Source organism: Uloborus diversus, chromosome 2 (assembly GCF_026930045.1).
Source record: "Uloborus diversus isolate 005 chromosome 2, Udiv.v.3.1, whole genome shotgun sequence".
Classification (NCBI taxonomy): Eukaryota; Metazoa; Arthropoda; class Arachnida; order Araneae; family Uloboridae; genus Uloborus; species Uloborus diversus.
Genome location: NC_072732.1, coordinates 43,422,606 through 43,478,770, shown reverse-complemented (window position 1 = coordinate 43,478,770; position 56,165 = coordinate 43,422,606). Strand labels below are relative to the sequence as shown.

At 32.9% G+C, this 56,165-nt stretch overlaps 1 protein-coding gene across 1 annotated transcript; it reads right to left on the bottom strand.

Annotated features, from left to right (window-relative positions):
• Nucleotides 1-21,827: 21,827 nt before the first annotated feature.
• LOC129217000 (U4/U6 small nuclear ribonucleoprotein Prp4-like) lies at nucleotides 21,828-55,044 on the bottom strand. Its single transcript, XM_054851227.1, has 16 exons — nucleotides 54,990-55,044; nucleotides 43,594-43,815; nucleotides 41,808-41,881; nucleotides 38,687-38,759; nucleotides 37,910-38,034; nucleotides 36,517-36,596; nucleotides 34,587-34,680; nucleotides 32,064-32,158; nucleotides 31,044-31,102; nucleotides 29,734-29,857; nucleotides 28,322-28,414; nucleotides 26,191-26,313; nucleotides 24,573-24,680; nucleotides 23,356-23,474; nucleotides 23,130-23,179; nucleotides 21,828-21,984 (listed from the first exon to the last, which is right to left on the bottom strand). Exons 2-16 carry the CDS (start codon nucleotides 43,799-43,801, stop codon nucleotides 21,838-21,840), a joined length of 1,572 nt encoding a protein of 523 aa, XP_054707202.1. The 5' UTR covers nucleotides 43,802-43,815; nucleotides 54,990-55,044; the 3' UTR covers nucleotides 21,828-21,837.
• Between the last annotated feature and the right edge of the window lie 1,121 nt (nucleotides 55,045-56,165).

The following is a 56,165-nucleotide window of genomic DNA, read 5'->3' as shown; positions in this document are numbered from 1 at the left end:
TGCAATCCTTCACGGTTACGGACAGCTCTTTTTTACTTTTGGATTCAACAACTTTCATTACATAGGATGCGATCTCGGGGAGAATTTCTTGACTCAGATCAGAACAAATAAGTGAACATAAAAGTTGTAGTCCCATTTTTGTGTCAGGACTTCGATCAGGTAAAATACCGACAGTTTCTGGAATTGTTGCGGACACAAATATTGACAGAGACCACAAGTTGTTTGCCATTACACATACTTTTCTTCTGCTATCTTTGTTAAAATCTTCCATTATTCGTTTTTCTTCAATTAGCCCCAGCAAAGTGAAGGCATACTTCATGCAGCACTCGTGAAGAGCGTTAATAAAACACATATCATACTCGGAATGTCTACGATGAGACAGCAACATCCACAAACTTTTCAAATCTTTGAGAATATAATCTGATGCCAATTTAGCAGAAATACTTTGTTTTTCAACTCTTCCACCACAATTCGTGATTCTATTAATTAAATTGTCACTATTTATTGCTATCTCAATCTGCTCACAAATTTTCATTTCTTTGTACGCAAACCAATCTCTGATGACATTAACTGAAAACCAATCTTCAAAACTTTCCAGCCTTAAATGCGACATAGGAATCGAAAGTTTAGATTGAATGTAAGTTAAAAGGATTTTTATTATCTTATAAATTTCTATTGCCTCTTCTTTTTTCTTCATTTGCTCAGAATTAGTAGAAGCCAAGGATTCCTCAGCAACAAGAGTTACTTGAGTTTTTAAAGGTTCGTGTAAATTAGAATCTAAATACTCATATGTAAAAAATGTGTATGATTTATCTGGGAATACTAAAGATAATAGTTTATCAGCTTCAATATGATATTTATTAAGAAATGTCAAAAACATTTTCAGCCCTTCAAATCGGTTTTCTGATAAGTTTTGAATTTCTGAAGCTTTCATAGCATACCATTCTGAAGATTCAGATCTCAAGATGTTCCATGGAAAATCTTTAATTCCCTTGATATTTTTAGCTTCATTAGTACATTTAATAAGGAATTCGATTTCAAGAGACTGACTTTCATCCTCCACTAAATTAAACTGATGAAATTTTTTGAAAGTTGAAATACATGCTTCATACAATCTATCAACTGCCCATCTGTATAAATCTTCTAAATCTGATACCAATGAGCAATTAGCGTCAGCTGCAGTTAGCAGGCAATCGTTTGTATTTTGTAAAAGGTTGTGCAAAAATTGATATTCGAAAAATACATTTTTCTGAACTAAATATATCACAATTACAAACTGACAAATACAATCTTCATGTGGTTGGATACAGGATTGAATTCCATGTTGAAAAATTAAAGTTTGAGCAGGCGGAGACAAAATTTGCTCCCAGCACGCTATAGCCTTATCAGGAACAACCACATTGTTGGCACAATAATCAAAGCAGAATTTTGTTAACAATAGGTGTCGCTTCAAAGCATCCAATGTATCAGCAATTTGCAGTGTTCCAAGTTTTAATGATAAATGCAACTTTCCGAATTCTCTGTTCTTTCTATCCATTACTGGAAACCAGTCAGTGACTCCTTCAGAATATATATCTTTTAGTTTAACTTCAACTTTTCCCATAAAGTCATCAACTGTGTCCACTCTCCAAAAGCACATATTCTCGCACACATCCCGGCAAAAATGTCGCAAACCTTTCAGGTTTTTTATTTTTCTGAACTGCCTAAAATTTTCAGCAATTCCAGTTGGGTCTTTATCCCACACTTCAATGTAAAGAATATCGTCTTTCGAATCTTTGACACCTAAACAGAAAGTTTCATTCCATGAAGGGTCAATTGTGTGTTCCTTAACTTCAGTTCGTCTTACTTCTTCGGAATTACTGTGCATCCATACCTTACAGAAAGGATCACTAAGTCCATCAGGATCAGAAGGTTTTAGATTCAATCCTTCTATAATACTTAGATTCAGAATAATTGGCGGTGATTTAATTTTTTTAGCTTTTGAGAGGACTTCTGATTGAGATTTGTAATCCAAACTAATAATTTGATGTAAGAAAGTGAGTAAGTTTTCAGCGTTTTCACTTTTAGGACTTGGAGCTCCTAAATAATTTTCAGTTGTATAAACTATAATGATGCTAATTGCGTCAGTGCAATGGTCAAGCAAATCGCTGTGTAGTACTTCAAATAATGTTACTGACCCAAAGTCATAGCCATCTTTCAATAATGCTTTGCCTAAATAATCTCGGATTGAATTTCCGTTTAAGGATTTTTTTCTGCTTTCATTTAACTTATTAATTGAAGGGGATGGCCAAAATTTGCTTTTTCTTTTTCCTTTTTTGAAGTTTGTGTGGCTTCCAACATTATTGTTTGGATTCGAAAATCGGTTGCTTTTTGAATGACTGTTTTCAGTTCTTGAATCTATTCTTTTGGAAGAAGGCAAATGGGAGTCTCCTGCTGTTGTACGAGATTGGATTTTTTGGTTTTTCTCTTCATTACAAAGTTTTATGTACCTACATTGAGCAATATTATTTTCAGATAATGAGACATTTGTTGCTTCATTCTCTGGTGAGACTGTCTCTCTTTTTGCACCTTCTATTTCAGAAAATGAATGAGTATGCAGTTGCTTTTCTGTATCCTTCAAAGTTGAAGATTTCAGATGTTTAGTCTGATTTTCATGTGGAAAAGAGGCATCATAGGGCCCAGATGAAAATAAATGCTTAGATGGCACAGTCTCGTTTAGATAAAAAGGTTCACTTTTAACTTCAGAAGCCAATCTATGTTTATTTTCTTCTGAAGTTTGTGTATTTGTTTCTGAAATACTAATTGTAGCCGGTTTAAAGTTGGGAACGTTAGGTGTAGGAACTGGTTCTATATTTACAAGCCCTGTAGACACTGCGTTTTCATATATGTCACTTTTTTTTGCAGAAAATTTAGGTGAAAAGTTGTCGTTCATACTTTGCTCTTTTGGTTGATAAACAATGTTTTGCAAGTAAAACTTTTCCTGTCATTATGACTGGCTCCTGAAAATCTGAAAAAGAAATAGTATTAAGTAGTTGAAAATAGAATTTTGAAACTTTATAATTTTTGAAATATTTAATACAAAATTGCAATACTATCAGAAGCATGACTAAATCCTTTTTTCTTCTACTCTCAGTAAATGACAAAAACTGAAAAAATTATGAGATTTTCCAAATTTAATTAGTTAGAATCCCATTGTCATGAGTCAATATTGAACTATTTCAGATAAACTGGAGCATACAACTTTTTACGGTAACATATTCTTTAGGAATTACTTAAATGTAGTTGACGCTCGATATTACAAACCTCAAATTTAGGAACACTCGTGATTTTACCAACAACTTACCTGCCCGTAACACCTCATATTGAAACAATGCTATTCGATTTAACGAACTCCCAATTTAATGAATATCTTTCATGGTTCCAAACAGGTCGTAAAATGGAGCATCAATTATAGCAATAAGGTACGCTTTTCCTTTAAGCAGCGACGGATTTCTCATATCGCAATTACGAGGGACCCCTACAAACCATATGGGAAACGAAAGGGGCTCAAAAATGTGCATGATAAATCTTTTATATCGTTCTGTGATAGACAAAAAGGCTCTCAAAAATGCACTACGATGATTCCCAAAGCTGTAAACACACCCCTGCCTTTAAGAAGTTTCTTAAAACAAAGACTTATTATTTTTACAAGTTGTTGTAAAAAACTTTAATTTTGCATACATTTTTTTCTTTTTCATTTTCTTTTTTCATCATTGCAACCGAAATTACGGACTAGCAAACTTAATATATTTTGATGGCACTGAAATTTGTGTAATAAATTTGACAATAAATCGTGGTTTGGCACGTGGTTCTAATCATGGTTTGACAGGGATTATATTTCATTTGCGTCTGGAAGGTTAAAAACATATGATGAGCTGTTTCTTATTTCTTTTACAAAGAATGAATAGTGTAAAATATAATAAAAGAATTGCACTACGTACGGCATGTTTATTTTTAACGTGTATCACATCATATACAAAAAAATGTCGAAAAAACATTTAGTCTAGATTTCAACCTTTTAGTACATGTTTCCTTACATCACAAAAAGGTTTAGTTTAATAATAGTGAAATTAGTAACGATTCCAGTGTTGTAAGATTCGTTATTTTATTATTTTGAAAAACCAAATGGAATCTTACGTTGTGGGAGGAGTTTGAAAAATCTTACATACCCTTACATGGGGGGAGGGGGGGTCAAAAATTGCCAAAATCGTCCTTACGTAATTAATGAATGGCCCCTAACCTCTTTTTTATTTTATTTTATTTTATTTTATTTTTTGTTGTTGTTGTTTTTGTCAAATCTTTACATTTGTACTTTTCATGAAAAAAAATAGGATTATCTTATGTTTTCAAATTCGATGGAACCTTGCCTTATATTATAAGAATTAGGAAGTAGAGGAGATATATAGAATTCTATGCAGTCAAATGCGAGTTTTTTTTTTTTTTTTTTTTTTGCACTATGCTGGAAAACTACGTGTAAAAATGGATATTTTCCATTTTTGAAGTTTTTTACTCATTTCGGGTAGGGTTCCGACTGTCTGGATGCACCCATGGCTACGCCACTGCTTGTGGTGAATATGTTGTAAAAATCGTATTTTTGTGATTTTTAACTATTGTTCCTGGTAATGTGGTAATTCGACTGCTTCATGTTATCATACATAAAAATATGGTAAACATATTTGCATATTATTTATTTGTGCGTATTATTTATATATTGTAGGCCATAACTTTGGTTATTTTTTTTTAGTTCCGTTAAGTAACGACTTGACCATAATTACTCGATTCCCCCTCTCTCGCTCTTTTCTTCAACTATTTGCATATTAAATTTTAAAAAGAGCTTTGTACAATGTATTTGCTTTAGAAATTAAATTCAATGCCTTTTTAACGATTCTGTTCTTTAAACTAACTTATTTTGCAGGATTTTTTTTTTTTTTAAAGAATTTCTGAAATTCAGCTGTTCAAAACCGATGATGTGGTTCAGCAAGCCATCTTGATGTGGTTTCACATTCTTGACGATGATTTCTTCTATGGCAGACCTCCAAGTGTTTCTTTAATAGTCCAAAGAGATGGAAGTTACTTGGTGCGAAGTCGGGACTGTAAGGAGGGTGGTCCAATACCTCCCAGCGCAAAAATCTTATCACACTTGTTTTTTCATTGGCGGGACATGTGTGTCATTCCATTGGTATCGTTTGAAAGCTCTGACCCATCTTCAGCGTGACTTTTATTTATGCAGAGTATCTGCACACCCGTCATAGCTCTTTTTACCTTACTTATTGAAACCCCAACATAATTAACGCAAGGTCAATTTTTGTTTTTGAAATTTTTATATTTTTCAAGGGTTTGCGACCAAAATATTGACTTGTGTCTGCAACAACAACCTAATCGCAAAGCAGTCATATTGCATTACTACTCAGGCCACACTGGTCCACAGAAGAATAATACTCCTATAGGGAAGTAAAATGATGAAATTTGATCCAACCTAGGAGTTCCTAAAGAGGGTGTCGCGGCGCCCTGATGTTCCACAGTTAGAGTCAAGGGGTGCCGCGAAATGTCCATGGTATCAATGTATATAATGTAACAGTGATAGGCTAAGATGCCATGAGAAAATTCTAATTCTTCAAAGGGTGCTGCAAATCGAAAAATTTGGGGAACCCCTGATTTAACCTCAGAGTTAAGAAGGGCAGCAGAGGGTTTTGTTTCAATTCAATGAAAATATTGAAAATACCTTGTATTTTATTTTACAGGTTTTACAGGCAAAGATAAAACTTGAAAAAAAAAAAAAAAGAGTTTGATTACTTACAGAATTTCAATTAATAAACAAATACCGTGTATACATATTTTTCCCAACGATAAATATGTTTTACATTCCGAAGTGCAAAACAAAGTTAACATTGTTGCTCAGTTCCTTATTGTTTTAAGAAGAAAAACAAGAGTATTTAAGCAAGAGATTAATCACGTGTAACAATCAAACGTTAACAATACTTCATGTTTCAAAACAAAAACGTTAATGCAAGAAATGTAAAACGTAAGCAAAATTCAACCCTCGGGGCCTTCAGGGCCAGAGAAATTAAATTTTAAAAATTACTATTTAAGTACCTAAAATTCTTATGTACTTACTCTCAGCTCATAGGGCTTGTTAATGAATGATTGAAACTACAAGACTAAAACAGATTCAGCTGTGTACAGATCTTCTTACACATCCAAATTGTATTTTTTATGGAACTTTTTTCATTTTAAAGTACACCCAAACCTCTTTATGTGAGGTCTTTTTTTTTTTTTTTGAGCTACTTTTTTTGTGTGAAGTTTTTTGTGCGAACTTTTTTTGCGCGCGAAAATTTCAAGCAGATTGGGACTCAATTAACGATAGTATTTATAAAACAGACGAAGTTATTTATAAAACGAACGAACTTTTTTAATGCGATTTTTTTATGCGGTCCCTATTCACAGCACAAAAAGAGGTTTGGGTGTAACTATCACCTTTATTAATGGATTATTTCATTTACAAATTAAAGAAGCTGGGGTCTAATTTCCATTTTTAGCGATAGTGATTTTGGCAACGTTTGTCAGGCCACCTTGTAATAAATTTAACCTATTTTACCAAACGAAAGGGGGTGTTAGAAGCCCAAGTGGAGCATATGAAGCGCCATTTATCCTGTCCAATTAGTAACCGTGTAACGGTAGATAGATGAAAAATGAGTCAACAAATTTCTAAGATTAAGACCGACTTCTGAAAGTCCTGGAATATCTACAGGATCTCCCCCCCCCCCCAAAAAAAAACGAAAGTCGGATTTTCAAGTCGCACATCCTCTTTTATTTTTACTTTTAGGTACAATTGTAAAAAAAAGTTTCATATAATTGGAGCAATGGCAACCCGTGCTACTTGCATCTGAAAGTGTAAACCAGCCCTGTGTACTAAATTAAAAAAAAAAAAAAAAAAAACTTTTTTTGGAAGTTCGAAATCTCATGCTGATAAAACGTTGCCCCTATAGCCCCACATGTGCCACAAAAGTATTTATCAAAATTTAAAAATATTTAGGCCTCCAGCAGGAGGCCTAAAACTTATAAATTTCTTCAAAAAAATTGATTTTTTCGATGTATTTTTTTAAAAAAATAAGTATGCATTTAAATAAAATATTAAGTTCAAAAATCACAAGCGAACACATTTGCAAATGAATAATAAAAAAATATTTAAAATGAAAAATTTAACTTAAAATTGAAAAAAATCCTTATTTTGCGTACCGTGGGAGACTTAAATATTGCATGACAGCAAAAATTGCAATTTAACGATTATTATTGATTCTACTGTTTGTAGTTTTCAGCTTGATAACTTCTTAAATTTTACCTTATATTTTAAAAAAATATATAGGAAAAAAAATAAAAACAATTTTTTAAAGAAAATTACAAGTTTTAGACCTGAAGCTGGACATGGACATCTAAATATTTTATGGTTTGGATAAATATTTTTGTGGTTATTTTAAGTTTGGATAAATATTTTTTGGGGATATAGGGGCAACGTTTTATCAACATGAAATTTCAAACTTCAAAAAAAAAAAAAAAAAAAAATTCGATTCGATCTAATAAGGCCATATCACACGTAACGAAATTCGCTCAACCTACCCGTTCAACTTCAAGCTTTCATTCAACTTTCTCTTGGAGAAGTTGAACAGGGTTTCCAGGCTCTCAAATGAAGGGTTGATCCTAAACGTGGCTTCTGTCTACCACTTTAGGCGACTTAGCACAATGTACTCTGAGCGATGTTTTTTGGATTTAATGGGTTTTTTTTTCTCAATTTATTTCAAAACTGTAAATAAATTTCAGTTTTGAAAGTTGCAATCATTCGAAATTATGAAAAAGTGATTTATAAACATGTTAATTTTACTAGCTCAATACAGCGATAACAGCCCTTTTACCTAAAAACAATGAGTAAAAGCAGGCCTGGATCTGAAAGTTTTGATCCCCCCTTCCCCGATAAGAATTGATTAAAACCATGGAAGCTTTTCTTCACTATTTTTTTTTTAAATTCAATATTATTATTTGTTTATGTTTTAAACGGCTATTTTAATTATCAGACAAAGTTTTTTTTTTTTTTTTTTTTTGACTTATTTTGTTTTTGAGGGAGTTTGAAATTCTTAACTCCTGATTTTTTTTCCTCTCATTTTACGTATAAGTTCATTACAAAATCAATGGACCATAAGAAACTTTTTACAATAAAAAATTTTGTTTTATCCATCTTTCTGGGTCTTAGCAAGTTTTTTTTTTTTGCAAATGTAGGTAACTCTTATGTAACTACAGTCGACGCTCGATATAACGACCATCTCCGTCCCAGAGAAAAAGGTCTTTATAACGAGTGGTCGTTATAAGAGGTATAATTAAAAAAAATATACACAGTCATCTTGCATGCCCCATTGTTCCGTAAAAAAATGGTACTTTTTCAAACATTCCAGTTAAATGCCCAAATTGTTTTTATCGTAGGAATTTTTAGAAAAATCTTGTGCGAAATACTATGACAGAACATTATAGAAATTTTAAAGTAGAAAATATAGGGAGGAAAATGTTACACACTTTCAAATCTGCTACTACTACTGCTACCACTACATTTTCTGAAGATAAAACCAGAAACAGATGGTTGCCTTTTTAACAGACGTGATTTTTGCAAAACATTATTTTCCGTTTCAGACATAGGTGATAAATTGTTTTTTTTTTTTTTTTGCTTTTCAAAGAAACATTTGAAAGTCCCTCGAGAACCGCAAATCTTAAAAACCGCTAAATTCAAACACCAAACTACCAACACATCTGTCAACTCCCTTTTCTTAGGAACCTGGAAATTTCTCGATTTTTCCTCCTTTTTTTTTTTTTTTTTTTTGTGCTAGCTGCGGTGAATGGTAATCTACGCGCACCCCCTCTCAAAGTTGGATTTGACATTGAAAACTTCAGGCAGATGTCCGTAAACAATAATCAAGGCCATTTCAAGCTACAAATTTGTTTTATTGGGAAGAACACCCGAAATAGCGTCCGCTGAATTCGGTCGTTGTATTGGATTAGATGATACAGAATGGTCGTTATAACGAAGGCAAATTAACGTAGTGTTTATAGGAACAAAGTTGGGACTTTTGCCACTGGTCGTTATAGTGGGACGGTCTTTATAATGTGTGGTCGTTATAATGAGCGTCAACTGTATTACGTTTTTTACACTTTGATTAGTCTTGCTGCTTTTCATAATATATTTAAAGGTTTTTTTTAATAATTTTATTTGAAACGGACATTTTCGTGGCTCATATTAAGGTAATTCTATGTATTTATTTCACATTTGCTGATTTTCCCAAATAAAATCTTTTAATTATCCTGATACTTTACAGAAATTCCCAAATGTGTTTGCAACGTTGAAGGTTTAAGTGTATTCGTTTATCTAAAAAGTTTTCCAATTTCTCGGGTCGTTGCCCTGACCCCCCAACTGCGGGCATGTAGATCTGGACCTGAGTAAGAGTCGATGTTTATAAATAACTTGTCTAATTATGTAAAAGCTGTGATTTTTAAACCAGTAAACTTGTCTACCACTTTAAAATATGTGACAAAATTTAATAACAGCAATTATAAATCAAGTAAATGGACATTTCTGAGTTATTACTTTTAAACACTTATCTGCCCAAAACCTGACTAAAAAATTTGTATTTAGTATGAAATTGCTACAACAAATGATTCTCAGTTTAAAGTATTTTGATTTCATACACTAGAGGAAACTTTTCGACTCTTTTGGATTAAAAAAAATATATGTTTAGTAAAAAATCCCAAACAGAATGTTGATTCAACAAGCTGCTTGCCTGTAGAATGAGAGAGATGAATAAAAGAGCTACTATTAGTATAGGATAACAAGTAATGGAAATAGCAGTATATTGAATAGTAACAATAATAATGACTATTTATTCCTTAATTTTTTTTAAAGTTGAAAGTGAAAGGCAATGCATACATTTGTCTAGTTTAATTTTCAAACTTTAATAAAATTTGGATCTTTAGTCAACATTTACATTTATTCCCACTCTAAATCTTTTCTCCTCAAACCATGCAGTGATAAAATACTAATTTCAAATCCTTTTGCACACCATGTCTATTTCTAAGTTTGGAATGGATCAATTCAAAACTGGAGAATATCCTCTCTATTGATGCTGAACAGGGGTATATTGTTTTGTCTAAAACTTTCCCATCATACTTTTGCTGGGACATCCTGAATTGAGAGATAACCGCTACAAAAGCTATTAGAGTTGGTATTTAAGTTTTTGACATTTATGTCTTTGGTTGTATCAAGCAACTATTAGTTCCTCTATAAACAGAGAATATTTATATTAGAGAAAAAATTAATAACATAAAAAAAAGTAAATATCACCATTCAAAATATTTAGATACTATTATACTTAACTATTGAGTTCTGATCAACTTAGTTTCATTTTTACTCAAAAGAAAAGAGACATTGCATAAATCCTTTCCCAGAAAGCCTTTTTGATTGATAAAATTAATTGTATCTAATTGTTACAAATGAATTAAGTTATTAAAAAGTTTAAAACAAAACTACTTTGAAAACAAGCTGTAACTGTTATCCATAACTACTTTTACAGTGTAACAAATTTACAAGAAAATTTATCAATTAATTTTAATCAAACTTATTAATTAAACTATTAATTTTAATGATATAATGTGAAATAATTTTTCAGCATCAGGAAACCATATGTGTTTATAAAAACTATCAATGTCAGTATTGGAGTTTTTAACAGGTCATTTCAAAAACAGGTTTTTTTTTTTTTTTGTCAAAAACCCAACCTCGTCTAAGTATTATTATTTTGCTATTGAATGTACACCAAGTTTAGTTGTTAAAATAGAAATCTTTTTAGCAATGCACAAAAAGTGGAATAACAAAATTTTCTACTTTTATATATACATGCTACTGTTTTTATATGAAACCTCTGTACATGACCCATTCTATTTTATCTTTCCAACACATGCACATAAAATTTATTACTTTTAAAAAAAATCAAAACTTAAATTTTTAAATAGTGAAGAGTATAAAGTACTTATTGCATAGATTACAAGTTACATAGAACGCAAGAATACCAACTTTTCTACTGATTTAGGCAGGTTTGTACTACTTTTCATAGTTTGAAAAATTGGACTTAAAATGGTTCTATTGATTTAATTGAGTCATGCAGGTACATTCAATTAAGTAAGAAATTGTGAGTTGTTTTACTTTTGTTCTCTGAGAAGAACAATGCTTCATAGATGTTTTTACAAAGCATACTGAAGGAACATTATCTTTTATAATATATACCAAGAAAGAAAAAAAAATTAAAAAAGTTCATTTTTTTCTAGTATTCTTTAGAGAAACTGACACATAAAATTTATACATAAACTTTATTTACAATAAATTCCATACACACACACACACTCATATGTATTAATACATAATTTCAATTACATTTCAAAGTTCAACAATAATTAACTTCGCCCTGAACAAACAGTTTTTGACTGCAACCTCTATAACTGCATCTGTAAACAATAACTTGAAATTCTTTCTCACATAATCTAAAATTAAGAAAACAAATTAGACAAGTATATATAACATGAATATTATACAGGGAGGAGGACAGGCAAAGTACCCCCTAGCTTTTATGAAATGTAAAATCAATGTATTTCGTAAAGTATAGGCATGGTGTGTGTGCTGTTTTTAAACAATCCACATGTTATACCAGACAGCCCGATTATCATATCCAGAGACTACAGTTTCGTTTTTATTGGAACTCATCAGTCCGGAAGAGCGAATAACCGAGCTGGAGGCAGATGTCATCTCAGCGATAACATCTGCCTCCAGCCTCTGAATGTGATAACCGGGTGTCTGGTATTTTACATACAGAAGAAAACTTAAGTAAAAGATGACAAATTGTAGCAAAAAAAAAAAATGTGTTGTTATTAATAACAATTGATTTATGATGTGTATATACTTAAATGTTTAGGACAAAGGAGCTAAACATTTATTTCATTTATTCATTTGCTTATTTTTTGTGCATAATTCTATTGCATGAATTTAATTTGCTAAAGAAGATGAACTTTTGTTTCTATTAAATGTTTGGAAAGTGAAGCTTATCTATGAATTAATATTTAACTTTGTGTATGTGTAATGCAATATTTGGCCAATTTTGATGCACTATAACTCTGACACCAGTTGAATCTCAGTCACCAAATTGTAATCATAGGTTCATATAATAAAACGGTGCTACCTGCTACCTGTATCAATTTCATTGTTTTTCACTCGTTCCCACTTGAAATAATTTGCTTTAAACTTTGCGAAAATGCAATATTTGGCCAACTTTAATGCTCTATAACTCTAGTACCAGTTGAGTCTCAGTCATCAAATTGTAATCATATTTTCATGTCATAAAAAAAGGTGTTACCTGTATCAATTTCATAATTTTTCACTAGTCCCTTTTGCGATATTTTACTTTAAACTTAGTCAAAATTCGATTTTTTCCATTTTTGAAAAAGTTTGCAAAAAAAAAAAAAGGACAAAGTTCTTAAGTTTAAAATTCCTACAACAAGTAGTCCTATATTATATCTACAGAAGAAAAAAAATATAGCTGAGACTCTCCTCCTTTTACTAATTTTGTTGCACTAAAACTCGTATTTTATGCTAATTTTCAGTTTGTAATTGTTATTTTTTTTCTTCACCTTTTCACCATTTAAATAATATTTTGCAAGCAAATCGTATCTGGGGCATCCTTCTGGTGATGGATTTTGTTTTGTCCTGATAACTGTAAAATTGACCGAGTTAGATGCATTTACGTAAAACTTGTTTTTGGTCCAAAAACGGCAACTAAGCAAACTTAAAGTGGTGGGTTAAAAAAAAGTATGAGCTTAAAAAATTTTCTTTTAACACTTTTGAACTCACCTAGTAGTGAGAATTTACTAGTAAAAAAATTAGGAAAATCAAAAATGTCGAGCAACACGGCCTGGGTGATTTCTACGGATTGACCCATTACCGTTGCTCTTGCTTCAGATTGTTTATAAACATTCATTGATTTGGCAAGATTGCACACTACGAGATTGGCGAATTTGGCAAGGAAATTCTTACGACGACTTTGAACTAGAAATTAACCTTTTAACACAATAATAAGGTGGAGATTTATAAAATATTACGTTTTATATTTGTTTTTGACAAAAATATAGTACTAATAACTCACCTGAAGTTATTCTAGCAGTTTATTCCATTCCTTGCACACGCTGTTGATGTTGTTACAGGCGGCCATGTTGTATTTTGACGTAACAGGTCAGAGGATTGCTTCCTCCTGATTGGCTGAAAGTTGAGGTTGATCCAACTTTTTTGCCGAGAAGATAAAAAGTTGAATGGAATACGTTCAACCTCGGAAAGCATAGCACACGGGGATTTTCCGGTCGGAATTCGCTCTCGCGGTTGAGTCGAACCGAAGTTGATCGTCAGGTTGAACGAATTTCGCTACGTGTGATATGGCCTTAATACAAAGTGCTGGTTCACACTTTCAGGCGCAAGTCGGCACGGGTTGCAAATTATGTGAAACTTTTTTTACAATTATTTTGACCTAAAAGGAAAAATATAAAAGGATGTGCGACTTCAAAGACCGACTTCCGTTTTTTTTTTTTTTTTGGTTGGGGGGAGGGGGGTAGACCCTAATTCAATACGCAAAATAAGTACAAATTTGAAAAGAACAGATAAAATCCTATACAATGATTTTTTCATCGAGATAGTCACATTTTCCAGCGTCTATCACATGGCTCGAAACATTCGAAGTACTTAAAGTTGAATTTGCGCCAAAATCTGTAAACGACATTTTCAAAAACAATCGTTTGAGCTACGACCGGTCAAATCTACAAAAAACTAGTCCACCCCACTAGCTTTCAAATTATGTCTCAGAAAATCAACTTAAGCAGAAAATCAAATTAAGCATTTTGTTTGAAAGATTAAAATCAGTGTTTGTCAAAAAAAAAAAAGAGACTAGTAAACGCGAATCACAGCCCTTGTAATACAAAATCCCTCTGCAAATTTATACCTCCATCTGTTTTTTGAACAAAACGTAATTTTTATTCATAATTATGATCACTACATTTTCGTCTTTTGTTATTAGTCAAAATCCAAAATATGACCGAATATATAGGGGAAACTCGCACCGTCCTCTTGGATTCTAGGTGGGTTTTTTCAGTTTTCGTTTCATATTGCAAAAAATATTTAGTTGCGGGTAAAACTCCCCCCCCCCCTTTTTTTTCTGGAGTATGGTTTTCCAAACTATCATAGTGCTTCCGATTTAAACCTTCAGATATTAGAACGTGTTCAACTGAGCGCTGCAAGCAAGGCCGTATATAGAAATTTTTTTTCCGGGAGGGGCCCGATTTCGCATATTGCCCTAACACACACACACACACACATATATAGACAAACATACACCCATAAAATATTTAACATTTCGATTCCGAGTCACAACTGACTACAACTGTATTTATGTCGAGGACTGCATAATAAGTGCATGCCTCCATTATTTTTTTATACTGATAGATGGCAGCACCATCAACGGATGGAACAGTTAATAAGAATTTTAGAACTAGACCAGGAGCCAATAGCTACCTGGTGCTAGCACCCCAGATGTATCGTTTCACTTGGAGGACATTGAGACCACGAGCATATTTAACGTCGCCCAGTCCCCTTTAATGACGACGGTGGATCTTCGACCAACGAGGTTCGAACTCAGGACCCTCCGGCCCCGAATCCGACACTCTACCGATCGGGCTACCACGGCCCTTATTTAACATTAAAGATGTTTTTAACCGACTTCAAAAAAGGAGGTTATGATTTCGTCTTGCGGCTTTTTTTGTATGTTTTCGTATTACTTCAAGAATACTGGACCGATTTGAAAAATTCTTTCTTTGTTTGGAAGGGCATACTTTCCAGATGGTCACATTTTGGTTTTGTCTGGATCTGATGATGGTCCCGGAGAAATCTAAGAAAGTTTAAATTTCAGACTCGCGTTGTGGCTACGTAGACCAGATTTCGTCAGCTGCGCGAAACGTCACTGGTCACGTGTTTTGGCGTGAAAGGTGCATTTTTTCGACATAGGAATCTGGTTTAGAACAATATTTAATTCTCACGCATCGGGATGTTTGATTTTGATGACGCCGCCTGTCAATTTTAATTACGGTCTTACTAATGTATTTATTACTCATGTAGCAAATCAGTAAATTAAATGTATTTTGCTACGAAAATAGTAAATTTAATTAATTTAATTTAAAATTTGTTTGCTAATAAATAACTTCATTTAGTCATTAAAGTTTTTTAAAAAAAATGTTTCAGTTTTGAAATATATTTAGAGTTTAATTCAAGGGGAATTAAAGACGAAACCCCCCCCCCCCCCACCGGTTCCTCCGACGATTAAATTTTTATTCTTTAAAAAAAAAAAAAAAACTGGTGTCCAATTTCCGAAGTTTGACAACATGACGCCGTCAGTTTAATTTACAGTTATGGCAATACTAACTGACAGACTTCGTTGGAATTTTTTTATGTACTATGCTCCCCGATTACTAGAAGACGCCTGGACCAATTAGGAAAATTTTTTTTAAATTTGAAGCGGGGCCGTGGTAGCCCGATCGATAGAGTGTCGGATTCGGGGCCGGAGGGTCCTGAGTTTGAACCTCGATGGTCGAAGACCCACCGTCGTCATTAAAGGGAACTGGGCGACGTTAAATATGCTCGTGGTCTCAATGTCCGCCAAGTGAAACGATACCTCTGGGGGTGCTAGCACCAGGGTAGCTATTAGCTCCTGGACTAGTTCTAAATTCTCATTAACTGTTCGATCCGGTGATGGTGCTGCCATCTATCGGTATATAAAATAATGGAGGCAAGGTACTTAGTATGCAGTCCTCGACATAAATACAGTTGTAGTCAGTTGTGACTCTGAATAGGAATAGGAAATTTGAAACAGTATATTTCTCCCGGTCGTCTAATGGTCATCAAGTCAAGGGATCCTGGAGAAATCCAGGGAACTCTTCAGATTTGATACTCGCGCTTTGTTGTTTGTAAATTCACAGCATCTCATTTAGTAAAAGGAATTTTATGTTTTTTTTTTCTTTTTTGTTTAATGGATAGGAGTGTCCACACTAAGGTCCCTAATCTTTGCTTCACCATATTTGTTCTTTAGAAAAACGTTATGGGCAAAAAAGAATAAACTTCATTTAATTTCAATATTTAACGATTAAATATAAAATCCATTGTTAAGGAAAGTGCCATAAAACAATGGTACTTTCTTTATTTAGTGTTAAAAAAAGTACCATAAAACATTAATATTAATCAGGGGTGCCCCCTTAAGGGCGGGGGGAGGGGTTTGGGGGGTAATTTTCCTTTTTAGAGGGGTTCTTGCTTTGTTTGAGTACTCCTCCTCCCCCTAAATATTTCTAGTCATATGCAAATTTTGAATAAAGAGTCCTCTGAAGCAAACAGGAAATTCATTTAGTATCACTGCTCTAATAGTAAATTGATCTTCATATTTTCAACATCAAAAATAATACTCTGTTTCTAGTGTGGTGTTGATCTATAATGGGGTCAAGTAAAGAGAAATGTGACTTTTTTCACGAGTTACGAGACACGTATTGTTGTGAAATATAAGATAGTTAGGAAAACCGTTGACATTTAAATGGTTCTAATTAAATTAGAGCATAAATAAATCCTGGAGAGGAACAAATATCAGTTTTTAGTGCCAATCGTATAAAATGTTATGCACATTAAGATTTTTTCTTTTTTTAACCGACTTCAAAAAAGACGTTCTCAATTGGTGGGAAATGTTTTACGTATGTCCCCCGTAAACTCGAACATGCATAGACCAATTCGGAAATGTTTTTTTTTTCTTTCTTCTCATTTGAAAAGGTATATACTTCCCAGGTGATCCTATGGTCATTAGGTCAGTGTATCTGAAGATGAGATTCTTGAAAAATCACGAAAACTCTTCAAATTCTAAGGGCAAAGTTAAAGCGATTTCTGTTGCATTTTTTTCGGAGAGCATACTTTGATAAAGTTAAACTGATGATGAAGATAACTTTCTTTGTTAATTAATGGCACATTTGAAAAAGCTTTCTTCACAGTCTTCGGAAATCTTCGAGACGCTGTGCTCTATTTTGCTAATCTTAGCTGTTTCATACTCCTGTGCTCAACGCTTTCTCACTAGAGATGTACGTGTTCCACCCTACGTACTTATTTTATATTTATACCACTAAAAAGCAAAAAATAAATTGCTTTCAAATAAAAAAAACACCGACTTCAAAAAACAAAGAGAAACTAAAAAGCAAAAAATAATTGGTTATACTTACATACGATTTCCTACCCAAACGTATAAATCAAATTTATATTACAATTCCAGTACAAAAATCAACTAAACTAAACACTCAAATATAAAATAAAAACTGATTTTAATTGCTATATGATGAATTATTTTAATACCTAACTTATTATATACGATCTCTTGATTTTTAATAACCAGTTGAAGTCAGGGCCTCCTATTAAACTACTACCTAACGTAACTGACAACCCACCAAATCCTGAGTTAAACATTAATTTAACAAAACGCGAAAGTCTTTAAATCTAAACCTACTCAGTTACGTTAGGTAGTAGTTTATAGGAGGTCCCGACTTCAACTGGTTATTAAAAATTAAGAGATTGTATATAATTAGTTAGGTGTTAAAATCATTCATTGCATAGCCATTAAAGTCAATGTTTATTTTATAATTGAGTGTTTAGTTGATTTTTGTACTGGAATTGTATTAAAAATTTGATTTATACGTTTGGGTAGGAAATCGTATGTAAGTATAACCAATTATTTTTTACTTTTTAGTTTCCTCTCTGTTTTCTGAAGTTGGTTGTTTTTTTATTTGAAAATGATTTATTTGTCTCGATTTTTAATGATTCTACTGTTAGGCTGTTGTTATTTTTATTTTAGTTTCTTATTATTTTTTAATTAACCTTGTAGTGGTAATAACAAGAGAGTGTCCCTTTAGGCCGGATGTAGAACATCCATAATTTCAGGGTGTCCTGGGGTTTCTCCCCCGTGAAATTTTTAGAAATAAAAAGATATAAAAATCTGTATTTCGAGGTTTTATATGGGGTAATTGATACTAAAAATATGAAGAAAAATAGGCAAACAAAGTCTTTTAAAAGTTATGCATTCTTTTGCAAATCAAGATCAATCAAAATAAAAATTGCTTGCTCCACAAATCGTTGACATTAATCGATCAGAGAGGAAAAACGAGAGAGGAGAAAAGAGAAGCACATCGTCATTTGCTCATATTGGCTTTTAGTATAATTTGCATTTGTTCATCCCCCCCCCCCCCCGCATTTCATCAAATGCCCTATAGTAAAAATTGTTCCAAATGGTTTAAAAGAAATGGTGTAGAAATTCAGAAAATAAGAATGAAAGAGTAATATTCTGACCATTTGGACAATCCATACTTAGTTTTCTTGATAAGAGACAAAATTGATGAACTTTTTAAGACATTTCAAAAACTTAAATAATTTTCAAAGACTTTAGAACAGTTGAAATTATTTAAAGCACTTTATTTGTACTTTTCAGAAGTTGATTGCACATTCTTACAAAATGATTATAACTTTGTAAGACACACCCGTTTTAATTTTAAAATAAATGTATATATATAACGAACTATCTTTCAAAACAAACAATTTTTTTTTTCAATCACAAGTAGTGCAGAAAATGAAATAGAGTAGAGTAAGTGTTTTTTCCCCCCTCATGCTTAAGATATTATTTTTGCCGATAAGATATATTTATATTATAAGACATGGAACATATCAGTCACAAAAATTTATCTTGAAAAATATGCTACAAAAACGTCCGGCCACTTCCACAGCTCGGAGAACCCCCCCCCCCCCCCCGAGACTGGTTTTCCGGAAAACCTTAGGGTCCCCCTTACCCAAACCAAGTAGTTCGATTATACTCCAACCAATAAAAGCGGCCTGGAAAAAACCATTGCATTACTTTCTCAATACACCTTGTATAACCAACCATATACAAAACAATAAATTTTTGCCCAAAAACTGTATTTTGATCACATATTTAAAGAATTATTGTGGGAAATAACTTAGCAATCTAATACGATATTCACACTAAATGTGTTGGATATGCCTAATCAATGTTTCTAGCCAAATTTCAGACATAAAAAGTCATTTTACAGAAAGTAAAAAGCTTAACTGGTTACAAAAAAAAGCAAACATCTTCTCCAATTATGACATTGAAAAGAAAGATTCTTTGGTTCACAATATGTTTCTTTTATAATTTCATCAAGTCTTTTAGTAAAAAATATTATACATTGTGTAAAACATATGTATCAGTTTTACCAATTATTTCATATTTAGATTTTTAAAAAAAATTCCCATTCACTTTTTGCATTTTTTTTTTTGTAAAATACCCAGTTTTTGAGTATTTTACAAAAAAATTATATCATAACCAATCATACCCAGTTTTTGGGTATTTACCCAGGCCTTGGGTAAATACCCAAAAAATATTTACCTACCCGCTGGATATTTACCCGATCCACATCACTAAATCAAAGAAAGGTTTTTTGGCTCATTTTTCTTCCATCATTCGTAACTAGTTACGGTTAAGAATTGGACATAATGGGTGGTTCTATGCCCTACTCGGGCTCTCCTAACAACCCCCTCCCCCCTTTTGTTTGGTAACTTAGGTCAAATGCACTCTGCATATTACTATACTAGTATTTGAAGGTATTGTTGAACCACGTTTAGTGTGGAAAGTTGGCAGGCGGCCAGCTAGGACTATCATCTCCTCAATGGTCAAACAGTAAGACATTTTATTTTCTGCTTAAGTTTATTTATTTATTTCAGCTTTATCAATCAGACATAATTGAAAAGTTGAGTTTCTCATTGCAAAACGCTACATGGACTGGCCACATTGTCACACAAATTTCGTTCTAAGGATAAAATTATCAGTGAAATAATTTGTCGCTTACTTGTGGTTCTAAAAATTTTTCATGGCTTCTATGATTTTACAATTTTTGATGGACTCTGGCTCAGGTTGCACAACAAACTTCTTCCTGTTTTAGTGATTTGTAACAGAAGTGTATCTTCAATAAAGTCTATGTAATTTCAAAATTAGTTAAGAAAGAAGAAACTTTGGTGAAGGATTCATGACTTTTACTGCAAGCATTTTATGGTCGGATTTTTTTTTCTTTTTACTTTTAAGAGCTTGATACATAAAATGGGATTTTTTTGAAAGGAGAAACTGCTGCAGACTTGTTTAGGAGAAGGGTTGCAGGGTTAGAGCAAAGAAGAGACTCCCGGAATCTTTGAGATTTTGGCTCAGACTCCTTTACCGCCAACTCATGGAATTTTAAAGCCTTTGACTCTTGACTCCAGTTCCTTAAACTCAAAATCAGTCTGACTCCGACTCCACTGCCCTGTTAAGGAGTAGAAAAGTTTCCTTTCGAAGCAAGAAAACTAACTTTTTGAGTGTTGTATAAAATGCATACTTTTCAAGTTTTTAAACTTGTCATCTAAAAGTTAGCTCACCTGAAAAACTAAATAAAGACAGGATTTCTAATTAGATAGCAATTTCAGATTTAATTACCGTCAATTTGCGGATTGCCATCAACCTTATCAGTGGTAGCCTAATCTCCCCAATCATTCAAAATCTTATGTCTTCATTATTAACTTTTTCTCTATCACTGTGTTTCAAAATTTATCAAAACAAAACTTTTTATTGTTTGTAAAAGATATTCTGCCTTTATGTGTGGCGTCACATCAGACAGCACATAACCCTACTTTGCCCTCAAGCCTTGAGGTCATTTTGGCTCAGCAGTTAAAGCACTGGGAACTTTGCATCACAAAGATCAATGGATCAAACCCCGCCACGGACACATGTCGACATGCGTATATCACACATGATAATACTACAGGCTGATATTTTAAAGTTCTTATTTAAATTTATGTTCAAATCTCAAGGCCCAAGAGACCAGTAACACAGCCACGGGAGAGGTTTTGGGGTTAAAACCCCTCCAAGAACTCACATTCATTCCCCCTTCCCCTAGCTTAAAGAGTGGAAAAAATTCTAGCGTAATAAGTTTTAATAAAATAACTAACTGCACTCAGGAAGCAATTAGAATATACTTTGCAGTTCTTCATTCATGTAATATTTTGTTATAAGCACTCCATATGGTATACTAAGAGCTAAAACGGTCTTGCAATGCAGCAAAAATTATTTTTAGAGAAAACTAGAGATAGGATGCTTATCACTCTGGATTTTCTGTGGCTGCTTTCCAATTCTCACATCGAGAGATCGAAACCAAACTCCACCTAAGTCAGCATGATGTCAATACGGATAATTATTTTAAAGCAAGTGATGCAAATGAATAATCGCTAAGCTACTTAAAGTGTTTGGTTCGCATTAGAAATGAATAAGAAAGAAAGTGAATTTTCGGTTTTGAAAACCCCTCCCAGAAGCTTTTCTGGCTGCGCTACTACAAAAGACTGGCTAAAACGTTCAAGTTATGAGAAGTCCCTACAGCCCGCTCAAAAGTTTGTGACTCCAGTGAAAACTCTGAGACAAAGGAATATTTGAGTACGAGTCAGCTCTTGATATTTCAAATTCATACAGGCTACGAATTATTAAGAGTTGACTGTACTAATATAGATTTGGAATGCCAAAAAAAAGAATCAAAGAAATAAAAACAAAATAAGCTTTTTAATACATAAAACTGTAATAAATTTACAATAATCATTTCATGTCACGCTTCTGGCGACCATAATTTAAATGTCCGATCAAAAGAAGCAGTGGCGATAAAGCGGTCGTCACTTGATATGTCAGCGCCCATTACTTTACCATCATGCCCGCACAATGTTTGAATAGGAGTCCATCCTGGGTGAGACCATACCTAAAATAAAACAGGAAAAAATGTGATAATAATTATTTAAGCAAATACAATTTTAATGAGCTTTTGCATGAATTTCATAAGTAAGATTAGGATTTGTGAATACATGTATTCTACACAGAATATGAACTGTTTCTTGTTTTACTCACAGTAATATCTCACAATCAATAGTTCTTCATTTTTCAATATGATGGCTTTTTAATGAACAAGATTTCTTTTTCAATGAGTAGAAAAAAAAAAGAAAAAAACGAGCTGATGTGTGCATCACATGACTTTTTTTAACACCAATTTAATGATAATCATGCCTTGGAATAAGCAAAGAAACACTAAATATTTTCACCCCTAGTTTCTTGCGAACCGAAGCAAAAAAAAAAACGTTTTACACAGATTTATTTCCCCATTATTGGCAATTTTAATGTGATTCAGTGGTTAACTTTTTAAATATCACCAACATTGGCCAAATTAAAACCAGATTTAAAAATTAAAAAAAAAAAAAATGCCGAATATTTCGCCAAGTTGGCGACAAAACTTGGCGACCAAAAGTTTGGCAATATATCGCCAAGTGTTTGACAAATTATAACACCACTTGAGTTAGCATTGAAATTAACAATGATTTCCCCCCAAAAAGGTGTAAAAGAACCCCTTAGGAACATCCAAATGCAACCAAAAGGGAAGATGCACAACTAGACCCCAATGGGAGTCTATGTACTAAATATCAACTTTCTAGGACATACCGTTTTCAAGTTTACATACGTACATACACATATGCACATACATACGTACATACGGACGTCACAAGTTAACTCGTTGTAATTAACTCGGGGATCATCAAAATGGCTATTTCGGGTGTCTGTATGTTCCTAGGTATATATTCACGTGTGGTCGAGTCGAAAAAAAAAAACTCAACATGCAGTCGGGGGTGAGCAAAATGGAAATTAAGGCCGATTTTTGAGTGAAAATTTTTATGCAAATACAATACTCCCTTTTTTGTAAAAGGAAGTAAAAAAAGGAATTTTTAAATAAGAAGTCAACACACTAGAAGTCATGTAATTAAAACATCTTTAGGCAAGTTAAATATCAAGAGGAAGAAGAAGAAGAGAAAGGAAAAGTATATTGGAAAAAGCACTATTGGAAAAAAATATACGTACCTTTAGGGAATTGTCGTATGAAGTTGTAATCAAGTATTCTCCATGAGTTTCTACAAGAAAATAAAAAACAATAAATGCAAGTATTCAAATGCGTAAATAAAGCGGAAAACAAGCGAAGTTTGAATTGCTGCAATTCACAGAAAGTAAAAATATACAACAATGGGATCTTGCTTTTTGTAGAAAAAAAAAAGAAAAGAAAAAGTTTCAAGAAGAAATGCAACCTTACTTTCAAAAAGTACTCTTGACACTAGATTTGTATGTACAGATATTGTGTATTCACACTTTTGTCTTCTGAGGTCCCAGATTTTTACAGTGTTGTCAGCACTTCCTGTTGCCAACTGATAACTGCATTTAAAAGGAAGAAATAAAAATATTGAGTAACAGAAGAGAATACAACTTGAAAAGTACTTCAAAATTATTTTGAGAAGTATAACTTAAAGCTTTAGACAAAACACTTAAAAAAAGCACAGAAATGTTACCATTGAAATTAAAATAAATAAATAAATAATAACTTTTACAACAAAGAAAAATAATAACATTCATTTTATAAGATTTTTGACCTTGAACTATTATTCCTAAGTCCCAAATTGATTTCATTAATAGCGCAATTCTTGAAAAATTTCCTGTGCGTAAGCTAAGTTCTTTATTTTTTCCAGCTACCAAAGCCTTCAAAAAATAATGCTGTTGGGGAATATAATACATGCTTTAATATACTATTAAAGCATAACAATTAACCTCATATTCAATTAATAATTACTTGAATAAAATAAAAAACTTCGCATTACGCACTTCGAGAATCGCCCAACAATCATTCTGAATAAACACAAATTTACCTCCATTATTAGTACAGAAAAACATACTTTGATAAGTTCTTACTGAATTTATATTCTCAGCAAAAAGAATGAGACTTTTTTGCTACAGCAATTAACACTAACAGAATTGTAACAAAATGGGAATTTTCCCTGTGACAACTGTTTATTCAGTGTTGTCCCGAAAAGGTTAAAACAAATTTTATCTTTACTAATAAAAAAGCTGAAAGTCTGGATCTCTGCCTCTCTGGATCTCTGTCTGGATGTCTGTTACGTACATAACGCCTAGACTGTTTGGCCAATTTTAATGGAATTTGGCACAAAATTAATTCGTAGGATAGGAGTGAGCACATGGAAGCCATTTTTTTTTTAAATTCGATTTTGTTTTTTTTTTATTTCAATTTTAAGAAATTTTTATCGAGCAAGTTATCATAATGTGGTCGAGTAAATTATCATAATGTGTGCAAGCAAATTACCATAAATGATCGATGAACGTAGCAAATTGGAGAGAAATTCATCATCCATTATTTGTAAATACACAGGCGAACGAAATGTTCTTTTAATTTTGTACTACCGGCAAAGCCGTGCGGGTATTGATTGCTAGTGTAAAATAAAAAAACTCAGTAAGTCTTACCCATTTGGCGAAAAACAAATGGTGAGCACAGAATTTTGATGACCAGCAAGGAACATTATGCATCTTCCTGTTCTTAAATCCCAAACTCGACCAAATGAATCCATTCCCCTGAAAACATATATCATAGCAAATAGATATTTTAAAAAATACTATGGCATAGGGGTAATTAAAATATCAAATTGAGTCAAACACATTTATAAAAACAAATACAGTTACTGTTTTTGAAGTAGTCTCGTGGATACAACAATTGTTAACTCGTGGATATAACAATTACAACAAGGTCAACAGTTATGCTAATTGCTAACAAAGCTTCAAATCACCTTCTAAGGATAATGAAATATGCACATTACTGATGTAGATAAAAATAATCTTCACTCATCTAAGTCCACCTAACAAATTCTCAATATTTTATTATTTTCAATACTTTTATTTCAAATTTTGTGCCAAAGAAAAGTGTGAAAACTATTTATTTTATTACTCAATACATTTGCATGTGTGTGACAATTTAAGGAACTATTATGTATCATAATATGAAATATTAACTTAATACAAATCATTATTTTAAAAAAACAAGAACATCTTTCAAAAAGTTGATATTTCATATTATGATACATAATGGTACTTAATATTTGAATTTATAAAAATTCGAAGCCAAAGTTAAAAGTCTTGGAATAGAGCGCAAATTTGTGCATCAAAATGTCTCATTTGTGCAAATGGATTGAGCAATCATTATTTTATAATTGATTAAGGAAAGAATATATTTAACTTTACAGTTTATTTTAAACACAAATTCCCTATTTTGTTTCGTTCAACAATGATTGAAAGATGATTGTAGTTTATTTCTAAAAGGAATGGATACAGGGCATACCATTACTATGCCAATATGTCTGTATGATGACAATGAACTAGATAATTCAAGAAACATTCTCAAACAAATATCCTAAACACAGTTTTGGAAAAATAAACTGATAAATGAGCTCAATAAAAGCATCAAAAGAAGAAAGATATACTCAATCAAATTACAGATACATTTTGAAAAACCGGACTAACTGATTTTCAAAAAATAAATTATTTTTTATTACTTACTGCTTCTAAATACGAATTACTGTCCTAAGGTTCAAATTTAAATATTTTGATAGAATTTTTGTTACTTTGCATGTTAATCATTAAAATGATGAACAGCTACTGATTAAAGAACTTTTAAATTTTAAATTAAAGTATGTATTCATTCATTTCAATTTGAAAACAATACGTTAAGTGAGAAGAAATCCTACTTGCATTGAAAGACCATTTGGTGAAAACGTTTGCAAGAACCAGATACTGTTAGAGATAAAAGAGACTGTCAACATTTTTAAATGGACATATTTGGGGGAAATAGTGAGTTGCATTGTTTAAGTAGGAATATATTGAAAAACTGAAAAGTTTCAATAATCATTGACATCAGAAGAAATATTGGATACTTATTTCCCTTTCAATATTACAAAATATATGATTAGAATGAAAGAAAAGACAAAAAAAAAAAAAAAGTTCATATTACATTACATAAGTTTTGTAATCATAACATGTTTAAAATATTTTTTAAAAAACTAAAAATATTAAATGCATAAAAATATATTACCCTGTTGCAATTAGGGAACCATCACATTGGAAACTTGCATCATAAACAGGTTTACTATGACCTTCTTGATGTAAAATTTCTTCTTTAACTTCTAAATCCCATAATCGCCATGAATTGTCAAATCTATGTGAATTGAAACATAACATTTAATTTCATGACAAAACAAACATATAGATTGAAACTGCAAGTAATTTTGTTATTCAAATATATCTCTTCAAAAAAAAAAAAAAAAAAAAATGTAAAAAAGGGAAAAAAATTAGCCAGTGACTAAAATAGCAACCAAATGAATTCCTATTGCTTGAAATATTTTCTGTAAACTAGTATTTTGTCTCAATAAGTTATTACATGGCACATGACACTAAAATGGCTTGATTAACACTAGATTGCACAGAAAGCTAGCTAAACAGTATCATTAGTTAATCCTAATTTTAGACCTCTTTCATTGCAACATTAAGAATTACCTTTTATACAGGTTACCTTTGCCTAAGAAAATTTTTTGTCTCTTGGAAAGCAAATATCAACAAGTCTTATGAACCATATGCCTTATTTGTACACCATATGAATAAAAAGTATAGTTTATGAAGCAAACTTAATTTGTAGAAATCATGCAGAAAGAAAGGGAGATCTTGATCACTGGAAAAAAGAAAAAAAAATGAGTTGTAAAATTGTCGCCATTTTTTTAATGCCAAAGTTTAGTCAATGATGTGTCTTCCTCTTCTCCATGTTGATATTTGCAGAATTAAACTACTATCAAAAATTTGGAGAGAGCATCCATAAGCTCACATCTTTTTTGCATTGAAAGTGGGGTTCTTTGTAACCTCCAAACACATCTGCATTTTTTTTTTTTTTTTTGCAAATTTATGCTTTGTTTACAGTGTTGATTTATTTCTTGTGTATCATTATTTTCATAAAGCTTTAAAATTAGTGCCCAGGAGCAAAATTATTGTATTATGCATTAGGCAATGAGACAATTCCATGGCAAGGGTTTCAGTCAATATCAGAGATATGCAAAGATCATTCGCTTTTTGTTCACTATTAGATACATATGTTTGTTAAGCCACCAAATGGCCATTTTGGATGGTCTATTAACAAATTATGGCAAATTATTCAAAAACTTTTGTTAAAGCTAAAACATACATTTAAAAATATTCAAATAGAGACTTACTTCTCTCATTTGGCAATTACACCAATGCAATAGTTTGGTCACATCTATTGGAGAATGTAAGGAAGAATTTTACCTGTTTTCCTTATCAGCACTCTCACTTATAATTACTATTACTTCCTGAAACCAACTGTTTGCTGTAGTTTGAACATCCATTTTGCTGATTTCATAAGAAAACTTTGGTGTTGAGGTAAGTGGGAGTTTTACACATTAAATTTAACATGCAAATGTCAATTAATTTGGGCTAATAAAAATTAAAAAAATTATATATCAGAACTCTGGGATTTATAAGCTAAAACCTTGGAATTCTATATTAGTCAAAGAAAAGGTTCCCTTCTGTAATTAAGACTGAAAAAATTTAAAGATTAATATTCATGATGATTCAAAATTTGTAATTAGCTTTATATTGTCTTTAGAAACAACTGAGAACCTAAAATTATTTGCATCAGTGCAAGAGAATGGTGAACATACCAGTTTAGAAACTGCTATTTATTGCATAGCATTACACTGTTACACATCCCCCAAGCTATTTTTTTTATTGTTGCAATGAAAAGTGGTCTAAGTTCCTTTGGATCAAATGCATTGGTTTAGCACTCCTTGCAATTTGGTGGCTGCTAATTAATTCAGTGGCTGCTGCTCTGCATTTAGTATCACTATAGATTTCAAAGCTCTAAATATTTTCCTGAGTAACTCAGTAGCTCTTCTTTATTTAATATTTTAATTAATTTTTAGTCTATACTCTGTACACCCTAGACAGTTAAAAATTAAAAACTGATATTAATTTAAAAAATCTTAATATAAATTGGTGAAATGTGAATTGTAACTTAAGCTGGCATGACAATCGTTAAATATTACATGCTTCAAAGTTTAAAGCATGTCACGCAAAATGTTAGTCAAAAATGTTAGAAATGTACATTAGTCTACAAATAATATTACTAACCAGAAGTCTTTAGAAAAACATTTACTTACACACAAGTAGCTAAGAAACGCCCAGATGGATGAAAAGAAATCCTTGAAACACGATGTGGTTCATGACCTTCTAAATTTGCAATAGGTTCATCACTAAAATTGAACACATAATATCGAGTTTAATGTAAGACAATGTTAATGGAAGGGAAATAAAAAGCTAAAAAAAGTAAAGAGATATACCTACAGGTAATTTTTAATATCCATTAATAACATAGACATTTTTAAAAAACTGTTAGCGAGACCGAGTGCAGTTTATATTAAAAAAGTTTGGGGAGTTGTTTCAATAACAATAAGCAAACAATAATTTTATGATGAGTCAGTTAAGATGATCAAATTTTAATTTTATAATGTGGAAATGAAAAATCTTGGCAAGGAATAATTCCTTCAAAAATTCATTAACTTTCATTTCACTACATAGCATTTTGTGACGAAGTCTTAAATTTAGTCATGAAATTTGGAAAAGCATGTTTTTAGAACAAAAAGGATCCTAAGTTGAAAAGTGCAGATCCAGCTTCTGGCTGTGGAGAGGGTCATTTCCGGAAGAGGAGGAGGTCATACGCATTTCTCATTCTTGGTCATAAATAGGTGTAGTGGGCAAATTTTTCAAAAAATAAGTAGCCAAATGCAGCTTTAGACAATTGGAGAGAAATCATGCCCCCCCCCCTGTTCTGGGCCTATGTCTGTAAGTTGATAACAACTGCTCTATTAATGCTCAGCATCTATTACTCTTCATATATTGTAAGTTAATGGGATTATAAAAATAATAAAATACTGAGAAGCAGCCATGTTGACATTAGATAGATATACCTAAAACCAGTGTATAATAAATGACTAATCAAAGTTTGGTCAAAGAAAACAGAACTTTTACGAGGGCATTTACGTTTTTCAAAGTTGGGCATTGAGTTCACAACAAATTCAACTGTGAATTTTAAAATATAAGTTTTTCCACACTGGATAGAAGTTCAAGTTATTAAACTTAGCAGAATTTTAAAAATTAAAATATGATTTCAACTTAAAAATAAAGTTAGAAAATTTGAAAATATAAATAAAACACGGTCTGGACATTTTATTGAAATTGCTGATCCTTTTAAAATGCAGGGACGATTATACCCAGATTTCAAACATCCAGAAAAATTTGCTCCTTAACAATATTTACATAACACCTTTAGTTTCATGGAAATTAAAAAAAAAGGGGAAATCCCTACAAATAGGTTACTTATGATTCAGCAAGTAATGTTGAATCAATGCTCTGTTTATTATCTTTTTTCAAAGAGGAAGATTAATGTTAAATGTGAATGTGATTCTAGACTCACAAAGTATCGTGAATATAAAAATAACTTTTCTCAAGAGTACAATCACAACTGAAAATGAAAATAATGAGTTCAATAAGTAAAGGGACAAAGGGGTATTACCTCTTTAAATCCCACAATTTAACGGCTCCATCCGTGGAACAAGAAGCCATGCAAACACTTGTGTCAGATTGTGATAATGTTGCCGAAGGATGAAAGACTATTGAACCTACATTACAATTGTGACCTAAAAAGAAATTGATTTCATAAATAGATGCCGATCTCAAACAATGCAGAAAATACATGAAATAAGTATGAAGTTTGATTCAATAATACACATTATTCCATTTCATAAACAAATTCATCTCACTAAGACGAAAATAGTTAGTAAAACCTACTGAGTTATCACTTAATAATTTAACACTATGTTGAGTCAACTGAACTATCTTAACAACAGCATTAAAATAAAAATAACATAAGGCCTCTTAACATAACAGAACTTTCTGTTTATTTTAAAAACATGTTATTTTTCCCTAAAAAACTTTTTTACACTAAGTTAATAAGGCAGCAACTATTGTTTATGCAATCAAAAAAGCATAAAAAATGAAAATATTCCAAAATGTTCTAAATAAAATACTGTGTAATCTTTTCTCGTTTTTCTTTAACAAAATTTAACAAGAAACTTAAAAATTTTAAAAATGACAAGTTTTAACTGGGCAGATGAAATTTACATTGAAAAAATTTTCGAATTCATCTTCACATTGATAATATTAAAGTGATGTACAAGCAGCAACTGAAAGAGAATGAAAAATGCCAGTTGTACATAAATATATTTTAAAAGCATGATTGTGTGTGTGTGTGTGTGTTTTTTTTTTTTTTTTGAGCAATCATGATTGCTTATTGCTTTCATTTGACTGTTTTGATGTCCTATGATTTTATTTTCCTGCCAGTACTCTCTGCAGCATCGCCGTCGACCGAATCCTCACAATGCTGCTCCTATAGCGAAAGCAGTCTCCAGGTTGCATCCATATCCTACACACACGCGCACATATATATATATATACATAAATACACCTACACACACAAACACACACGCATACATATAGACACCTACACATACAAAAACACATACACACAACTACCCACACATTCATGCCTGCACACAGACACAAACACATATGCCTACACACATACATAACACCCCCACACACTTATGCCTGCACACAGACACAAACACATGCCTACACACACATACACATACCCCTACACACAAACACACATACCCCACACACAAACACACACGTCTACATACACACACTTGTGATTGCGAAAAACATAATTTGAATTCAAGATGTCAAAATTCAAGTTAATTTTTCTTTCTTTTTTTTTAACATAATGTCTACAAGCAATTTACATTTTCAATTTCAGCTTACCTCTCAATGTCCTAATTAATTCACAACCAGGGACAGTCCATAACTTACAGAGGCCACTCCTAAAAAAGAATTTTTCCTTGAGTAAAAAGGGAAAAGTTTATTTTCCATACAACTAATAGATATTAAAAGCTTTAGTTTTTCGTTGTCCTAATTCAGGAAAAATATTTTACTCACATAACTGGTATTGTTTATCAAGAAACTTAAAACTACAAATTATTTGCATGCATATAATTTTAAAATATAATTCTTAATTGAAAAGGGGAGAAAAGCATTTTAACCTATTATACAGCCAAAATATATGATGAATATGTATTAGAGAAGAGGTAAATCAAATGTTGATCCCATGCTATTATTAGCTAATTTAAAAATTTCATGTAGATTGTCACAGTTTGGGGGTTAGGCTGTACACTAAATTAAGGCTCCAATAAATACACGTTGATCTGTCACAATTATGACATTTCTTTCTTTTATTTATTTGGTAATGATTGCTAGTTTGATTTTTTATGTTTTGCAAATTTCCTACTAAATAGATTGTCTCAAAATATAATAAATAAACAGAAAATAAATTTTTTCTCAAAATTTTAAAGTATCTGAAAAAGTAACAACTGTAACAATATAGTGAGTAGTCTGCTCATGTTTTTTAGCGTAAAAATAATGGCAATGTAATGCTGATAAATATGTGTTAGCTGAAATCTTTCTCATTTTTATTGTTTATTCCTTCTTTTTTGTTGTTCACAGTAGGATTTAAAAATGGAAAGATGTTCCTAACTTCAACCTTAGGTCACCACTGTATAGAGCTATAATATTTTTAAAAAATATTTGATATACTAGGAAAAAATATTTACTTCAGCATCAGTTCAAAGAATGAATGACATTGAACATAATATTCCAGCACAGAATACAATATAATAAAGTTTGAAAAAAATATTAAACTACAAATAGTTTTTTTTTTTTTTTTTAAAGAAAGAAAGAAACATTAACAACATTAGCATAAAACTTGCATGGTTAAAACAAACGTACCAGGATGCGGTTGCAAGCATGTTACAATCTGGGCTAAACTGGCAAAAGGACAAGGGCCTTGTATCTCCAATCTGACTGCAATTTATGTTCAAAGACTAAAAAATACACATGGTCCATTAATCTCACAGAAATATATATATATATATATATATATATATATATATATATATATATATATATATATATATATATATATAACATTTTCAATAATAAATACACAAGTGTCAACAACTATCTAAAGTTGAGCAATAACATACTTCCTAAACGTGAAAAAAAGTAAAATTTAAGTGCAATAATGACAGTAATAAATATATTTTCAAATTCTTTAATGTAGTAACAGAACTAATTAAGAAATTATGAATAAAAAAAGGATATTCTGAATGGCATCATTTGAAAATTATTATTATTATTATTTATTCACTTACTTTTTAATTTCATGAGAAATAATCATTTGAAATATTTTTTTAACATTTTTTTTTTAAATTCTGTCAATGCTACATGTCTAGCTTTTGAGTTTTCACTTGTAACCTCAGCTACTTTCATTAAAAAAAAACTTATGCAATTAGATTTTATTTATACATTTTTTTTTTTTCAAAACTCCTTAATGCCCCAGGAAATAATGCAAAATTGTAATTACTGCAAAAAGATTGATACTTTTAAAAACTTTTCAAATAAATAGTTACCTGCAAATAGTCTTTTACAGTGGTGGTAAAAAAAAAATTGCATCACCCGCGCCGCAAAGGAGAGGAATATCATCCCGACTGCATTCAACACAGTCAAGCATCCCGTATACCAGATGATTTGGGGATGTATATCTGATCAAGGAGTTGGTGGGCTTCACTTTGTGCAAGGAATAGTAAACGTATATTGGGTTTTTGGAGGAGAAATTGCTTTGTACTATCCAGGATCACATTACTTCAGTTCCAAACGTCATTTTCCAGGATGATTCTGCTCCGTGCCATAGGGCAAAACTGGTAAGTAACAATTTAGAAACCTTTATCCTGCCATTAGACTTAAATTGGCATGGGGTTAAGTAATTTTTTTTCCTCTAAACTCACACGCAGGTTCAGAAATGGAAAAATGAGCATGGGGTCAGCAGTTTACCTTGGCCCGTAAAGAGCCCCCATCTGCATAAACAATTATCGGATTCCTGCTGATAAATGTTTATTTCATAAGTTTTGCAGAATTTCATACATTCATCGTTAATCGTTCGACCGAAACTTCTCACATGATCCCATTGTTGTGAAAATGCGAGGGTGATGCAATTTTTTTTTTTTTTTTTACCAGCACTGTAAATTGAGCTCATAGAAGTTTTCCTTTCATTTAACTTAGCAATACATAAACACGCATTATCAATACAAATTAAATGTTACTTTAATTTTTTTAAAATGAACATGTAACGTTTCTTTAAATATTATTTATCAATTACTTCTGCTTGAAATTATAAAAAATTAACAACCTTTTTTCAGACTGAAAAAGAGTATTAAAGTAAGAATAAACAAGCACCTCGAGCAAAATTAACAAATACAAGGGTGTTACTACTTGAAAATCCTGAAAACTAATACACCCTATACTTTTTATTATCATTATAAATTAATTAATTATTTTTTTCTTTTTGGAAAAATTTTCGTGCATTTGTTCATTTCAAGTAAGGGCATTTCATGGTTTGGGAAAACTTTCAAATCATTAGTGTTCTTCAGAATTGAGAATTTTTCAGACATAACAATTGACATCCTGTAAATTTAACATTAAAAAAAAATAAATAAAGAAAGATAATTCAATTCAAAAAAGAAAATAAAAGAAGCACTTTTGAGAAGAAATGAAATGCCAAAATTCAGCTACAACATTAAACAACTTATTGCTATTTCTGCATTTAACATTTTTTTGTATTTCATAGTGCATTAATTATTCCAGAAATTCCAGATATGTACTAAATACTGAAAATGATGATTTTATGTCTTCATTCAAACATTTTTTCAGAGGTTTCAGGCTGCTAAGCTATCAATCAACAATATTTATTTATCATATATTCCCTAATTTGCTCCTTGAATCAGTACCAGGTCAGTTTCTAAAATCTAGAGTTTGTGCCCTCTTAAGCCATGTCCGATTTTGAAAGACTTTTCTACCAGTAATTGCACCAAACTATCTTTTTATTTTCCAGTTAATGAACCGTGAATTTCTCAGAAAGTTAACTGATCTCTGTGGTGTACTAGGGGGTTCTTACAAAATGGTTCATGGCTATAGGGTGTGCAACCTCTGGAGATTTAAAACTAATTTGGTACTTTTTTAAGGAGGGAATGGTTAATAAGTAAATGTTGTTGATTAATAACATAGCACCCAAAAATCTCCGAAAAATGTTTAAATAAAATCATAAAATCTGCTTTAATATTTAAAACTATTAACTGTAATATGTAGCAAAAACTTTGGGACAAAATTTTCAACCGAAATGCAAAGAATAATTTGGGACAAAGATAGTAGAAAAATATTTAGCTTTTAACATATGAATCTAAAACAAATAATTACTCGTAATTTTTTGTACTGTTCTTGTTTTTTAGCATTTTGCAAAGACGTTGGTTCTTCTTTTTCTTTTCTGGCCTTTTCTAATCTTGCTTTTGATCTGTAAAAAAATTCATACATTTATCTTTTTTTTTCACTTATTTTTTCCTCATAAAGCATGGTACTATATAGTATAGTCGCACTCGCTTATAACGAGTCCTGGTTTAACGAGAACACAGATTTAGCAAGGAAATCAGAAATTACATATGTGTGTTTATGTAAATTCCTCAAAAACAATGACATAAGAAAGATACATTCAGACAGTTCAAAGCAAAGTAATCAACTTCTTTGGAACAGTGATTAAAAAGATGAAAAAATGCAACTCTGATGAACTTAATTTTATTAACTTTTTCACCAACTCGTTTTTTACGAGCACTCGGCTATAACGAGAAAATATTGCGGTCCCTTTGTGCTCGTTACAAGCGAGTTCGACTGTATACATACATTGACATTTGGCATTCAAGTTGCCAAAAAAAAATGTGAATCATAAAACAAGGTTCTCTTATGCATTTAACTTAATATTGAAAGTATGACACACAAGGTTACTTTAAATACAAGAAACAACAACAATTTTCTTCTGTGATTATTAAAATTAAAAGAAGTTAACATTTTCAAGACAAAATACTTTTAATTTTGAGTTAATACATGCAAGTAGGTGTTTCAAAAGATAAGGTAACAAGAGCTCTAGTGGGTATGTAGTTTCTGCATGAATAAAATTCATGCTGAAGATAATGAGGACGATCAGAGCTTTCAAACAGTGCCGATGGATAGAGCTGGGTGTCCACAAGCAGGACAAAATATCAGCTAGAAGATGGTTGCATTGATGGAAACATCATAAGCAGTGCAATAAAGTTTTTGAGCTGATAGCTATTGGACCACCTTTCTTACAATCCAGACCTCGCACCAATTGATTCTTATCTCTTCAGGCCTTTAAGAAAACAATTGGGAGACCAACATTTCAGACCCAATGCTGAGGTTCAGCAAGCCGTCTTGATGTCGCTTCATTCTTGACAATGATTTTTCCAAGTCGGTTTTAATGGTTTTGTGTACTGCTGGAACTAATGCCCGAATAATTTTTATGCCATGTGGGTTTCTTATATTACTTTTTGAAACTCCTTTGTCTTTAAACTCATTTAGCACTGTGTGTGTTAGTAAAAAACGGAGAGGGAAGTCAAGGACAAAGCTATATACAGTGAAATAGGCTCAACATGAAAAATTGGTTGACACAAAATGACATACTGGTCTGCACAGTATATTGCACAATTTAAAACGCATCTTTTAGCATGAAATCTTTTTAACAGGGAAAATTATTTTGGTCACTTCAGTTTTGTGTTAGACATTTTTTACTGAACATTTATATATCTATACAATAAAAAGATCAGCATGTAAATATTGTTTTATAATTTAGCATATTACTAAAACAAAGATGTGTATTTTAGCATGAATGAATGAACTGAGCTGAAAATTAAATCACTGAATTTGAATGGTAACAAAGGTAGAATGCTTGGATCAATTTTTAGAACAATACTGATTTTGCAGATTTTCAAAATAAGGGGGAAAAAATCCTTTTTCAAAAATTTTTTTTTTCTTAAATTAAGGACTAGAAATGAAAAAAAAAAAAAAAACCCTAAGCAACAAAAAGAATTGAAACTCCTATTTGGGAGTGGGGGGAGGTGGAGGGGGCTTACAGATTAAGCTAAACAAAATGTGAATGGAAGCTGTAACAGTTCAAAATCTTGTCAAAAGATCACACTGGTTGTATGCACCAGATATGATTGTTTTCATTTTTCGACTCTCTTGGAAAAAAATTTAATTTTTCAAACTTAGGTTGATTTCCAATTCTAGCCCTCAATGAATGTCAATAGCTATATATTCAAGAGAAATATATTATCATTACCTGGGTATAGAGTAAGCAGCAATCCACTCTCTGGCTTTTCTTAAATTTTCAGTCCCTTCATGATACCATGTTGTTTCAGTCTATGAGAAACGATTGAATGAACATTAAAATGCTAAGAATAACATTTACCTTTACATTGAGATTAATTTTAAAAATATATAAATAATCAATACTAGAAATATAAAGCAGCAATAAGAACTGAATGTAAGTGCTTCAGTAGAGAATTCAGGAAAATAATTTTATGTGAGTTTAAATAGTCAACTATCGATAACTCAAAGCGCCATGCGACCAGCTAAAGCCTATGGGTAGGCAAATTATTGATAGCTTGAGCAATGGGAAGTTCCTGCAGCCTATTCAAGATCTTGGGACCCAATGCAAATTTTGAGATTAAGATTACCAAATTATAAGGCCATGAATTATGGCGAGTTGACTGCAAGGGCATGTACAGGAGGGGAGAAGGGACACCTGTTGACCTGAGCCTGAGATCTTTAAAATGAGGGGTGAAATATATTGTAACGGATTCGGTGCGACTTCCACTTTCTTGAAATGAAGACACAGTTCTTGATCAAAAAATACAGGAAATTTATTTACACTATGTACAGGAAAGAGCGTCAACAACTGCTAAATTATTCATCAGCAAATTAAGCAATTATCACACAACACCGTAAACTCACCGTTTACACACGTATTTACTTCCAAATACGAAAACAACACAGCGAAATGCCTGCAATAAACAGAGCAAATACACTCTCAGTTTGAAATCTCAATCGAAAATCAACTCTTTATCCAGCGTAACGGTTTATATACACACCGAAAGAAATCTCTCAAATATTCCAAACGCTTCTGGAAAATAGTAGACCGTTATCAAATTTTATCAATGAACAAAAAAAAGAAATAGGAGGGTAGTATACTTTAGCCATATGTTAAGGGGTTGTATATTCATTACGGGAAACTATTTACAGGTTACGTTACTACAATAATTACTATTTACAGGATTTGTAACAATATATAGAGACATAAGGGTACACAATATGGGGGGGGGGGGGCTTGAACAATTTGTGACAGGCCCCAAAATTTATGTGCATGTCCCTGGTTGAATGTATTTTTATTATATAAAACATTCCTTCCAAAAAAATTTTAAAAAAATATTTTGAATTTTTGCACATTCCCTACGCAATTGATTCACTAGAGAGACCAACATTAACTGTAACTGGTATTTTAAAGTTTAGTTTACATGCTGAATAATACAGAATTGTGGATAAGAGAGCGTTTACAGAATTGAATTCAACTTTCAAACAATTTAAGTTGATTGAAACACAGAATGCAAGTTAATTTAAACTCTTTAAAAAAACTTAATGCAGACAAAGAATTTTTTGGAAGAACATAATGTTACCAATTTTTCTTTGGCTTCCTCTTTTTCTTCCTCTTGCTGTTTCTTTTTTAATGCATCTTCACCAAGTCTAGCTAAAACTTGCCTCAGCCTTTCACGACGGTCTGCAGGTCCTTCACCAAATGTACCTATAAGTTCATACTATAAGTACATTCATGCAAGTACATACTGTAAATTCTTTCTTTATAATATGCTTTATAATGGGCATTTTCTACTCCGATAAACCACAGATTTGTTTTTAATTGCAGCGCTTCGGAGCATTTTCAATTTTTTCGACACCTTTTCCGGGGTGCGGCGATTATGCCGAGGCAAAGTTTCTTTCGGAAATTACTGTACTAAATGATAGCTTTTAATCGTAATATGATTTTTTGAAAATGAAATTAAGCGTTCATTTTTCTGTCCAAACCACCCTATTTCATGTTCATAAAATTACAAAAAATGAAATGGGCTGGAAGGATTATTTGTGTTTTGGCTGATCTCACCCCTAGACAGAATTTTCTTGTTAAACCAACAGGAAGAAAAACAAAAACAAGAACAAACTCAGTGAAACAGATGGTCATAATATTGCTGATAGCAATATTGTTCTATACAAAACAATAGTCGAAACAAAAGCACTCTTATATTTTGTTTCTTAATTCAATATGAATAACTAGTCTAAAGATGACGTCTACATGAAGTCATGCAGTTTAAATGAGTATGCAAGGGAAAAAAAAAACTTAACAATTAAGTTAAGTTTTAAAATCAATTTTATACTTTTGGATTGCTTAAAAAAAAACTTACAAATTGGTTCTCCAATTTGACGTAAATTTGCTTTAACTTCAGAATCATCAGTGGACACATTGATTTGACGAGCCTATGACAAAAGGTAATAAAATATTTTGCATTAAACATAGTTATGGAATAAAAACTATCAATACATTAAAAGCATACTAGCATTAAAAGGTGAGAAACATTAGGTAAACCTGTATGTATATATATATATATATATATACATACATACGGTTTTTTCAAGGTGTGAAAATATTCAACTTTTTTTTATTGTATGAAAATAGGGAAAATCATAGTAGTGATCAATACCAAAAAAGAAAAAAAAAATTCAAACTGAATATTTGTTTTAAACTGTAATATTTAAATTATATGCCAATTTAAAATAGAAAATATTAATCTATTTTGAGAAATGTAAACGCACTTCCATTTAACACATAAATTTATCTACATTAAGTATAATTTAATTTAAAATATAATCATTCCAAAAGCAAAACCAAATTAATATTGTAAATGTATTTTCAATAAGTTACCCCCCTCTAGCCAGGGCTAAGGCAGAAATACATGAAATACACCGCCAGCTCAGTCATTCCATCCGATGACTGCAGTTTTGTGGCTATTAGCACTCATCAGTCCGGAATAGGAAGTGACTGAGATGGAAAACCTCTTAAGGAACCCAAGAGTGCCAAACAAACTGGTAGCTAATACAGAATTAGCACTGACCAGACGAGTGACCAAAGCAATGGTTCGGTTCAACTCTAAGACTGCAAGCAAGGCACGGTATTTTCAAGCTGAGCTGGTGGTGTATTTCATGAATATTGTAAATGGCTAACTTGGTTTAAGTTTATCTGCATTCCTGCATAGTTGGATAATTACTTTTTTTCATGATATATTATTTGATAGTCATTATTATTTGATAATCATTGCAACAAGTTATGTCATACGTAAAGAAGCTTGCATTTACCTTTACCATTCAAATACAAACCAAAGTTGCTCAAAATAACATTACAAATTACAATTTTTTCAAATGATTTTCTGCTATGTTAATCTTTTTGGTAACTCTATTGTTTTATCGTTAAAATTGAGAAATGAAATTTAAACATTGCCAGACATTTTTATTTTTTCTCTTCAAGTGCAAAATTTAATCTGTTGTGGGCAGATAAAAAGCAGTGAAAACAATTTTTTTTTTTTTTTGCATTTTTGTCATCTTTTCTTTTGTGCGTTAGCTTTAGAGAACAAACTTGCTTATTTGGTTTCTGCAGGGAAAAAAGCACGAAAAATTGTCTAATTCCAACATTTACCTATTGTTAGTAATGAATCCAGAGCGTGCCTTCAAATATCATGAAAATGCAATTCAGTAGGTATTGTTGTTTACCTGCCTATGGCAGTACTAAACTTTGATCAGAATGATTAACTTTAAAAGGGTTGTTTAAAAAAATATATATTTCATTGTGTAACATTTGTGAAATTGAAGCACTGCAAAATTTAAAATCCAAAAGTTTTCCTTTTTTTAGCTGCATATTTTATACAAAAAAATAAGTTAATGAAAAATAGTGATAAATAGAGGTCATATATTTATTACTAAGCAAAATAATTTTTTTTCCAGTTACTGTTTCATATTTAAGGGGGGAACCAGTTCAGACGGGTCAAAAAATCCACTTTTTTTTATGTCATAAAATGTTAGTAAAACTATTCAAGAATATGTTGCCAAAATTTCAGCGAAAATTTTCGATTAGTCCTAATACTATGAGCACTTAAGTGATTGTGGAGATTCGAAAACGTTCACACTTTTTTTTTTCACATGCATTTTTCTCAAAAAAACTTTTTTCCAACTGGTGGGAATTCTAGTTTGAAGAGTTATTCACCAATTGTTTTGAAAACTTGTGTGAATATTCTTTATTCAATTTTAATCTATATGAACTTAACTCTGGGATGATAAAAGTATTTTTTTTTTTAATGCAAGAAATGTGAAAAAAAATGGTAGAAAAACATGGCATTGTAATCAAACATCTCAAAAACATGCAATTTTTCAACTTTTTTGATCACAGTTAGGTTCCTATTCTTAGGAAATATGTTGTCAACAAAAAATAAAAATTGTAATGATTACAGATAAAAATTGTGGCTTCGGTAATGCACACCAGCAACAATCTGTGATGGCAACAGCCTATGGACAGCAGCATCTAACTCCTTGGAAAAAATTACAAAGTGTACTTCAAAAGATGAATAAAATATCCTCCAAGCAAATAAAATATCCTCCAAAAATTCACAAAAACCCCTAAAATTTCGGGCTCCTAAACTGGTTTTGAATTTGTAAGGCTAATGTAATGTGTCATAAGAATAAAGAAAAATTGAAAAGCAACAAATTTTAAATTTAACTTCCGAGTGTTTTCTCTTACTAACTAAACTACTTTCATTGTGACAAAATTGACAAGTACGATCAATTTGAATTAAAATTGTACTGTGGCACTATATTGTAATTTTCATTAAATGTACACAAAAATATGTTTGTTTAGCAATTAAATTTGTTTTCTATTCGGTTGCAGAATATTAAAGTATTCAGTCCAACTGAATATTTGGTCAGTCTTTCGAATACCAACCGAACATTCCGTGCATCTCTAACCAAAGGAAAGATGGAAAGGAAAGAAGACATGTACAATTTTTATTTTAAACATTAAGAACCTTTGACAGTTTGTAATTTGTTTAAAAACTAACAAAGCATTCAAATGTAACTCATCAAAAAATCTTTTAAAAAGTGAGAATGTCATTTAACTGCAAGAAATATACAACACCTCTTTTTTGAAAAAAGTGTTCTTTGTTTAACATGCATGTTGTTTAACTTTCAGTTTACAGCATACAAAAAAACGAATTCTAAAAAAGATAATTCAGTTTTGTGCAGTTTCAAAAAAAAATTAAGTTTTGGAGCAATAAATAATGGGGCAAAAAAGTTTTAATTAGATGCTTCATACAAACACATCAAGTGTACATAACATGACCATTCAAAAATCAGCACTTTAACTGATAACTTGGAAGATTTTCAGCATGAAGAATAAACATTGAGATTATAAACGAAACATTAGATGAGCAAGTAGATAATTTGCTTTTATATTTGTTAAAAACCATATAAATGTTGTCATACTTTTTTCCTACGTTCAAATTCTTCTAAAAGCAGTTGTTTCTCTTTGTTGATTTCCTCTTCAAGTTCCATATACTCTGCAAACAAAAAGCTTCACTTTAAACTCATGAAAATAAAGTTTTAAATTTAATAATAAAAAGCATCTTCCAATATTTTATAAACTACTAGCTTATTGTCCAGGCATTTATTAGTACAGAATTTCTCACAGACCAGCACTTCACAACATGGGGCACATGTCCCACAACGAGGAATTTTAATACCAATGGCGTTTTTGAGCAATCACAATTGCTTATTGTTCTCACTTGACCGTTTTTGATGTTTGGTTCCTTTTTCAACCCCACCCTCCTCTGCAGGCGCGACTCTTCCCGGTAGCCGCCTCTCCTGGTCGGTGGCGTCCATGTCCTACATACATGCATGCTCATACACATACAGACACGCACCTTTACACACATACAGATATGCGAACGTGCATACACACAGGTCTACACACACACACAACCCTACACATACACAACTGTACACACGTAACCTCCCAAGAGGAGGGACAGGAGCCATTTCTAGAAACAAGTCAGTAGGGTAGTAACCAATAAGTAGGGTTCAGTCGCAACTCGTGATTGCGAAAAACATAATCTGAATTCAAAATTTCAGAGTTCAAATTAATTACAAACTTTTTTTTTGAGCAATCATGATTGTTTATTGCTTTCATTTGAGCCTCCTCGATGTCCAGTTCCTTTTTCAGAATGGACCAGGGGCCTCTGCAGCACCGCTGTCCACTGGAGGATGGAGCTGCTCCTCTAGTCCTAGCCTCCACTAGCAGCACTGTCCACTTGAATCCTCTCTTCCAGGCGGTGGCATCCATACACATGTCCTGGATACACACACTCCTACATACACATACGTTTACACACAAACAAGTCCTTACACACATACACACACGTAACCGCCCAGGAGGAGGGGCAGTCTTGGGAGGACATGAGCCGTTTCTAGAAACAATAGCCTCCGATGAGTAGGGTCCTGTCGCAACTCGTGATTGCGAAAAACATAATTCGAATTCAAAGTGTCAAAATTCAAATTAGATATATATACACATTTATATATTAATATCTTTTTTTTTTCTTTTTTTGAAAATTCGTAAATTGAAACTCAGTTGTTTTTGTTTTATTTATTTATTTAGTTATTTATTGTGCTTCCTTCAACTTACATACACGTGTTTTTTAATAATATTAAGTTCTGTTGTGTAAAAATCCAAATATTTTTACTGTACTGTATATATTTTCATTGCTTGAAGAAAGTATTATGCATCAATACAGCTAAGTTTTTGAAGATGGCCATTTATTACCATATTTGTTCTTCATTTTAACCTTGTTGTGGTTTATCCATGATCTTTATTATCCGCTGCACTTGTGCCACCCAATCCCGCGGATAATCGGGAGTTTATTGTAATAGTACTTTTGAAATTATACAATGCGAAAATGTATTCATGTTTTGAGTAACAGTATCTATGCATTTTTAAAGGGGAGAATTTACATTCTTTTGTGAGGCATGATCAAAAAGAGGTTGAGAACCACTGTATTAGACTTTTTTTGCTGCTTTTTTAACATTAAGATCATAGTCAAAAAATTAAAAACTAAACCTGAGATTACTTTAATAAAATTAGTGTCTTATGAACTGTTCACTTAGTGATAGTTGGTAGATATTACTTAGGATGAAATGATAACCAAGCGTGATAAAAAAATATATAAAAAATATGTGAAACAGTATGCAATCAAAATAAACATAAAATTCACACCTTCACTAATATTAACACTCCCGGCTGCAGAAGTCTCAGCTTCAGGTTCAATATCATCATCACTACCTTCTTTTGCTTCATCACTTTCTTCATCTTTCTGTTGTTGTTTCTCTTTTTCAATTAATTTCTGCCTTTCCTGCTCTTCTAAGCTACCAAAATGTATAATTTTCTGACGTTTCACGTAAGTAATATCTTCATCATCTGACATTTTAAAATTCTATACTACAATAGAAAAAGACAAAAGTTAGTAATTTTATAATTGTATATATTGTTATGAATTCTGTAAATAGTAATTATTGTAGTAACGTAACCTGTAAATAGTTTCTAGTAATGAATATAAAACCCCTTTACATTCGGCTGAAGTATATGATCCCCCTATTTCCTTTTTTTCATTGATAAAATTTGATAAAGGTCTACGCATTTCGAATCTTGTGGAATATTTGAGAGCTCTCTTTTCGGTGTGTATATAAGCCGTTACGCTGGATAAAAAGTTCAGTTTCGATTGAGAATTTGTTCTGAGAGTGTATTAGCTCTGTTTATTGCGAGGCATTTCGCTGTGTTGTTTTCGTATTTGGAAGTAAATACGTGTGTAACCGTTGAGTTTACGGTGTTGAGTGATATTTGTTTAATTGCTGATGATTAATTTAGCAGTTGTTAACGATTTCTTCTGTACATAGCGTAAATAAAGCTCCTGTGTTTTTATCAAGAACTGTGTCGTCCTTTCAAGAAAGTTGGAAGTCGCACCGGATCCGTTACAATTGGCGCCCAACATGGGGCTTCTTCTGGACTTTCTTGGAGTAAGTGTAACTTTGGACATTTTTCATAAAGACTGTTTGAATTTATAGACTTTGTTTTTATGGTGATTACTCGTGCAATGGATGATCAATTAAAACAACTTCTTGGCGCAATCAATGCTGTGAAAAGTGACTTGACTAAAAGTTTTGCGGTTAATCAAGACCAATTAAAAAGCGATTTGACTGCAAGTTTTACTGCAAATCAAGAACAGTTAAAAAATGAATTAGCGACTAACCAAGAACTGTTAAATAGTGATTTAACTGCTAAAATTACTACAAGTCAAGATGAAATGAAAAGTGACCTAACGTCGATGAAAACCATGATGGAGAATCAACTAACCGCCATGGGAGATAAAGTCGATGCTCTGGAAGAAAAATTGATACTGTGGAAGAGCGCATTGCCAATGTGGAAAATAAGTTGGAAGAAGAAGACAGGAAATTGACTTCATTTAAGGAAGAAATAATTAAGGATGTGGAAAGGAGATTGGCGACCGCAGAAAGCAGCTCGGTACAGTTTGGCGCTCCCACATCGGTTGCTCAACCATCCATTAAACTTGCCACATTTGATGGGAAAAGTTCGTGGCAGGTGTACAAGACCCAATTCATGATAGTGGCGGAAGCGAACGGATGGGACTCTGCTACCAAGACCTGCCATCTTGCAGCATCCCTGAGAGGTGACGCAGCGGACATTCTTCAGACCCTTCCGGACAGCCAGCGCCTGGATTTTGCCGCCCTCACATCTGCGCTGGAGCTTCGCTTCGGTGAGTAGTGCCAGAAAGATTTCAGCCGACTCCAGTTGAAGTCCCGTTTCTAGAAAACCGGGGAAACCCTGCAAGAGCTAGCGGCGGACGTCGAGAGACTGTCTCATCTTGCTTTTTGCAACTGTCCTGCGGATGTTCGAGACAACCTGGCACTCAACTACTACATCGACGGGGTTCGAGATCCGGAAATCCAGAAAGCTCTACGGATGGCGGATGTCAAAGACCTGAATTCTGCTGTTGTGTATGCGATGAAGTTGGAGGCCGCCCAGCAAGCAACCCGCAAGGATCGCCATTCAATCCGCGGCGTGAAAACTGATGAGTCTGATCTGGTTTCGTCACGCTTTGCTGAACTGGAAAAGCAAATAAAAGAAATTGCAGGAACCCTCAAAAGGATTTCGGCTCCCAAGGACCAAAATGGACAATCACTTAAGTGCTGGAAATGTGGCGGCGAGAGTCACTTACGAAGAAACTGTGAAGCTCGCCAAGAAACCAGAGGGAAGAGCACCTCTCCCTCTCAGGTCCCGGAAAACTAAGCCATGGCAATCTCGCAGGGCGGAGGTCGCCAAATTTGAATGAGCCCCATCTTAAACTTTTCCAGATTTCATCGAAGAGTGGCGGCAGTAACGGATTGTTTGTTTACGCATATGTAAACAGGTTTCCCTGCGAACTGATTATTGACACTGGAGCCAATGTTACAATCATTAGAACAGATGTGGCTCGTCAATTTGGACTCAACATCCTATGGACGCCGCCCTGCGTTACCCCCCAAACTGTGACAGGTGACAAGATCGAGATTGAAGGTAAAGTGAATGTAATCGAACCCTCATCCTGTCCTTGGGCCTCTCCCATCGTCTTAGTCCGAAAGAAAGACGGCTCCACCAGATTTTGTGTCGATTACCGACGGCTGAATGAAATCACCAAGAAAGACAGTTACCCTCTTCCACGGATAGACGACACCTTGGACACTCTTTCCGGACACAAGTGGTTTTCGACCCTGGACTTGAAGAGCGGCTACTGGCAGGTTGAGATACACCCTGATGACCGAGAGAAGACAGCGTTTACAACTGGACAAGGCTTATGGCAGTTTAAAGTGATGCCCTTCGGCCTCTGCAATGCACCAGCTACGTTCGAGCCTCTTATGGAGACAGTGTTAAGAGGACTTTCCTACGAATCCTGTCTGGTCTACTTAGACGATAGGGTCTGGTGGGGTAAAGTGGTCATAAAATCGTAGGTTTTCAACTTTGGTGGGTAATAAATACAACAAATAATTTAAACACCTCAACTTTTTTTGCTGTTATTTTACATTGCATTATTAAAGAACACAGTACATTGAAGTTTAGAAAAAAAAATATTGATTTAATTAGTTTTATAACACTTTCTTTTCCCTTTGTATTTATGACCACTTTACCCCATGGGATGGGGGAAAGTGGTCATAGCATGGGGTAAAGTGGTCATAGTTAAAAATAAATGCAAAACCGTATTAAATAACCCTAATATTTGTATATTTCAGTTACTTTTATGGTTACAAGTATATGCACTAATATATGCGTGTATTCACGAGTATATACGTGTCGTGTAAACATGAGTAATCACGTTCATATATGAGTAGATACCGTGCATACCTGAGTATATACATGTATAGTAGACGTAAATACGCATATATGTACAAGTGTACATGTGCGTATATACATAACTGTACATAAATGTATATACGGGTATACACGAGTTAATTCGTGGATGCATCCAGTGCGTGTTTGTACGTGTCTACTCACGTATATACACGTATATAGGGAAGCACGAGTATATACGTATGTATTATATACCTGAAAAAACGTATATACGTACATTTATGTGTCCGTACATACTCGTCAACCAGTACATATATGTATTCACGAGTATATACGCTTACATACATGTATGCCTACAGAGTGAATCCAAGCTCTTGAGCAAAAATCTAAGGGGTGTGAGAGGTGAGGATAAAAAGCAAAGAATAATAAGGAGTTTATGGTCGTTGACGCGCTACATGCACACAAAGCCAGAAACTGATGGATGCAAAACAGGTCACAAATTTTTTACACAAAGATGATTTTACTCAAAATTTAGTTTTTAAGAAATATTTAGAGCACTTTTTAAAAGTTACGGTCCGTAGTAGTTCTAATACACGCATCGCAACAAAGGCGCAGCGACGGATGAAAGTTTTTCAAAAGTCTCGTTATTAAACCAGAGAGTGCTTTGTGATTGCGACGCATGCATTACAGCTGCAGGCCGCAAATTTCTTCAATCGCTTTAAAACCTTCTTACAACCTAAAATGTTGTGCAAAATTGTCTTAGTGTAACAAATTTGTGACCTGTTTTGCATCCATCAGTCTTTGACTTTGCGTGCATGTAGCGCGTCAGCATTGTGTTTGTGACCATATGTTCCTTGTGATTCTTGCTTCTTATCCTCCCTTCTAACACCCATATACGTATTTATTGGTGCATTTATGTGAATACGTTTGTATACGTGCCTACACGAGTATATGCGTATGCATACGTATATACTCGTATATTTAACCCCATTTACGGTAAAAACAATACATATTAAGTGAAATTAATATTTAATTCATATCTGCCTTATACATTACTCTTAAGTGACATTAAAAGAACAATATTCGTTAAGCCTAATATTATGACCACTTTACCCCATCTTACTGAAATTGTTCTAAAAAATGATCTAAAATATATTCAGCTAACTGCTAATGAGTAAGCGATCTTAAGACATGTAGGAAGCTTCCTGTGCCGTCAATCTGTTCATAATTCTAACAAACAAAATTTCCCAAAAAAGTTAAAAAAGGTGTTTATATTTTTAAAATTTTCATATTTACACAAAATATTTTTTTTTACCAAATAAAATTTTGCCAGGTTTGGAAATTTTGTATTCAAAATGTAGTTTCTAACTCCCCGAACCTAAAATAAAATTTTCACATTCATTCGAACATTTATTTCCAAGCTATAGTCATTTATTTGGCGTATGACCACTTTACCCCATTGACCACTTTCCCCCACCAGACCCTATCATCATTGTGAGACGCAGTTTTGAGGAACATCTGGCAAATCTTAGGAAGGTGCTGCAAAAGCTTAAGGAAGCCAATCTGAAGTTAAGCACGTCCAAATGTAATTTGTTCCGCCGGGAAGTGAACTACCTTGGTCACATCATCTCTTCTGAAGGTGTACAAACCGATCCAGAAAAGGTATCTGCGGTCAAGAGTTGGAGTCGTCCCGAAAACATCCATCAGCTGCGAAGTTTCCTGGGGCTTTGCACGTACTACAGGAAGTTTGTAAAGGGTTTCTCCAACATTGCACGACCTTTGCATAAGCTGACGGAGAGCAAGCAAAAGCTTGAATGGTCCAAAGAATGCGAAGATGCATTTCTACGACTGAAGGAGGCTTTAACATCAACGCCTATCCTCAGCCTGAAAAATCCTTCATCCTGGACACTGATGCGAGCAACGAGGGCATCGGAGCTGTTTTATCCCAAGAAATTGACGGCAATGAACATGTCATCGCTTACTGGAGCAAATGCTTATCAAAGTCGGAGCGAAATTACTGCGTCACCAGAAAGGAGTTACTGGCCATAGTGAAAGCTGTAGAACACTTCCATCATTACCTCTATGGCCGAAAATTTCTGCTTTGGACAGATCATGCCTCGTTAACTTGGCTTTTGAACTTCAAGAATCCAAAAGGCCAGATAGCCAGGTGGATACAGCGGCTCCAGGAATATGACATGGAGATCAAGCACCGAAAAGGGTTGTCTCACGGTAATGCAGACGCTTTATCAAGGAGACCCTGTCCTGAGAACTGCAATTATTATTCCCAAATCGAGAAACAGTATGGAACGACTAGCCCTACTGCCTATCAGGTGACAGTGACTTCAACATCATCAGAACCTGATCCATGGAGTGACGACCAAGTTCGAAAAGATCAACTTGAAGACCCCGACATAAAACCAATTTTGGAGTTCATGGAAAGTGACAGTCGGCGCCCTAGCTGGAAGGACGTTTCCATCTTCAGCCCTGCAACAAAAAGATACTGGGCTTTATGGAACTCACTCCATTTACGGAACGGCGTACTGTACCGAAAATGGGAATCTGATGACGGCAAAACATCTAGGTGGCAGTTACTACTTCCCCGATCAAGGATTTCAGATGATCTGAAAAAAATACATAGTAGTGCGACTGGAGGACATTTTGGTGTCTTGAAAACCCTCAATAAAGTTCGGGAGCGCTTCTTCTGTAGCAAGGCGAATGATGACGTGGAGAAGTGGTGCCATTCTTGTGACGCCTGTGCTGCTCATAAAGGACCGAAGAAAAGAAGCAGAGGGAAGCTACATCTGTACAACGTTGGAGCTCCTTTCGAACGAATTGGGATCGACATCTTCGGTCCTCTACCAAGAACTGCTGATGGGAACAAATACATTCTTGTTTCCATCGACTATTTCACCAAATGGCCCGAAGCGTGTCCCATTCCAGATCAAGAAGCTACCACCGTAGAAGAGACTCTAGTCCAACATTGGATCTCGAGATATGGAACACTTTTGCCGATTCATTCCGATCAAGGGAGGAATTTCATCTCTGCTGTGTTTAAGGGCCTATGTCAAATTTTCGGAATTGAGAAAACTAGGACAACACCACTACAACCACAATCGGACGGCATGGTGGAGAGATTTAACCGCACAATCCTGAAAAATCTCTCGCTTATGGTATCCAGAAATCAACAGGATTGGGACAAGAAGCTACCTTTGTTCCTGCTGGCCTACCGCAGTGCTGTCCACGAGACTACCGGATTTGCCCCATCTCAGATGCTCTTCGGACGAGAGCTTCGGCTACCTTGTGATCTCGTCTTCGGTCGTCCTTCGGATGCGCCTTCATCGCCTGAGGAGTACATCCAGAATCTCCAGGCCCGGTTGGAAGATGTTCATAACTTTGCACAAAGCGAATCAACATCGCGGCGGAGAAGATGAAGACCCGATACGACACAAGGTCTACTGGACATGAATTCAATGAAGGCGACAAGGTTTGGTTATGGAATCCCATCCGACGGAAAGGTCTTTCACCCAAATTGCAGTCGCATTGGGATGGACCCTACAAAGTCCTTAACCGACTGAATGACGTCGTAGTGAGGATCCAAAAATCACCTAATGCAAAACCTTGGGTTGTACATTATGATTGGTTAGCCCCAAACTATGGCCATAGTTCATGAGTATTACATAAACAACCATGGTTGATAACATAAAAGTTGTAGATAATTTTTTTTTGCTTTTAATGTTTAGTAATATTTCTTGTTATTATTGCGTTTCCTATGCATTACTGGTTATTATTTAATGTGTGTATTTGTGAACTTGTGATAGAAGTTTGGCACCCTTTCTGGGGATTGTACTGCCCTGGACGTGCAGTCCTTAGGAAGGGGGCAATGTTACGAATCCTGTAAATAGTAATTATTGTAGTAACGTAACCTGTAAATAGTTTATTGTAATGAATATACAACCCCTTTACATTCGGCTGAAGTATACGACCCCCCTATTTCCTTTTTTTCATTGATAAAATTTGATAACGGTCTACGCATTTCGAGAAGCATTTCGAATCTTGTGGAATATTTGAGAGCTCTCTTTTCAGTGTGTATGTAAGCCGTTACGCTGGATAAAAAGTTCAGTTTCGATTGAGAATTTGTTCTGAGAGTGTATTAGCTCTGTTTATTGCGAGGCATTTCGCTGTGTTGTTTTCGTATTTGGAAGTAAATACTTGTGTAACCATTGAGTTTACGGTGTTGAGTGATATTTGTTTAATTGCTGATGATTAATTTAGCAGTTGTTAACGATTTCTTCTGTACATAGTGCAAATAAAGCTCCTGTGTTTTTATCAAGAACTGTGTCGTCCTTTCAAGAAAGTTGGAAGTCGCACCGGATCCGTTCCAATATGCTTTTTGTAAAGTAAGCATCATGCATGCATTGAAATACTTGTCCATTGATTTACACTGACTGTAGGGTTTTATACAAAATTTTGTACAGCAGAAGTTACTTATAACAAGAGCGAAGGGACTGGGATATTCGCTCAAATTTTATGAAGTGCTCCTAAAAAACAAGTTTGTCCAAAAAATCAAAATACATATGCATACTTGTTTAACCAGGGGTAGAATTGACCGACTTGTCACACATAGGACATTTTCCACAAAAAATATAGGACAAATGTAGAACACATTACATGAATAATTTTGCTATGAAAAAAGAAATAATACATATCATATCAAGGGTCTGGCCAGAGGATATTTGGGTCCGTTAACGGACCCTTCACAAAAATCCGATCAACCAAAACGGACCTTTCACAAAATCCCGATCAAACAAAACGGACTCTTCACAAAATTCTGATAAACAAGATCGGATCTATCACAAATTGTTTATTGCAAGAGCAGATCTGAAAGCAAAATAACGCATATTTCTGTGTATAAACCGATAATTTTTGGAACCTTTTTTTAAGTCAAATTAGAGGGATCAGCTTAAACAAAATCGGCTAATTTTGAAAAAAAAAAAATCTGCACTCTTGGGATACTCCTGCAAGCGATAAATGATTGCTACTGCCAAATAAATATAATGGTTGTTTGTTTTATCACAGCTAATTAGCAGCGGTGTTGTTGTAAACTTTTCTGAAAAGGCATTGGTAAGCACTTTTCTCCGCTCATGATTTAATGAACAATAATAATATATATCTGCGAAATGAACTTAGAACTGCAAAGGGATAGTAAGGGTGAGGAAAAAATATGATCGCTTCAGATGGGGTTACCAACTTCAAAATTATCACCACTTAGCGTCTGGCGTTGAACCTTTATAATAACTTGATTAGAAAATATTCTCATCATTTTGCCAGCTTGTCAATATTTGCATTTTTACGGTGCGGTACGATGTTTAATTGTTATTTTGGGAGAAAATTATATGGGTTTTGATTTTTCGATGCTAACAAGGATGATTAACTTTAAATAAACTCTTTTAATTACCGTTTTTTTTTTCTTTAGATGTCTACATTTTGAAAAATGCAATCTTTTATCATCCGATATGAGAATCATATTTTGTTCTTTTTTCAAGCTAACTTCGCTTTATTAGGATTCAAGTAAATGAAAAGTCTCTTTATTTCTGTTAGAACTCCCATTTCAAGTTTTTAAAGCAAAATTCCATTTTCTGTTATGAGTCAAAAATTAAAATACTGAATAGATGGTTTATTTTATTTTTTGGGTCAACTGTGTCCACAGATATTAATGATATGTTTATCATAGGACTCTGAAATGCAATTTTAAAATAATTTTATCAAAAATATTTCTTTTACAAGCCATTTTTATACTTTTGATGCCTTCACTTTGAGAATTGCGATCTCTTTGCATCCGCTATGGGAATCAGATTTTTCGAATTTTTGATGATTATTACGCTTTGTTAAGAGGTAAACAATTGGAATATCTTTTTATTTTTGTTAAAATCACGGAATTTATAAGTTTTAAACGAAATTCTCTGCCTTTTAAGAGTGTCTTGGGTCAAAAAGTTGAATGCTGAACCCTATTCTGAATTTTATTTTATTTATTTATATTTTTGTTACAATTATTTTAAGTACTGTACAGAAATATATCTAGTATAATTCAACATAATGTAGAATGGTAGATAAATATTGATACTTGAAAGAGCGATGCCCCCCATCCCCTTGCCAAATATCAGAAAAAAAATTCAGAATGATTTTCTCGACGTAGAAGAGGAAAACGCTCAACTTTAAGTTTAATTGATGCAGTTTGTGCCATCTCTAAATTCGAAAATTTCGTTTTAACAAAAAAAAAGAAAAACTTCTTTTTTTTTGCGAAATTTTTTGGTTTTTCACAAAATTAATTCATTTTTCACAAAATTATTTTATTTTTCACAAAAAATGGACCCTGTGAAAAATCCTGGACAGACCCCTGCATATATTATTTAGTTATTCTTATCAATGTTTTTGTTTCAAAAAACAAAACAAAAAACCTCAAACAAAATTATAACTTACATCTCAAATGCCTTTCTTGTAGTTGAAAGAATAATTTTTGAAAAAAGTGTACTTTATAGACTAAATAACTGAACAAAATTTGAACAAAGCTGATTTTATTTTTCTTCCTCACTCACGACCCAAGTACAAATTCCACTATTATCTGATTTTATTTCTAAACTGAACCTTTTACCACTTCTATTAAGAACGAACAGAGCTTGAGGAGGAACCTCCTGACGTTTTTCAGAGTTTTCTTTACGCTCGAATGTTTTAGCATGCTGCCTCAGATGGTTGCAAAGTGACAAACAGTTGCGAAAATGGCAAAAAGCGGTAAAATCATCTTTTCCTTTAGTGCACATGCACCAAAAGTTGTACAATTAATGTCCTCCTGGTTCAACCACTCCACACGAAATTGTGTTAAGCAATGCGATTTCGCCATTATAATTCAGCTTAATACAACAAACTACGTTTTAACGTCATAAGGAACTAACATTCGATGATCCCAAAATTTTACAAAAAGAAAAGATTGCAAAAAGAACATTAGAAAATTCCAATTAGAAAATGCACTGAACACAAAAATATACCAACGATTTGATTTGATTTGATTTATGGTAACACACATTGGGGTATATAGCTATTCTCAGCGGAGAAGATTTTACCTCTAATAATCCACAACCTTTTTCCATATTTTATTTCCAGGACAATACACATGAAAGATGTAAATTTTTAAACAAAGCAAGCCATAGAGAACACAGAAAGCTCCCTTTAAATGAATATTAAAATGATAATATGTTAAAATAAGTGATAAAATTGGAAAGTAATCAATGCAATTAAAAAAAAAGTGAAGGAAAAAAAAATCTTTCAAACATAAAAAATTTGAACAAAATTATTAACTAACTAAAACTTTAAAAGTGCCATTAAAATGTTAAATAATGCACCAAATAAATATATCTAGTGAGTAAAAAACATTAAAAGTTCCATTAAAATGTAAAATGAAGATGAGCAAGCATGGCAGCGATGTAAAAATTACTTTTCTATTTTTGCCAAGGTACAAATAAGTAATTCAAGTGACATACCCACAATGGAAAACTACCATTTAATTTGGTTACTCATTGATCAACCTCTCATATTCACTCGTGCCTTTAATCATTTTTAATGAAAAAAAAGAAAAAGAAGCATAATTTAATGCAATACAAGAAAAATGTACAATTGATTTTTTCATTGAACATTTATTTCTGAACATTTTTAACCTATATCAAATATTTATAAAAAAAAAAAAAAAATAGTGGGTTTGCCTCACGCTTAATATCATTGGATTCATATCAATGTTTCAATAAAAAAAAAAACAATTTAATGGCCCATTTTCAAGCCTTTTTTTATAAAAAAAAGGCTTGATTTCACTCCAAACTGACCAATCTATAGACAAAATAACTAAGCTGTAGGAAAATAATAGAGTCGAAAACTGGAAGGGTAGTTATAAAACCTTTAAGAATAAAATAATTATTTTAATATATTGTGTAAACAGATTTGCTACTAATCAAATTGATAAAATTCAGTTTAATGTAGCGGTAGTTTGTCAACACGTTTGAAGTCCGAGTATATAAGAAAACATGTGCAAACTATCAATCATGCATGTCATCCATAACAGATTGCTGCAGTGTATGAACAACTAATAATTCGATTTCTTATAAAAACAGTAATCCAAGAGCTTCAAAAATTAGTCTTCTATTATTATGATAAAAAAATATCTCCTCATTGAAACCTATTAGCTCTGTTAAATAATTAAATAATGATATTTATTTTAAAAAGTTTCTTACTCTTGAGTACAAAATCGAAAAAGTTTGTTGATGTTTGGATTAGATTTTTACCGGCGGAACAATATGCTGCCAAACGAGGAAACAAAATGTTAGTGTCATCCCAGGAGGAAAGAATAGCACGGAGTTGTCATTAAAGCAAAAACTTGCCACCAAATCCTTAATTCGCAACTCCAACGAACTATAGGGGGCACTGAAGTCACTGTCTAATGGCGGACTTAAAAACTAAAACAAACGCACATGGTAACAAAGAAAATGCTAAAAGTGTTGTGATTTTTGTTCGTACGTATGATTTTTTCGCTTTATTCTTTTTAAATTAATTTTCAAAGTCTTGTGGATATTCTGGCCCACGTAGAGTCCCTATATGAAAACGTAGTTTTCAGAGTTGCGACAACAGCAACGCTCGGAAAGCGCAACCGGTTACAGGGGAAGATAGGGTTGCCGCCGAGCTGCAAGATTGGCTCCTTGTTCGCTTTCGAGTTTCATTTAAAAAAATAGTCACAAGCGGGAGCGGAAAGAGTAGCTGAAACGGGTTCTGAAGGATGTTAACTTGCGCCCCGCGGATTCGAAAATGCATGCTACCAATAAATGAAACGCTCAATTTTGATTCAAATATTAAAAAAAGACAAAATGGCCCTGTGTTAGCAGAATTAAAAGTAGGTTTTTTCTTAAACGTTATTCTCTTTAATACGATTAATTTTAAACTAATCAAAAAATTCCGAGGTAACGAAAATTATATTTAGTTTTAATTGATTCAAAATGAATGAGGGAATAAAATCTGATTAAGAAAATGAAAAAAAATAATAATAATAAATAAATAAGCAACAAATAACGAACATAAAAAAAAATGCTTTTGTTTGCTACATTAAATTAAGCTTTAATAAAGATTTTTGAACATAGAAATATTTCTTATATTGATATCAAACGCATTACATTTTTTTTTATAAAAGGAAAAAAATACGATTTTCTGATTTAAATGGAACAAAGTTTAGCATTAGCTTAAAAATTTCGAAAGGAAATATATGGTGCTGTTAGGGGTGTGGCACTCATGTATATGTAAAGGAAAGTTTGAAAGAATAATACTAGAAATATGTAGAAGCTTAAAACAAGGCATCCTATCCAGGTCCAGATCTATACATTTTGGGCCTCCCTGCAACAAAATCTGTATAGTCCCTCCCC

Coding starts and splice junctions, on each gene's coding strand:
- LOC129217000 (XM_054851227.1), bottom strand. CDS start 43,801: ATGTCAGATGATGAAGATATTACTTACGTGAAACGTCAGAAAATTATA. Junction 32,159..34,586: donor AACAGTACAAAAAATTACGA/GTAATTATTTGT, acceptor TGTATTTTTTAG/TCTTTGAACATAAATTGCAG. Junction 23,180..23,355: donor GTCAAGAGTACTTTTTGAAA/GTAAGGTTGCAT, acceptor ATTTTCTTGTAG/AAACTCATGGAGAATACTTG.